The sequence below is a fragment of the Megascapheus bottae genome, chromosome 13, assembly GCF_031878675.1.
Source record: "Megascapheus bottae isolate mThoBot1 chromosome 13, mThoBot2.hap1, whole genome shotgun sequence".
Classification (NCBI taxonomy): Eukaryota; Metazoa; Chordata; class Mammalia; order Rodentia; family Geomyidae; genus Megascapheus; species Megascapheus bottae.
This window is the reverse complement of record NC_143521.1, coordinates 29071455-29142935: the sequence shown is the minus strand read 5'-3', so window position 1 is coordinate 29142935 and position 71481 is coordinate 29071455. Positions and strand designations below refer to the sequence as shown.

The following is a 71481-nucleotide window of genomic DNA, read 5'->3' as shown; positions in this document are numbered from 1 at the left end:
TGAGAATGCCAAGATGATCAAGTGGATATACTGTGGGAAATGGAAGAAGGATGCGATCACACTGGGCTGCAGTTTCTGGAGCTGTGTGGAAAAGTGCATGTGGAGGCAGAAGCGTGGAACATTGGGTCAAAAAAAATCTATTTTTCTACCATAGAGGATAGATCTGACTTTTTACAGTAGCTTTATTAGAATTTCCTCAGAATGAAAGGACGTGAAAACAGAGTTGATGGTTGGTGATGTAGAACGTTGGTGACAGAGGAAGTCTCTCAGCACTTCTAAATACAAGTTCTGCGTGGCTCTGTCTCAAAGGATAAACTGCATGGGTTTCCAACTTTTCCCAGAGTTTCAGTGGAATTACATTTAGCCTGTTTCCTAGAAAAGAAAGCACATGGCTGGCCCAAATCTGAAAATTCATCAACTGGTGATTGGTGGCTTTTCTCCCTTTGGGGATATGGAAAAAAAAAAACAAACTCCTTATAAATTAATGACAAAAATTGCTGTAGTTCTCCCGGGATTTTTGGCTTCCATAAACCAGTAGAAGAGCCCTTTCTCATTTGCATGAGCACATCCTGTTGCCTCCTCTGTAGTAGTCTTCCTTCTTCTTTCCTCCCTTCTTTTCCAGTTCCTTCCTTCCTACTCTCTCTTCCTTGTCGCTTCCACACATGCTTCCTGAGCCCTTTGAGGTTCAGAGCCAGCCTAGGCAGAAAAACCTTGGAAACTTCATGTCTAGTCACCACCAAAAAGCTGGACTAGAGGTGTGGCTCAAGTGATTAAGTGCCAGTAACTAAGCAAGTCAAGTGAGAGGATTAAGGCTCTGTCCAAGCCCCTCCTCCCACAAAACAAAAAGACAAAAAAAAAAAAAAAAAACTAGAGAGAAAGAGAATCACCAATATTGAGTTCTTTTTTATTATTGAGGAGGAACTTGAAGAGAATAGATTTTCAAAGCAGTAGGAAATAGAAAGTGCAGAAATTGCTGGGTATGGTGGCTCATGCCTTTAATCCTAGCTACTCAGGAGGCTGAGAGCTGAGGATTAAGGTCCAGAGCCAGCCCAGACACAAAAGGACTAGAGACTCTTATCTTCAATTAACCCCTAGAAAACAGGAAGTGGAGCTTGGCTCCAGGGTAGGGATGTAGCCTTGATCTGAAGAGCTTAGGGACAGCACCTAGGCTGAGTTCAAGCCCATGAACCCGCCCCCCGCAATCCCCTCCCCCCCCAGAAAAGTGCAGAGACTTGGCCTCAAAGGACTTTAAACAACTGCCAGAATCTGGTTCAAATTCGTTGGCTTGCTTGCAGAACTTGGTATTCTACAATTACAGGAGGGGTCTCATGACCTCCTCCTTCCATGTCCAAAGCCATAATGAAGGGCGAAGGCCTCACCTCCAATCTCTGACTACTATCCAGTCTCTTCAACGACTCCTGAGATGAAATTATGTCACTGGGGTAAGGTGAAGAATTCAGGGATGGGGGGGGGGACAATATTCTGCCCTCCACAGGGGCCTTGGGCAATGAAATGCTCATACTCTGCTGTCAGCTTGTTTGCTCTGCTGCCTTGAGAACAGCTTGGGGAAGGTGGGACAGGCTGGGCAAGAGAAGTAGGGGACAGTAAAGAGGCTAAGGCAAAAATCCAGGGACCAGTGACAGAGACCTGGACCAAGCGGGGAAGTGGCTCTGGAAGTCAGAGTCAAGCTGGACAATGTTGCCTTGGGTTTTATGGATGAATTTGGGTAGGCCACAGTGCTCAGTTATCCAATCAAATGGTAATCTGAGAGTTGTGATAAACACATACAGATATAATTAAGATCAGAAATTACAGGAAGGCCGGGAGTTTGGCCTAGTGATAGAGTACCTGCCAAGCATGCACAAATACCCAAGTTCAATTCCTCAGAATCACATATATAGAAAAAAACAGAAGTGGTGCTGTGGCTTAAGTGGTAGAGCTCTAGCCTTGAGAAATCCCAAGAACAGTGCTCAGGCCCTGAGTTCACAATCCAGGACTAGTACCAAAAAATAAAAATTAAAAATAAGTTAGCCAGGAACTGTATTCCTAGCTACTCAGGAGGCTGAGATCTAAGGATCATTGTTCAAAGTCAGCCAACGTAGGAAAGTTCTTGAGACTTCTATCTCCAATTAACCACCAGAAAACTGGAAGTAGTGCTGTGGCTCAAACTAGTAGTGCCCTAGCCTTAAGCAAAAAGCTCAGAGATAGTGACCAGGTCCTGGGTTCAAAGCCTCACAACCTACAAAAAAGAACAAAAGATTTTTTTTTTTACTCTGCGATCAGCTGAGTTTTAGTAAAGGCCACAGTGAATCTTGGATCTCTTCTGGTCGAGTGAGGCATGAAAGAATAGAGCCTGGGGCTCCCGAATGAAGCAGACAGAGCTCACGTTCCCTAAGCCCGATAGACTGTGATCTCACCCAACTAGCCAGCGCTACTCCATGAGTCAGTACCCAGCAATATATCCATTTTGTGTTTGTTTATTTTGGTGGGAGTAAGGCTTGAACTCAGGGCCGCACACTTGAACCACTGTCCCTAGTGGTTTTTTTGTGGTCTTAAACCAGCAACAATGATTCTCCAACCTATGCCTCCTGAGTAGCTGGAATCATGAATCGCCACATCCAGGTTTTGGTTGACATGGGGTCTTTCTAACTTTTTGCCTGGGCTGGGCCCCAAACCAGGGTCCTGCAGATTTCTGAGTCCTGAGCAGCTGGGACTATAGGCCTGAGCCACTGTATCCAGATAATAAATCACTTAATAGATATCACCTACCAGACCCATCTCTGTGGCTGAACCCTGAGTAATGTAATCCTGAATATCTGGACTGTGGAGTAGTCAGGGTAATCTAGCAGATTGTGCAGGCAGCAATGTAAGAAAAGGCTCTTCTGAATTATCCCAAAGTTTCTGCCCTGAGCAGCCAACAGCAGGATAGCACAGATGTCCCTTTAGGGGTTAGAAATGACTGTTAGGCAAATGGCATCTGAAAGAGCCTGCGGGACAATAGTGGAGAGGGCTGCTGCCCCCTGCCTGTACCCCTTTCTTCTGAAGGAGAGCACTCACAGGCAAAGGCAACCTGGCCAGCCTGGAACACACGAGCTCAGCCTGAAGAGGGAGTGTGGGTAAAGTCACTGCTGGTCTCTGTGCCACGCACCTGGAAGTACTATGTGTCCGTTGTGTTCAGGAAACCATGGGAAGCCAGAGCTGAGCTTGTCTGTGCCGGGAATGCTTTTTCTCCTGCTGGTCTGTGGTCTGTGCTTCTCAGAGACAAGAAGGAGCAAGTTCAGCTGAAGAGAGGCATTTGGACTCACGTTGCTCTGTGGGCAGAGCAGGAGATGCCTGGAAGTGAAAAGTGAGGGGTTTGGTTTGCTTGCTTAAATCTTCCTGAGAGACAGGGTTGGGGGGGGGGTAGCAATTAGTGTGCTGGTCACATGTGCTGTTCTGGTTAGTCAGCTGGAACCCTAAGGGCCGCCCCCACCCCCAGGCCTTCCAAATTGATTTTTGAACCCAGCTGAAGAAATGGAAGGAATTTTCTACCAGTCCAGCAGCCCTGGCAGTTCTCTGGGACAGACAGAGGGCTGCCTGGCACCAGTCCCCATGCCTGCCTTCCAGCTGCAGCAAGCAGAGGCCTCTGCCTGAGGCTCTGTTTCAGGAAACCCCAGCTGCAGGCCAGCTCCCCACACAGAACACATCTGGGCCCCAGTTTCCTGTCTCAACCCTGCCAGTGTCCCAAGGGGAGCAGAGCTGTGCTTCTGTGGTCTCCCACAAACAGATAAAGATTCCATCCCCAGCAGTGGTCTTCAACAGCCTTCTACCTCCTCCATCTATACAGGACCTGAAACTAACAGCCAGAACCAGGCCTTTTTATCTACAAAAGAATTCCATGGCTGTTTTTCTTGCACAAGTCAAGTCCTTGGCTTTTAGGCAACCTCAGGAGTCTGGGTACACCCTCACCCCCAGACACATTTGCTTTTGACTTCTAAAGGAAGGGGGGGGGAACCCAGTGTCTGGTTTGGAATAAAAACGTTCAAAACACAGGGTGTGTGTGTGTGTGTGTGTGTGTGTGTGTGTGTGTGTGTGTGTGTGTGTGTATTAAATAACTTGGGCCAGGGTACTTTGGAAACCAGAAGCTCCTGCAGCTGCTACATGGCAGAAATCTAGCTTTGATTGACCAGTGGGTAGCTGGTATAAGAAGTAGCCACATGGGCCGGGAGTTTGGCCTAGTGGTTAAAGTGCTTTCCTAGCATGCATGAAGACCCGGGTTCGATTCCTTGGTACCACATACATAGAAAAAAGTCGGAAGTGGTGCTGAGGCTCAAGTGGTAGAGCTCTAGCCTTGAGAAAGCCCAAGGACAGTGCTCAGGCCCTGAGCTCAAGCCCAGGACTGGCAAAAAAAAAAAAAAAAAAAAAGAAGTAGCCACGTACCCAGGACAGTGGCTCATGCCTGTAATCCTAGCTACTTGAGACAGAGCTAGGGAGGCTTGAGATTCAAGCTTGAGAACAAAGTCAGGAGACTCCATCTTATTACATAGCTGGATACAGTGGTACACATCTGTCATCTTAAGCTATAGGCTGAGAATAGGAGGATAGTAGTTCCAGGCCATCCTTAAAAAGCCCCTGAGACTCCATCTCAACAGAAAGGGAAGCTGGATGTGATTGTTCATGCCTGTGATCTCAGCAACAGCAGGAAGGCTAAAGTGGGCAGACTGCAGCTTATGTGCATGCCTAGGCAGGTGGTAAGACTCTATCTCAAAAAAAAAAAATCACCAATAAACAGGGCTAGAGATATGGTTCAAATGATAGAGCAGTAAACCAGCAATTACAAGGCCCCAAGTTTCAATGTAAGTATTGTTTCCCCTCCCTCCCTTCCCACTTCCCAAAACCTAGTAGCAGCAGCAGCAGCAATAGCTTCTACAGTCTCTGGAAGAATGATGGGGGTGGGGTAGAGGCAAGGCAAGCACGTGGGGTGATAGAAATGGGTCTCCTAGAAAAAAACGTAAGAACAAAGCAAAGCACAATAGTGATGACCAAGGTTCTGAGGGTGTCTTCTGTTCACTAGGGCTGTGTGCACATGACATGCTTGGAGTCACACCCAGAAGTCCATGGAGAAAGAAATCCAGAGGAGAGGAGCCTTTGCACACCCATGTGTACAAGTGCAGGGGAGAGGGAACTCAGAAGTTTGGGTTCTGAGGAAGAGAGAGAATTTATCTGTAATTTTGCTCTTCTGAGGCTAGATCACCTGCTCTTCTGAGGGAAGATCACAGTTCCAAAATATTACATGAGAAAAGTGTATAGCCAGAAAAGCCTGGTCTTGCAAGGGACAGTCTTAGGTCATGAAATGGCAGTCACCTGGCTTGCACAGGTCACCTTGGTGCTTCTTACTTTGATTTCCTTTACTAAAAATGGCAAGATTTCTCACATCTCACAAATTAAAAAAAAATGAAATGGGAATTGCTTGCTATTTACTGTTTGGGTGGTATTTTGAAAACATCCAGTGCAAAGGAAGAGCCAAGGTAGGCAAACCAAAAAGCTGGGGCTTCTCCCATCTTCTTTCCTTTTACTTTAAACACAGAAGGAAATAAAAATTTTAAATGCCTCCATACTATTGAGAGAGAAAGATCTGATCCTCAAAGCCAATAAACTGCTCCTTTAGCCTCTTTCATGAGCAGACTTGTTGTATAAGCGAGCTTCAGGTTACCAGATAGAGTCTTCTTAAATCCTGTGCAAGGTGAAGCTATTAAACTATAGGCTTTAGAAACTGTGGGAGATTTGTAACCAATGTCTGATAATTACATTTTAATAATTACAAATAAAAGGACATTTAATCCTAAGTACTTTAATGGCATTAATGGCCTTAGTGAATGCCTTTACTTAAACTCTAAAGAAGGAATTTATAGGACTAGAGACTATAAGAGGGATGGGAAGGAAAAAGCAGAAAATAGAAAATGAGCCCCCCATTCAGATCCTCACAAAGTAGAGATGCAACGTGGGTTAAACTTTCCCTCTAAAGTTTATAGACTAAAGTCCTGACTCTGTGAGAACTTGGAAATAGGATCAGTGTTCATGCAATTCTTAAAATAAAGTCACACTGGTTCAGCAGATTCAGAATCTAGTTCATGAGCTTTCTCATAGTTTGGTGACCTCAAGGAAGATGCCAGTGGGTCATGCCTATAATCCTATCTAACTCAGGAGGCTGAGATCTGAGGATTATGGTTCAAAATTAGCCTGAGCAAAGTCCATGAGACTTGTATCTCCGATTAACCACCCAAAAGCTGGAAGTAGAGCTGTGGCTCAAGTGGTTGAGCACTTCAACAACAACAACAACAAAAAGCTCAGGGACATCATCTAGGCCCTAGGTTCAAGCTCCAAGACCAGTACCCAAAATAAATAAAGTTCCCAGGCAAGTACTGTGTTTCCAAGCCAGCTGTTTCAACTTCTCTGACCTGACCTTAGCAATCATGTAGCACCATTTCTGCACCAAGTGAGTCACGACCTACTTAATCAGAAGTATGAACACAGCCACATACATACAGAGCACATGCATGCAAAGGCAGAACTTGGGCAATCTGTCTATAAGCAAACAGGGCAGCAAACCCCTGTTAGCCAGAAAGGGGCATGGAACATTTTCTCTCATGGCCCTCCAAAAGGACCAAACCTGCCAACACCTTCAACCAGATTTCCAGTCTTCAGAACTGTAAGACAACTGATTTCAAGTCCCAAGACTGGCAAAACAAAACAAAACAAAACAAATCAGAGAAGAGACTGAGGGCAGTTGATACAAGTTCTTCAAGACTTAGTCTACTCATCCTTCAGTGAGAGATTTGCTTAAATTAATACATTATTTTCCTAAAATGCAAATATTTCCTTAAAAGGTTCTGATCATCAGTTATTTATGCTTGCTGCCATATGGCCACAATAGATCTCATCTGGCATTGCTCTGCTGAGAACCAATGTCTGCAATGATGCTACATGTCTTCTAAGGTCAGGTCACAAAGTTAAAACAGGGCCGGGAGTTTGGCCTAGTGGTAGAGTACTTGCCTATCATGCATGAAGACCTGGGTTCGATTCCTTGGTATCACATACATAGAAAAAGCCGGAAGTGGTGTGGTGGCTCAAGTGGTAGAGTGCTAGCCTTGAGAAATCCCAAGGACAGTGCCCAGGCCCTGAGTTCAAGCCCCAGGACTGACAAAAAAAATTGTTAAAACAGTTGTTGTCTTGGGAATTCAAACTTGCCTGGGAATATTTAACTGCTTTGAGGTCACCATACTATAAGGAAGCTCAACTACCTGTTCTGGAATAGCCCCGTGGAAAGACCTGATTCTACGTGAAGACAGAGATGTCCAGCAAGAGAAAAGCTACACGGGTCCTTTAGCTGCTCCGGCGCCAGCCACTGTTTTCCCACGACCACTTGAGAGACCCCATTCAAAAACCTTCCCACTGAGCTCTGAATTTCTGAGCTACCAAAACCAGGAGAGGTAACAAAATGTTCATTTAAATCCCTAGGTTCTGGGATGATTCATTAGGAATTACCAATGGACATGCCTAAATGCATTGCTCTGATAATCAAATGTCCTGACTTTTATATAAATGGTTCCAGAATTTAATTTTCTTGGGGAAAGGGTGAGAAGAAACAAATGAGAAAAGGCGATTACTAACCTAGAAATACCCACTGTGTAGATTGATTTCCCAAGTCTAATAGACAATTTTGTGAATCACTAAAAGCAGACAATGTTACCCGCCCTCCCCCCTCCCCCCAGCCCCGCAACTCTCCCACCCCTGGGCTTTCTGCTCCAGCAGTTCATTTGGAATGTAAATGTCAAGGGGATACCTCTGGGGTAGAAACCCTAATCACATTAATGTTTATGCAAATCAGTACATTCACATAGACTAGAGAGTCCCTTTTCCTTTTCCTTACCATTTCCAAGGATATACTAGGCAAAAGGTGTCATCAACTGCTGTGGATATGAATATGTTCATTGTTACTGGTGCCAGAGTCTTCAATGTTAAAATTTCTCTTTTTTTCCCCCCAGTTCTGGGGCTTGAACTCTGAGAGCTAGGCTCTGTCCCTGTCTCTGGGCTCAAAGCTAACACTCTACCACTTAAGCAACAGCTCCATTTCTGCTTCTGTGGTACTGAGGCATCAAACCCAAGGCTTCATGCATGCCAGGCAAGCACTCTACTACTAAACCACATTCCTCAGCTCAAATTTCCCATTTTTGGAGGCTCCTGTCTTCTATCGGAATCTGGCCCTAATTCTAATAATTATTTCATTTGTGATGAGTGGGAGAACCAGAAAGGTAAAGGTGTTTGTATTTTGCATATTCCCCCGACCTTTGGCATACAACTCGCCTAGCTCTGCTAAATTGTGAAAGACCAGACCCAAGCTATTTCTTTCTGTACAAAAAAAAAAAAAAAAAAAAAAGGCCTAGATGGCTCTGCCTTGTTCCTGATACTGCCTGTCTGCCTGCTGCTTGTTTTCTATGCTGTCTTTGATTAGGCTTCCTTCTCTCAGGACATTTGAATAAATACTCCCCTGGCCTCTCTTTTGTTAATGGAGTTCTTGCCTGCTGCTTCTGGTCTCCTAGACAGCCCTCAGTTTTATAGTGAAGAATGAAGACGCCTGTGAAATCTGCCCTTGTGCTCCCAATGCCTCGCAAAGGACTCCTTAGAAAACATTGACTTCTCTTCTTTTTTTCAACCATGAAAGTAGTTACTGGAAAACAGTCCTTTGGAACAAAGATACTGGAAAGAAAAGGCTTCATAATTCCTTATTTGTGACTCCCAAGTGGTAGCTGCTAAAAGTGGTTTCTGCCAGCAGCAGCCTTCTGCCATCAGAAGGCTAATCATTGGTCTGAGAGAGTCCCTAATTCACCCTTCTGCATTCACCAGGGCTTGCTGGCCTTTCTGAAGTATTCCAGAATTCTCAAGGGCTGTCCTCACACCTACATTTGGAAAAGTTAAACACATTGAGGAGACATCTGTGTGTTTGAGTAGAGACAGAAGGACTCTTGGGACAATCTTTCAAGGCACTCAAACACTAAGGTTGTCATTGAAAGCACCAATTCCAGAAGACCACACAGACACAGTTATGTACAGAAGGAAGTTTATCCAAGGGACTGACAAGGCATCTCCTGCACAGGAGAGGGAACAAAATGGCATCTGTCCCTATTCGGGGGCATCCTTATAACATAGGATATAGGAGCAGGAGGTACTCTGTGTGCACAGGTAGGTCTGAGTGGAGAGAGGGAATGCAGACACTTCCCAGAGGACCTGGAGGGAGCTGGAGAGAGGCAGGATAGAGTTCTGGAGCGGGGGAGTAAGTGAAGTTAGAGGCCTGAGGACCTGAGATGGAGGGTATGCTAACAGTCATAATTGCCCTCATTTCATAAATAATTAGACTAAGTGAGCATTTTATTCACCAAGAAGGAAAAAGCTGAAAGCGAATGACCAATAACCCCAGTTTTACCAGGGCCAGGAGTTTTCTACGATGTAGGATTTATATGCTAGAATCAAGCTGCTTTAGGGAAAATGTGGGAGGTGAGTCACCCTAGAGCTGAACCAGGTCACATTGACTCTTAAGCTCTTCAGAACCTGGTACCACCCCAAATTGTTCCCAAGGTTTACCTTGGGGAAAGATGGTGAATCTCCTGGCAGAACCACAAAGAATGTACAGTCCACCCTGAGTCAAAGGACAAAACCAGGTGTGTCAGCTTTGCAAGATCAACCCAGGTCATCAGGCCCTCTTGCAGAACCCACTGGAAAGACAAGTCCAGGAGCTGACTCTCCAAAGATGCGAACACTTAATGCACACATATGCACATTCTAGAAGAACCCAGAAATCCTCATGCATAGATAGCACTGTCAGGACCTGGTTGCAGAAACTTCCGAGATGACATTGAGAGCAGCTTTTTGCCTAATTGCACACAGAACTGCCTTAAAACAGGTAACATCTAACCCTAGCATGTCTTTGAAGTCAAAAGAGCAGAAATCATAACCTTTAGACACTTTCCAAGAATAGTCCTTCCTTCCTTCCTCCTTTCCCTCCTTCTCTCCCTCCCTCCCTCTCTTCTTTCCTTGTCTTCCTTTCTTCTTTCCCCTCTTGCACACCTCCAGGGTTTTCTTTTTCAGGGCATCTTCCTGGACATGGAAGAAAGCCAGGCACTGAGCAAAAAATCTAGGGTTGAGGAGGTTTCAGGACATAGCTGGAGCAATCCTGTTGACTATCCCAATACACACATGCATACATGCCATTCGTGCTAGATGTTACTTTCTATTACTGGATCCTGGGAGCTCTGGGGAGTCAGGGGAAGCTAGGCTCCTTCCCAAGGCTCTGGAAGAAGAGGGTAAGCAGGTGGTAAGGCTACACCTATGTGGCGAAGATTCTTTCCCTCTGCTCTAAGTGAGGGAGCTGTTGTTCCACCATAATGCTTGCTCTAGGGCCTTCTTCTCATTCACCTGGTCCTTGGAGAACAGGAGATCAAAACAAAAGATCATCTAATATGACTTCCTCCTTGCACAGAGGAGGGCTGAGACATCGAGAACAGATATGAGGTTTCTCATAAATGCTGAACATCCACCTCAGTTTATTTAGTGTGTAGAGAATGAAGGAGAAAAAAAAAGTGGTGTGTGGATTCTAATCAGAACGCCCTCTCCCTTCAGCTGGTTTATAATTTTAGCTCAAATAAATTTCTCTCTTTCTCTCTCTTTTTCTCTCTGTTTGCTAGTACTGAGACTTGAACTAAGAGTCTGAGCCCAGTCCTTACCTTTTGCTCAAGATTTGAGCCACAGTCCCACATCTGGCTTATATAGGAGTTGATTGGAGATAACATTTTCAAGGATTTTCCTGCCCAGGGTAGCTTTGAACCTCAATCCTTGATCTTCAGATCTGCATTTTCCTGAGTAGCTAAGATTAAAGGCATGAGTCACTGGGGCCTGGCTCCAATAATTTCCCATCCTTTCTTCATTCATTCTATCAAATATGCAGCTTGTTGTTGTTATTGTTGTTGTGGTTTTGTCTTCCAACTTGCTATTTTAGTTAACATGATCCTCCTTTCTATTTTTTTCCTGTTGCCCCGTGGAGTTAAGTTAAATTTATCTACATCAAATGTCTTAAACAGATGAAACCCAAGCCTGGGCTACCCTTGTGAGCCCTGCTGGGCTCCCTGAGACACTGTGACAAGTGGTTACCTAGGCTGTGCCAAGCTGTGATTAGAGGCATAGACTGGAAGCAGAAGGCCCTGGTTGTCTGCCTAGCAAACATTTCTCCATACCGTTTTGCCTTCTTTCTCCCCACCTCCCTACCCGTGGCTCTCTGAAAGAAAGCACAGGACCCAGCCCAGAAACTTCAATGGCAGGCATGTTAGGGGATTGCAGTCAAGCTTGGCGGTCCCCACCTGCAGCATCGTCCCAGCATCACTCACGGAGGCAGGCACACACCCCACCCCGCTTGAGAATGTCACCACACTACTTCTGAGGCAGCTCCTACCAGCAGCAAAGAGGTCCTGACACTGAGGAGGGCAGGGAAGCACTGTGAGCAAAGGAAGAGAACTCCCCTCTTCTCTTCCTCCCTATATAGGTGATTGCTCCCTTACCAAGAATTCTCCTCCTCCAGTCAAACACATGGTTGAGATGATCAAGGAGAACAAGGTTTAGGGTGTATGTTTGTGTGTGTGTATGTGTGCCTGCCTGCCTGCACATGTGTGTTCCTCTGCTCGCACGCACGTGTACACCAGGGTTGCAAGGCCTCAGGTGCTTAGCTTTTTTGCACAAAGAGGTCCTCTACCATTTGAGCTTCATCTCTATTTCTGGCTTATTGCTGGTTACCTGGAGATAAGTGTCTCATAGATTTGTTTACCCTAACTGTGATCCTCACATCTTGGCCTCCTGAGTGGACTGGATTACAGACGTGAGCCATCAGTGTCCAGCTATGGATTACCTTATTGTTAGAGGGAACTCATTATGGACCACCCCAGGTAGAACAGCCTTTGCCTCTTACCCAGGCACCTCCTGTAATGAGTTCTTTAATAGCCTCAGATGACACAGGACTTCATAAGACAACCAGCAGACAAGTGAGGACAGTAATGATGGAATCCACTCTTGGAGTGAAGCTGAGTCAGCCAAGTATAAGCATGACCGTGGTGTTGTTGCTATGTCTATAACAATCCCCCAGAGCAAAGTGTCATTCTTGGAGAACTTCTGTTTCCACTTCACCAGGGAACTGAGAACTTCCTTCCAAAAGGAACCACAGGACACAGCTCCCTCCTCAGCCAGATGGCACCTTCTCTCTGGCATCTATGTCTCCCTTCAGCTTTCTAATCTCAGCCACTTTAGGTCAGGAAGTGCCCTCGTGGGCTAAAGCCTCCACATCATCACACAGCTCCCACCTCTCCATCTGCAAGTTCCAAACCCAGGAGAATCATTCTGCCCCTGGCTTTATCTTTTCCTTGTTTGCTTCTATGCCAGTCACACTGGAGCCCTTGAGAGGCCTATGTCCTTCACTGGGGCTTTGTTTTCATGTCCTGTAGGAATGGCTTCTCTCTTCTTCTGCCCCAATGCTCCATTCCACACATTCCCTACTCCTAGATGAACTTTCTGAACTTGAATGACCTGTAGCGTTGGGTAGGAAGAGACTAGCTACTGCCTAAACTGTCATCAGTGCCTTCACTGTGGCTTTCCCGTGCCCCAGTCTACTGCAACAACTGGGGTTTTGAGGTTTAGCTTTATTGCATGGGCTCCACAAAAATCATAAACCAACACAATGGCTTTACAACTTGGTGATCACCAACTGAAGACAAGCCTGGCTAAGGAATAAGGCAGTGGAGAAAGATTTGGTATCTGCAGCAGGTTAGAGGAGCATAGGACTTACATCCAAGTCAATCCCTTTCCCAAATAAAAGAGGCACTGGGATTTTACTCTGGGATGCTGTTCATATTCATCTGGGGAAAAGGCTTTATGGGAGGGCACATTCCTGGGCATGCTCAATTAAGGAGTACATGCATAAGTGAAAGAGGGACAGTAACAGACATGTTTTGAGGCACATTTAGCTGGTAGAAATAGCTTGTGGTGTTCAGGTGTCATGTAGGAATAAAGACAAGAAGAATTCAGCAAGGCAAAGTTTACTTCCAGAAGGGTGTACCACCAGCCAAAAATCTGGCAAGCAATCACACAGAGCAAGCAGGCTGCTCCTTTCTTATCCCTAACCCAGCAGACCCCGCCCTGTACTCACATTAACTGAACTGCAAAAGATGTGGCTTAATTAACAGGATGCAATTAAAACTGAAGGTGCTCCTGACAGGATATCTTAATCAATGTGCTCAGGAAAAGAATGTATGTAATCAAAATGTAATTAACAAGGGCTAAACAAAATAGGAACCCCTCAGAAAAACAATTCTCTCAAGATTAACAGAAAGGAAATAAACTCACATTAGCTCAAGGCCATGTTCAGAAGTTTAAGTAGGTGAATAGAAATGTTTCTGGGTATGCTCAGCATATGGAGTGGAATTTTAGCTGAAAATTAAGGAAAGAACTTTTTTTTCTTTTGCCAGTCCTGGGGCTTTCTCGAGGCTAGGGCTCTACTTCTTTAGCCACAGCACCACTTCTAGCTTTTTTTTGTGGTGGTGATACTGAGGAATCAAACCCAGGCCTATGTGCATGCTAGGCAAGTACTGTACCACTAGGCCGTGCTCCTGGCTTCAGAGTTTAGGGGAGTTTGCCCCTAAAGGTTTCTGCCTCAGCTGTTAAGAAGATGACTAAGGAAGCCAGGCATGGTGGCTCCCGCCTATAAATCCTAACTACTTAGGAGGCTAAGATCTGAGGATTGCAGTTCAAAGCCAGCCCGGGCACTAAAGTCCATGAGACTCTTATCTCCAATTAACCACCATAAAATCCAAAGTGGCACTGTGGTTCAAGGAGTTGGGTGGTAACCTTGAGCTAAAGAGCTCAGGGGCAGTGCCCAGGCACACAGTTCAAGCCCCACAACTGAGGGGGGGGGGGAAAGGCCTGGAAGAGCAAGCAGAAGGACAATAATGACCTATTGACGGATGCTCAGTTGAAGCCTTTTAACACCAGGAAGAAAAAAGAATCACCAGTTCCAGCTGATGCAAAAGATATGAGGCTAAGCTTGCACACTGACAGTTTCCTGGAACCTAAGACAGTGTGCGCATCTCCATCTAAACCACAGAGAAGAACCCATTGCAGTAGTGTTTTGATTTTGTTTACAGGCAATTACAGGAGAGATGGAGAAAGAGAGGTAGAAGGGAGAGAGGAGGGGACAGAAGGAGGAGATGGAAAGAAAGGTGGGGGAAAGCAAGGAAAGGGGAAGGGAGGGAAAAACTGGTGAAATGAAATCCAGATTGCCAGGGCATGAACTCGTGCTCAAGTGCTATAGTACTTGAAACTGTGGTTTCAACAATTTCCTAGACTGGCAGACCTGTTGGGTACTCTCTCCGAATCAGGGTTTGTCTGGTAAATGTGACTCCCTTCTAGTGATAAGCCTGATCCCTATCCTCTGGGCAAATAATGGGTTTAGTTCGGGTGTGCTTTCGTTCCAGCACTCAGAGAGATGTAAGCAGGATTCTGCACGTGGCTTCTGGAAAGATTTTCACAAAAAGATATACTTGAGCATAAGTGAAAGCACATTCCCTTTCCCAACTATGTTTGGTTACTTTTGCCTAAGGACATGTTGTATGGCCCTGTGCGGGGAGGCCAGGCTGTCAGTCTGTGAGAGCTACCATGTGAAAGAGAAACATTCAGAGTCTTGGTGACAGTCTTGGTGGTACCCTAAAGGACCAGAAACTCCATACCTGTGGAATTCTTAAGTGATGCATTCTCTTGTTCCATCCACATTTAATTTTGCCTCCGGAAGTATCTTGAAGAAGTATCTTGAAGCCAATACCTTATACCAGGCAAAAGAAATGTGCCTGAACCACGAGGAGACTCCACTGTTGCCACATCTTCCAGATTATGTGGTTTCCAAAGGAATTTAGAAACTAAACAAGTAGCACTAGTTTTGCTGTTGTTGTTGACGTTGTTGTCAGAGCACCTACTATATGCCAGATTCTGTGCTTGGGGTTACAAAAGGTGGATGAAAGAGACAGTCACGGGGATCATGGAAATCACATTCTGGAAGGCAAATGACAAAAAATACACAAGGATAAGGGAAATAGTCTTAGGCAACTTTCTAAATACTAGTTTAAGTTAGTACTATGGGTAAATCCAGATGCTGAAATCAAACAGCTCTGGATTCAAGTGCTGCCTTTACCACTCACAGTAGCCTTGAGACAGTTACTCATTTTTCTGTTATTTCCTGTGTAAGTGTGTGTGTGTGTGTGTGAATCCCTCGTGTTGAACTCATGACATCACAATCTTGCTTGGCTCTTTTGTTTATGGCTAACATTCTACCACTCAAGCTCTTCTTCCTCTGTGTCTCTCTTTAAAAATATTTTAAAGGAATATAATGTATGGTGTTGCTGTTAAGTCTTAGCAAGTGAGTAAAGTGTTCCGCACAGTGTCTCTAAATTCTCGATTATCATCTTCATCATGATCACAGCTCTCCCCAGGCACTGTGGGTGTCAAAACGTGACTATGACCTGGGTGCTGGTGGTTCACACCTGCCTGTAACCCTAGCTACTCAGGAAGCTCACATCTGAGACTCATGATTCAAAGCTAGCTCAGACTCTTATCTTGAAGTGATCAGCAGAAGGTGAGAACTGGAGGCACGGCTCAGCATGGAATGAAAAAGCAGAGCAAGAGCCCAAGGCCCTGAGTTCAAGCCCCTATACTAGTACCAAAGGGTGGGGGTGTGAAGACAATGACATAGACCCTGATGTCAATAAATCCAGATGTGGCAATGGAACAGCTGGAGGTGAGTAGATGGATACCAAAGGAATCCCTGTCACCAGTTACAATTGCTCATGTGTATGCTTTACTACTCACCAATCCTGCCTCCAAAGAGGAACAAATCCTCTAAGTGGTTATGACTCTTCTGTCCCTTACCATTCCTGTTCCCAAGAGAATTAGGCCTCTGCCTTTCTCCCATGAAGTAAAAACTGTGGGGTGTGGATGTCGGGGTGGTCCTTACCAGTTGGTGCCATACTGGGACAAAGGTACACAGATACTGCCATGAATGATCTCACCAATCCTGCTTCCCTCTCTTTTTTGCCCTGCTCCAGATTATATTCACAGCCAGCAGACTGTGGCTAACTAGCAAACTATCTAGCTAATAAAATCGAGACAAACATCCACCAGCTGGGTCCTCACACCCGCGCTCTCATCTGTAGAAACACCTCCACCAGTGCTCACACAAACTCTTGAACACACACTCATACATACCAGCTCCTCACATGCTGCCTTTTTATTGGCATTCCTACATGGGGAATCTTTCAACTCTTAGAGAAGAATTTCATTAGCAAAGGAAGAGGAGGGGAAAGTACAGATGAGCAGGTGGGAATGAAAACATTGTTTTGCAAAGGGACCTAAAATTGCTCCGGCCTTTTTCTGCTTCATTTCTTCCTTATTTGTACATCCTGTGTTTGAAGGAAAAAGGGCTTTTCATGAATCGGGAAGCGGTCTAGGCACTTCACTTGGCATAGCGCCTGTAAGAACTGGGAAATCAACCAAAATCAACCGCATGGAAACCTAGTTTTGAAAAATCCAGCAACATCTGACAGAAGCCTGCTCCCCAGGGAAGGAGGCCGGGAGAGGGACCAGGGCTGCTCTCTCCTCTCCTTCTTTCCTCAGTTGTGCCTTCTATCCAGTCTTGGTGAAAAGTCTGGCTTGGCTAAAGAGGGGAGATAGGGATGGGAAGATGATGATGAGAAAGTTCCATGAGACTCAGAAGTCACCGCCTGAATATCAAACCTGCGTAACCGGGAAGGCAGAGGGAGGGAGCTTCTGCAGACTTTCAGTCTTCCTGCTCCGCATCCTGCCCACGCGGCAGGTTTTTCAGGTCCTTGCTTGAGCCTCACTCCCAGGCGTAAACAGACTTGCTATCAGCAGCGTTAGCCCGGCCCAGCTATTTAAGCAAGCTGGCATCAGCATTCACAGATTCCCAAACCCAGGACTCCTCTCTGCTGCTTCCACGTAAGTAAGTCTGGCAGGTTTGCCCTAAATGCACACAGCAAACTTGTCCCAACTTCTGTAATACGGTATTTGAATTTTGTTGGAACATAGCAAGGAAAAGGGGGATAAAAGTGTAAAGCTTACTCCCAAGCAGAAACCACAGAACAATTCTGTGTGTAAGGTACCAGACCCCCTGGGGGGAAAAAACCCTGCAAGGGGTTTAGGTAAACTTGGGGCTCTATGTTAGTTTTCTGGCATGCAGGTGAGATTTTTGTTTGTTTTTTTTCTCCTCTCTCATTACTTCTGAAAGGTGATTTGTAACTGGCACTTGGGTAACTAGCATTGAGCATTACAAAGCCCCAATTCGAGCTTTTCAAATCAGACAAAATGTTGTTTAATGTGCGTGTGTGTGTGTGTGTGTGTGTGTGTGTTGTGTTTTGATGGAGAGGTACGAAGTATTTGGATTGAATAATGGTGGCTGGATTTTGAAGTTGCAGTTATTTCTGGTTACTTCTAGTTGATGGGGTTTGAGAGCCAAAGGAATCCTTTGCTCTGGGGTTTTGAAGAAGGGGAGGCGAATAAATTTTGAGCTCTGTGGGACTGGCAAGTAGAAGAAGAGGTGTTGGATCGAAAGGAACAACACGCTGCCATGTCGCTCAGATGACAGGGTCTTGAAGAAGAATGCCAAGTGTTCAGATGAAATGGACAGTGCAAGGCAGTATATGCAGGTTCATAGATTTAAGTAAAACCAGGGCAAGCAGAGGATTAAATGGGTCCTGGGTGGGTGAAAGGAAAGAAAGGGTAGATGGAAGCATAGGTTTGTGACTAGACATCACATTCATAAAATGCAGAGAAGGCATTAAAAGAAGAGAGCATGGTATTATTCCTTCTGTTTGGGTCAAGAATCTAGGGATAAGAAACTGATGAAAATCTAACACCTTTCCTAGGTATTTGCCCCACCTCCCTCCCTGGACACAGCCTGAGGCTCCTTTTCTAGAAGTCTACAGATGCTAAGTTAACATTCCTGTTTTTAAGATTATGTCTAGTAGTTTTTTAATTAGCCGAAAGACTCTGAGAAAATAATGGAAACACTTGGCATAATCAGAGCATTGTAGTGAATGCCTGTGATCTCAGCCAATCACAAAGCAAAGAAGGGGGTATCCTAAGTTCAAGACCAGTCCCAGAAAAAATAGCAAGACCCTATTTCCAAAACAAAATAACAAAGGTCTGGAAGCTGTGTAAAAATAAATACGTAGTGGGCCTTCAGATAGTGGGTCTCAAAAAGACTGAAATCTAAAATTCAAAGACTGATAAAAAGCCAGGCAAAAAATAATGTGCATTGCACGCTTCCAGCTATAGAAGAAACTACAAACCCTGCATAGTGACGGAGGAAAGCTGGACACTGAGGCTCACGCCTGCAAGCTTAGCTACCCAAGAGGCTGAGATCTGAGTTTGGTAGTTAGAAGACAGCTTAGGCAGAAAGTGAAACTCTTAAAAAGCCAGCAGTGGAGCCATGGCTCAGTGGCAGAGTGCTAGTCTTGAGCACAGAAGCTCAGGGACAGTTCAAGCTCTGTTACCAACACAGGCATATGTATATGTGCCACACACGCACACACACACACACACACACACACACACACACACATTTAAAAAGAAGAAAAAGGTAGATCAGTTTTGTCTGGAGAAGGACATAGGAAAGAAGAAAGTTGAAAAGACGTGAGATTTCTGGGGGCCGAAGAAACTTTGGGGGAGTAATGGACATAGTATATTCATTCTTGTGACTCTGATAATCATATATGAAATGGAGCAAATTGCACACTTAGTACATGTGCAATAATATCAATTATATACTTCAACAGATAATACTTTACAATCTTAAAAGCTTTTAAAAGCTCAAATTGTATAGAATATTGCTTAAAATATATATATATGTTTTGTTTTGATGGAGGGAAAAGAAGTATTTGGATTGAACAGTGGTGGCTGGATTCTGAATTTGAATGGGTATTTCTGGTTACTTCTTGTTCTCTTGTATTTATAACAATGAAAACATTGATGGTGTTTGAGATAAAAAGAAATCCCTTGCTCTGGGGTTTTGAATAATACAGTCTTTTTTTTTTAATCCTGAACTTAGACACAGGACCTGGGCACTGCACCCAGTGTGTGTGTGTGTGTGTGTGTGTGTGTGTGTGTGTGTGTGTGTGTGTGTGTGTGTGTGTGTAGTTAACTGGAGATAAGAGTCTCACACATTTTCCTGCTTGGGTTGGCTTTGAAACATGATTCTCAGATTTTAGCTTACTGAATAACTAGGATTATAGGCATGAACCACCTCTACCTGGCTAATATACTACTTTTATAATTGAATCAGCCTATGCAATATGACAATAAGGAGTGACTTTGGAAAAGTCCTGAAAAAATTCAGTTTAAGAAATAAAGTGGATCTGGGCATGGTGGCTCATGCCTGTAATCCTAGCTACTCAGGAGGCTGAGAGCTGAGGATAGAGGTTTAAAGTCAGCCCAGGCACTAAAGAACCTGAGACTCTTATGCCAATTAATCACTAGAAACCAAGAAGTGGGGCTGTGGCTCCAGGGGTAAGACCGTAGCCTTGAGCTGAAGAGCTCAGGGACAGCACCCATGCCCAGAGTTCAAGCCCCATGACCAACAAAAAGAAAAAAAAGAAAGAAGGAAAGGAAGGAAGGAAGGAGGGGAGGAAGGAAGGAAAGAAGGAAGGAGGGAAGAAAGAGGGGGCTAGATGTGAGGCCTAGTGATAGAGTGCTTGCGGTGCATGCATGAAACCCTGGGTTCAATTCCTTGATACCACAGAAGCTGGAAAGTGGTACTATGGCCCAGGTAGTAGAGCACTAACCTTGAGCCCAAAAAAAGATCAAGGACTGTGCCGAGGCCCTGAGTTCAAGCCCCATGACTGGCAAAAAAGAAGAAAATAAAAAGAAATAAAGTACAGAGACAAGACAGGGAATGCTAGACTAGGTAGGCCTTGGGGATATCTCTACCCCAGGGGTGACTGGATTTTTAAACCAAGGTGCTAGGCTCTACCCCACAAATCTAATCCAAATCCCTGGGCAGGGGCCAGGAGCATATGCCTTGTTTTTTCAAGCTCTCTAGACAACTCTACCTTGCTTGGATTGACAAGAACCATCAAAATCCAAACTCCTTACTCATGTCAGGCCCAGAGGGTGGGGATGGCTCTTGTCCAGCCACCAATCCAGGACAGGGTGTGGCTGGGAGGCAGAGCACAGCAGCCTGGCTCAGAAGCAGAGAAAAAGGCTGCCTTGGGTCCTCAAAAGCACATTCCATCTCTGGCTTAGAGAGAAAAGCCAAAGCAAGCTTCAGGAATGAATTCCTCAGCATCTCTATCCAAGCTGCCTATATTGAAGGGCTGTGGGAATCCGTGAAAAGGGGAGGCTATCATGGGATGTTTCAAAAATAAACTTTTCTTTTGTTCCCTACATAATGTGTGGTATAAGCTAGATTCTGATGGTTGAAAAGCATGCTGGCGCTCCACTCTGGGGCACAGCCAAGTTGTCTCTTCAGGAAATGACATGAATTCTTGGCTTGAGATGAATTGATTTGGCACTACCAACTAGATCATGTCATGTTTCCAGGACAGCCCCATGCAAAAGCATGAATGGGTGACATTTGTCCTTCCCACCTGTCTGTCCCTCACCTCCTCCTCAGCACCTGTGTGGGTGTCTGTGCTGGCGTGGGGATGGATGTGTGACCATAGTACCTCACCTGCTGGGTCAGGCCTGGCCTGGCTCTGGTTTAAATGTGCCCAATTCCATCCAAATGTGTCATTGTCAGGTTCATTCTCTCCAGCTTTGCTTATCCAACTTAGGAAAGCTAATTAAGTGAATATATAATAAATGCTTAATGAATTATGTCCCTTCCTGGTATATTAAATGGGTTTCAGCAAAGTAACATATCTGGGAGTTCTTTGAAATGTTATAGAAGTATAATCACCATCTGAATTTTTAAACAGGGCAATTGGTAAAGAATGAGTGGAGGCGACTACCTTCTTTCTATCATTCTGAAAAGCAGGGCCACCTTCAGGTGACAAAAGATCAAGCCACCAGGCACTGGTGGCTCATGCCTGAATCCTAGCTGCTCAGGAAGCTAAGATCTGAGGATCGTGATTCGAAGCTAGTCTGGGCAGGACAGTCTGTAAGAATGTTATGTCCAGTTAAGCACCAAAAACCAAGCTGGAACTGGAGCTGTGGCAGAAGGGAGGCCCGGCAGAGCGCCCTGCATGATCTAAATGATAAGGAGTTTCCTTCCTTGAAGACTTCCTGTAGTCCCAGCACCCCATTCTCATCCGATTCCACTTTCTTCCCATGAGAAACCCTGATCGTCTGAGCTATTAGTGTTTTGGTTCATTCTGCCCAAGAGGAGATGTGCGTGTGGTGACTGCATGTTATTCAGCCCTGGGACAGGACTGAGCTGTGGGTAGCAGCCAACACTGCTACTACCACGCAGTTCCAACAACACCAATTTGGGGGAGATACTAGAGTTTGAACTCAGGGTCTCGTGTTTGCAGAGCTGTAGTAATAATGTTTAAACAAAGTGGTAGGCTTATATGGCCAATAAAATAGGTTTATAGAAGTAACAGACAAAATCCCTTTCTTTTCCTTCAATATTTCCCCTTTACTTTTCTTCCTCCTCTCTTCTGCTTTCCTCCCTTAACCTCCCCTCTCCTTTCCTTCCTTCTCTCATCCTCCACTCCTTACCTCTTCCTCTTCTTCCACTTCCTCCTTCTTCTACCCCTCCCCATAGTTATGATTTCACGATGGACTTTAGGTAGCCTTGAACTCACAATTTCGCTTTTTCAGCTTTTGAGGTGCTAGGATTACAGGCGTCCAGCACTATGCCTAGCTTCATCTTCATTTCTCAGTTCTCTCTGTGTGGAATGGCATAGTTCAAACAGTCCTTCGACTTTGTCTTTGTTCAAGGCTGTGCTTAGCTTAACCTGGATTAATTTCTGAATGTTGGGAACAGCTTCCTCAGGCTTTCAAAAATGCCAGACAAATAGGGACTCAGAAAAGGTGGCCCGTGGCCTGGACAAATGCACAGAGTACCAACTTCTACAGTTTAAACCAGGGTGAATTTGGTCAAAGTACAATACAGGCATGTTTGGAAATGTCACATGGAAAGCCATTACTGTACAACTTCGCATACATTAATAACAACAGCAAAAGAAACCAATAGCCATGGATATGGCTCAAGTACAAAAGTGCTTGCCTAACAAGCACTCTGCCCAAACCAAAACCAAGACAGCATCTCTTACACCTGAGGTAACCTCACTCTGTAGCCCAGGATAACCTTGAACTCTTGATCCTCCACCTCAGCCTCTCTCCAGGGCCAGGCTTACAGGTGTGTATCACTATGCCTGGCTTCAGTGGGATTATTAATAGATCCCATCTATGCCCCAAGGTACCTAACCTGAGAAATAAGCTATCTAGTCATTTGGGAATACAACCCCTGAAGGTACAGAACAGACTGCCTTGTTCTCTGAATTTCAGGATTCATTTGAGCAAGCTGCAGGACTGTAACTCTCTGCGCCTCACTCTGGCTTCAGTCCAAGTCATTTGCTCCTCCTCTGGCCTAGGTTTCCTGGGAGAGCCTGGTATCCATGATGCCCGGAGTAGGGACTGGTTGCTTATGTTGACCCACCCTTAAGAAGTTCAGACGGGATTTGAGGAGTTACTCCTCACAAGGTCAAGTTTCTCTGATATTTGCTTCATGCTCTTCCTAGCTCATGGCTGTGCTTGGGCGGCAATCAAAGCTCTTACCCAAAATGGGAAATTGATTTTTATCCATCACCAAGTAGCTTCTTGTCATTTGTTCCTGGAGACTTTGATAAAAATATGAGCAATCATGGAACACCGCTAGATGCCTTACAGATCAGCTTCTCTGCTTTTCTATGTTAAGAACGAACAAAACAAAAAGCCCAAAGCAGACACTGGTCAAACATCCTAATCTTGTGTATATATAGATCAGGAAGTTCATGACCATCTTCTAGCCAATGGGTCTAGACCATCAAGTTGGAAATTTCCTGAATTTCTGTGAGTCAGGACAGATCTGCTTATACATGTGGTCATTGTTGCTGTGTTTCCAGTTCTTTCCTGTGTGGCTTCTCCCTAGGGAAATTTAGATAAACAACCTTCCACAGACCTGCCCAAACTTCCAGTCAACTGGAGCCCAAGAGTGAAGTCTGTTTTATTTTATTCTATTTATTTATTTATTTATTTTTGCCAGTCCTGGGCTTGAGCTCAGGGCCTGAGCACTGTCGTTGGACTTTCTCAAGGCTAAAGTTCTACCACTTGAGCCTCAGCACCATTTCCGGCTTTTTTTTTCTATGTATGTGGTACCGAGGAATCAAACCTGGGTCTTCGTGCATGCTAGACAAGCACTCTACCACTAGGCCAAACTCCCGGCCCCTGTTTTATTTTTTTCTTTAAATCTTTTTTGAGCTGGGAATGTGGTTTAGTGATAGAGTGCTTGCCTAGCATGCATGAAGCCCTAGGTTCCATTCCTCAGTACCACAGAAACAGAAAAGGCCAGAAGAGGTGCTGTGGCTCAAGCAGTAAAGTGTTAACCTTGAACAAAAGAAAGTCAGAGACAATGCCCAGGTCCTGAGTTCAAGCCCCAGAACTGGCTAAATAAATACTTTTCAATGTACCTGAGCTTCTTTTCACTCAAGGCTAGTGCTCTACCACTTGAGACACAATGCCACTTCCAGTTTTTTCTCAGTGATCCTCAGATCTTAGCCTCCTAATTAGCTAGGATTACAGCAGTGAGCCATAACAAACACCCAGTTTATTATTTTTTAATTTTTTAATTTCTAGTCTTTGATGTTGGACTACCTATCACTTAGTTAAGTACTCCTCATTGGTCATATCATAGGGGTGGCTGCAATGGGGATTCATGGGACAAAATGAAGATGGGAGGAAGCCATCCCCACTTTCATTAGCTTGTTGGACCTGGTTCAGGGTCCACAATTACAAAGGGAGGAGAGTCTTTGGAACTAGCTCAGAAGATTTCTACATGATTCAACAATACAGTCAGAGAAAGCAGCATGGAAGAAGAGGAGTCAGAGGACCTGGTACTGTAGAACATGGACAAGACATGGCTTAACAAGTCACTCAATGATGCTACTGATAACCATGCAGGCCAGTGGCCAGTTGCTCGCCTTCTCATTTAATACAGAAACTGAGCACAGGGATGGGGAGGCGCTGCACACGTGGATGTAAGAACTGCCTCAGAGAATCGAACAGCTAGCACCGAGAGGCAGCCCATCACTCTTACTGTATACATCACCACCTTTAACTTCATTGTTTGGGAAAGTGGGAAAAGGAAAGGTCAGGGTGGCATAGCCTGAATTTCCTCTAATCCATGTGTAATCTGGATCTCACACTATCATCACAGTTCTGCTCTAGCTTTTCAAACATCTGGGCCAAGCATCAGTAGCTCATGCCTGTAATTTTAACTACTCAGTAAGCTGAGATCTGGGAATTGGGGTTCAAAGCCAGCCCAGGCACTAAAGTTCATGAGGCTCTTACTCTAATTAAACCTCAAAAACTTAGAAGTGGTAGAGTGCTAGTCTTGAGCAGTAAAACTCAGGGATATTGTCCTGGTTTAAAAAAAAATCAAACATTTGGAAGGTTCTCTGTCTTTCAAAGTATTTTAATAAGCATCTAAATGAAAAACTGAGTGACGGAGTCATCTGGAACTTAAAGAGTGAGCTCTTCAAAGGCACCTCCTTTTCAAAGTCATTTTCTTAAACGTAAGTTAGCCAATTCTAGTAACATCTCATGTTTCCATATTGGTCACTAATTATCTGGGGAAAGAAATGAATGAACAACTCTAAGAATTCTTAGCGTTAAGTGTCTACAATTGTTTTACCACTTCATGATTGATCTTGAGTCACTGGGAAAGCTGATTCAGTACCTCATATTTCTCCAGTGTTCATACCGCAGTTCATAGCACTGCTTGTGAACATAATCTGAATACAACAACAATTCTGTCACGTAGTGGGGCCAGGAGCATGAAGGAGGATGGCTGAAGGAAGACGACGTTTAAAGTGATTGGGTAGGGATCCCGTACCAAACGTGGGTTGAAGCTGAGCTAGCTGCTCATGCCTGTGATCCTAGCTACTCAGGATGCTCAGATCTAAGTTCACAGCCAGCCTAGGCAAACAAGTCAGGGAAATTCTCACCTTTAATGAACAAATGAGAAGCTGGAAGAAGAGGCATGGCTCAAGTGGTAAAATGCCAGTTGTGAGCAAAAGAACACCTGAATTCAAGTCTCAGAATGTATGCTAAAAGTGTACTACCACCTCAGCTGATACTTTTGGCTCTACACCCCTGATACTTTTGGCTCTAGTTTCTTTCTCAGTTGGAATCTGTTTTTGCCCAGTCTGTGTTAGACTGTGATCCTCATACCTCTACCTCCTATGTAGCTGGGATTGCAGGAATTTCATACCATATTTTATCCTAGGAAAATTTATTTTTTTTAATTTGCTTTCAAGCTTATTTATGTGAACTTCTCACTACCTTTAGTGATTTTTCTTTAGGAAATATTGAGATTATTCCTTATTTGTCTAATTTCTTAATGTGTTAGGCCATCAGACATTTTCAAAGATGAGATTTGAACATTCAGTTTACCAATTTCACTCCTATTTAACTGGTTTGCAAAGCCTTGAGCATGTATCTGGGCCCTAAAGAAATCTGGATCCTCAATTTATATTTGATCACAGGATCTAGTTATGAGATATCACAGACATTCACACTTACTAAGCATGAGCGTAACTGTACTAACAATCTCACAACAGGCATGAACATCACTTATCCTACGAGACAAATTGCTGCCCTGTGTTCCCAAACTGCAGTAAAACTGAAAGGTCAGGTAATCTGAAGTGGGAGTATATCCTCTTACCTTTAACCACAGAGATGCGGCGTAAGGCTTTCGTAAGAATGAAAAACAGCCACCTCATGAATGCAGCTAAGTATATGTTACTTAGTCTTCTCATAGCTTAACCAGCCCTGCATTTTGCTAACCCCAACAGCAGCAGAAATGAGTAAGGTCAACAGGAGTGTCCTGGCAGGTCCTCACTTTCCAGAAGAATTTTACTGTGCTTAATGGTGAAACAGTGAAGAGTATTCTACTTTTAAGAGTATGCATTCTGCACTCTCCATGATTACCTTCACTGTGCACCAAGCTGAATACTAAAAAGCACTGGTTCCTCAGTTTTCCTTTGGGCACACAGGAGTCAGCAGAGCAAGGAGACTTCAGACAGCCTCTGTCCTCCCCTTTCTTGGGTCCATGACAAGAGCAGGCTGTGGAGCAGGAAGAAGGAAATCATCAAAATCCAGGTCTCTGTGATCATTTTAGAAGAGGATTTATCTCGGGGTTACCTGGTCTAGAACCTTTGCTATTCTAGAGTAAGAAATAATGCTGGGCAGAAGCTGGTGGTTTACACCTGTAATCCTAACTACTCAAGAGAATGAGATGGATTGTGGCTCAAAGCCAACTGAGGCAGGATAGTCCATGAGACTCTTATCTTTCAATTAACCACCAAGGAGCCAGAAGTGGAGCTGTGGCTCAGATGGTAGTGCTAGCTTTGAGCACAAAAGCTGAAGAATAGTACCAGGCCCTGTGTTCGAGCAACAGTACCAGCACAAGAAAGAGGGCAGAGGGAGGGACAAAGGGGTGGAACAAAGGAGGAAGGAGGGAAGAAAGAAAGGAAGGGAGGGAGGGAGAGAGGGAAGGAGAAAGGTGACACTGAAAATGAGTGTGTTTGTTTGTTCTAACTGAGAAAAGAACTAAGTTTCAAATATGTTAAATGACACAGCCAAGCTCTTCTCCAAGACTAAGTGGAGAAGAGGAAATGAAAATGCAGTTCTAACTCACTACCTGGTGCTCTTTTATTAATCCAAGTTAATATTTTGTCTCATCAGTGGAGATTTCAAATATATCCTATCCATCACAGACATGCAGACATTCTCACTGTGCTTCATGGTCAACCGCTCCGAGCTTCTTTGTTGCTCTCTTTCCAGCTGCTAGAAGCACTAGCCAGCCACTACACTGACTTTGTGGCACTTGAGCCACTTGGAGGCTTGTTCAGGATGTATCATATAGCATCCCTCCCATTCCCTTCCTTCAAGACACTTAGGAAGGAGGGTAAAGAGAAGGGGAAAATGCAAAATAACTCTGGCTTTTCCATTTCTGCCTATGGAGAATTGCTATGGTTCAATAGTGAGATGAAGAAGAGTCATATGCACTTCTCGGAATGAAGATAAAGCTCACCCAATATGGATTCAATACATATTTACTAGTACCTTCAATGTTCCAGGGACTATTCTAGATACTTGGCATATCTGAGTTGTACTGTAAATCCTTAAAATCCTAAACAGTTCCCTGAAACCCCCCCTTCACTATATGCACTGAAACTTTATTTCCTTAAGCCAGATTTGTTTGTTTGTTTTGGGATTTCTTTTTTTTGGGGGGGGGGAAACAGGATCTTACTGACCTTAAACTCAAAATACTACTGCTTCAGTTTCCCAAATATTGGAATTACAGGTGTATGCCCCACACCTGCTCTTAAGCCAGGTTTTAATTAAAGTGGCTTTTCCTTAAGCATTTGCCTTCTTATTAAATTTCATTAAGATATTTCAATAGGATTATTTTTTCACAGTTACAAGTAAATAACATTTTAGTCATGCCTTTTCAGAGGTTAACCTGGGATTCTTTCTATGGCTTATAATATTTTATTGATTGATTATTGATTGAGCGCCAATCCTGGGGCTTGAACTCAGGGCCTAGGTACTGTCCCTGAGCTTCTTTTGCTCAAAGATAACACTCTACCATTTAAGTCACAGCACCACTTACAGCTTTTTCTGTTTATGTGGTGCTGGAGAATGGAACCCAGGGCTTCATGCATGCTAGTAAAGCACTCTAGCACTTAGCTGCATTCCCGGGCCCTTATATTCTTTTTATAGAAACCATTTCTGATTATTATTATTAATTTTTTGTGGATCATGGGGCTTTAACTTGGAATGCATGTTGTCCCTGAGCTCCTCAGCTCAAGGCTACCGCCCTACCCTTGAGCCAAGCCCCACTTCCTGTTTTCTAGAAGTTAATTGAAGATAGGAGTCTTTGGTCCTTTTACGCTTACAGGCGGGAGCCACTGTTCCTGGTTCTAATTTCTTGATGATCATCATGGAAAGGGACCTTTGAAAAAGCAGCAGGCAGGTCTGGGAATGTAGCTTAGTGGTGCCTAGCATACATAAGGCTTTGGGTTCCATTCCTCAGTACTACCTAAACAGGAAAAGTCAGAAGTGGCACTGTGGCTCAAGTGGCAGAGTACTAGCCTTGAGCAAAAGAAGCTCAGGGACAGTGCCCAGGCCCAGAGCCTAAGCCCAGGAAAGCTAGCCTGGCTTTTGGTACTAGTGTTATTGGATGAGATTATTGGATGATCTATTGGGTAGTTTTGAGCAGTATGTAGTCACAAAAGTCGAGAGACATCCCACAGAAACTTAGGACCCTTCTAACTTACAGTTATAAACGATATAAATTCAAGGATGCTAGTAGGCAGGTGTTTAGTCTTCCAGCTTCAGCAAGTACAGTGTGCCATGTTCTAGAACAACATGCTGGCTTACTTGTCATTGTCAATTAGCCAGTAGTTCTGCCTGTTCTCCAAGCTGCTACAGTGGTCAAAGGTTAAGAGCTCAGAACATACTGGTCAAACTTGAACTATCTCCCCAAGCAATCTTCACTTCAACTGTTCATCTGAAAAAGCAAACAAAGCTTAACAGAGGAGATTCCATTATCTCTGGTTTCTAATATTAAGGAAGCACTGAGTGTTCTTGTGGAAAGGGAAGGAAGAGGCCACAGCACAGAAGTGATAGCCCTGCCCACACTCTAAAGACTTGCTGCCCACCTCCCTCCCCACCCCAGTTCTTCACCAATGTGGCAAATGATGATTAAGTTAGACCTCACAGATCCAAATGGTCTATGACTCAGCAATAGCTCAGAATTGAAGCCATTCATCAGGCAAAAGGAGAATGTGTTTGGTCAGAGGCATAAATGGATCTCCATGTTTATAGAATCTTTTGTGCTGTAGTTAGAACAAAAGGTAGAACTTTCAGTCCTCTTCTGACCAGTTAGTTAATCCTTCCTGACTGCAAAATAACATTAATCCTATTCTGGTTTCTAAGAAAGACTTGTGAGAGAAACAAATGACTAATATCAACCTGCTTTTGAACTGGAGCTTGACACATCATGATCATAATTCTGAAGGTCAAACATTTCAGCACCTCTGTCCTCTAATTGTTTACCTTATGTTAAAGCCATGGCCTACTAAATGTCTCCCTTTTACACTTTCCATCCACCTCTGTAACCTTTCTTCTTTGTCACTCAGTTATTTACAATCCATCTCTGAGGTTTTAATTCTGAGATTTATTTTTTTAATTTAATTAATTAATTTATTTATTTTTTGCCAGTCCTGGGCTTGGGCTCAGGGCCTGAGCACTGTCCTTGGACTTTCTCAAGGCTTAGCACTCTACCACTTGAGCCTCAGCACCACTTCCAGCTTTTTTCAATGTATGTGGTATCGAGGAATCGAACCCGGGTCTTCGTGAATGCTAGGCAAGCACTCTACCACTAGGCCAAACTCCCGGCCCCTAATTCTGAGATTTAATATTTACTTTAGGAGAAGGATTAAGAAGTTAACCATCAACTCCCACAAACACACACAAAAAAGCACTTAACATGTGCAGCATGATTCAGACAAAAGGTCCTAGTAATTACTTTCCCATAGATCCTATAGCACTATTGCTGATGACCAGAAAAATAACTGAGCTTGCCTGTGGAGTTCCAGCTCTCCTCCCAAATACCTCAAACCCCTCTTTGGGCTATAGCAGAAAATACTTTTATCCAGTAAATAGTAAATAAGAGAATCTTTTAATCTCAAGACATTTTTCCAAGCTGGAAATTACAAATAGCTTTGAGAAGATTTATTCTTGGATAAGAAGAAGACACAACAACATTGGTAAAAGCTTAAGAACATGGACAGTACAGGTGCTGATAAAGATATGGAGAAAAGAAAATGCTTTAGAAAGTGAGTTGATAGTACAAAAGCCGAACAGCACCATCGCCTGCAAACCCCATTTACTAGAGCTAGTATAGGACCTAGAGAACTCCTTTCAGAAGGCTTGGGCAAGGGCTGGGACTGGTAAAGCTTTTGCCAAGCAAGCCCCAAATCCTGATTTCAATCTTTAGCTGTGTTCAAGCAATGTAAACAACAGCAAAACACTGGCAAAAACCCAAGTATCCGTTGTTATGAAAAGATGTCAATCAACAGTGAATACCCATAAAAGGGAATCAGCAATGACTATGAATTTTCTTTCTTTCTTTCTTTCTTTCTTTCTTTCTTTCTTTCTTTCTTTCTTTCTTTCTTTCTTTCTTTCTTGTCAGTCCTGGGGCTAGAACTCTAGGCCTGAGTACTGTCCTTGGGTATTCGAAAGATAGCACTCTTCCACTTTAGCCATGACACCACTCCTGGCTTTTTCTGTGTATGTGGTACTGAGGAATGGAACCCAGGAGCTTTGTGCATACTAGGCAGGCATTCTACCAGTAGGCCATGCTCCTGGCCCTGACTATGAATTTTCTATATGTTGCAATATGAATGGATCTTAGAAAAAAATGCTAAGTGAAAGGAGTAAATACCACACCATTTTTATACATGTCAATAAAAGCAAATCTGTCCAAATATCTTCTTGGTGGGTTTTTTGTTTGTTTTGTTTTTGCCAGTCCTGAGGCTTGAACTCTGGGCCTGAGCTTCTTTAGCTCAAGGCTAGCACTCTCTACCACTTGAGCCACAGCACTTATTCAAGATAAGCTGGCTTCAAATCATCATCTGTAAATCTCAGTCTCCAGAGTAGCTAGGATTATAGGCATGAGACAACAGTGCTTTGTGGGTTGTTTTTTGTATTTTTTAAGAGATATATATGAATGTAGTAGAAGTATTTTTAAAAGCAAAAGATTGGAGACTCATGCCTGAAATCCTAGTTACCCAGGAGATTAAAATCTGGGAATCATGGTTTGAAGCCAGCCTAGGCAGGGAAGGCTGTAAAACTTTATCTCCAATAAACTGTCAAAACCCAGGCACTGAATGGATACAGAAAATGTGGTATACATATATACAATGGAATTCTACATAGCCAACAGACAAGATAAAATAATGGCATTTGCAGGGAAGTGGATGAATCTAGAGCGAATCATGTTGAGTGAGACAAGTCAAGACCAAAGGAACAAAAGGCGCATGGTATCCTTAATATGTGGCTATTAGATCCAAATAGTACAAGAGTGAGGACTCAAAAGTTGCATACCCAAGTGCTATGGACATGGTACTGGAAATATAAACACACCTACATAGACATAAAAACTTATGACTCTATAGACATAATGTTTTATTACCTAGATCAATATATATCTATGACATACAAACCCTCAGCCTAATTTTGATTATGTTCTAAAATCTAAGTACCAGTGATTGTATATAGATTCCCTTCTTGAATACTTGTTGGTTAAACACGTCATTTGAAATATGATGTAAAAATCAATGTTAATAAATTCTTTAATAAAACAAAAAGCCAGGCACCAGTGGCTCATGCCTATAATCCTAGCTACTCAGGTGGCTGAGATCTGAGGATTGTGGTTCAAAGCCAGCTTGGACAAGAAAGTCCACGAGGCTCTTATCTCCAGTGAACCACCAGAAAACCCGAAGCAGTGCTGTGGCTCAAGGGGTAAAGCACAAGCCTTGAGCTGAAGAGCTCAGGGACAACACCCAGGCCCAGGGGTAGGGTGGTAGCTTTGAGCTGAAGAGCTCCAGGACAGTGCCCAGGCCGCCGAATTCAAGCCCCAAGACCCTCCTCCCCCCCACAAACAAAAGGTAACCAAAGCTTACCAGCTTACTAGTTTCTATGAGTTTGTTTATCTAGGTAGATGAGTTCAAAAGAAATGAAAAGTAAATAAAAAGAACTAAAGCTGTTATTGGATTGAGGTACAGCTTTGGAGGGTTTTTTGTTTTTGTTTTTGTTTTTGGAAGCCATTTCTACAGACCCTCTTACACATGCTTATGCAATGACTTCCCCCAGAAAAACACAATGACAGGACACTTTGGTCTTTGAATGTTTTGTAATACATCATAACCACAATAAAACTTGTGTGAAGATTAACGAGTAATCACTTTAGAGTATTTTTAGATCTTTTTATCTGGAGTTGTTTAGACTACAGTCAGCAAAACTTTTCAACTGTTTCTTTACTTTCCTTACTGGAAACAGTGGAGAAGCTTTACAAGGCCAAGGTTACCAGGGCTGTTTGATTTCTACTGGAGGGAAGAGGAAGGGAAAGGAGGGGAGGGAGGGAGGGAGGGAGGGAGGAAGAGAGAGAGAGAGCGCCCAAACTTGTCAACCAAGGGAACTGAAATTTGAAACTGCTTCATGGGTGATTAACAAACACATCAAATAGTAGAGATCTTTCACCTTCCTTTTTAGAAGCCGAGTGGGTTTGTTTGGTTTTCCTTAGAGATATAGGTGTTGTCAAAGGGCCCTCCTAGGAGATCTCCTTAGCAGGCAACCAAAGCCAATGATCCTCTGCCAAATAACCCAACCAAGTCCTTTAAAGTCAACCAGGACCTGGCCATAAAACCTAACACCAAGTCCTGTGACAGGAAGTCACAGGAAGCTGGTCAAATAAAGTGTACTGGATTCCATGTAAGCACATTGGCAGCCCTCAAGCTATAGAGGACTGTAAACCAAATCCAAGGAGCGGTGCTGTACAGAATTCTTCCATCTAAATCCCATTCGAAAATAGAACGTTTCTGAAGTACAGAAAAATCCTAGGAAGCAATAGCATCAAGTGGGAAATGGAGTCTAGCAGAAGCTTTCTAGGAGGAGAAATGAAATCAAAGGCAGCAGCCTTTCCTCCTTGATTTTTCTTTTCATGCAAAGTGGGCAGAGGTAGATGGTTTCAGTGGGTGGTTTCACCAAGACAAATGTCCTTCAAGAACACTCAATAGTCATTTAAACTGGCCACAGCTCCAGTCTACATGGTTACCGATAACCTCACGGGTTGTTTGCTTGTTTGTTGGTTGTTGTTTTTTCCTATCCAACTGAGAACAGACTAGCTAATCATAGGCCTGAAACCAAGGGCAAAGCTTTCGATTCTAGGGGTATCAGCTCGCCCAAATGGGCAGTGGTGGGAGAATCATTGAACCCTGAGGAGGAGATTTCTAAAGCTCTTCCTGACACATGGATGGATGCTAAGAGGAGAGATGGTATTTCTGCCCTGGCTTGGCCACCTCTGGGCTGAGCACTGTGGCAGGAATTGCTGCTGTGGGTTTTTCAGTGGGACAGCACAGAATTCCCTAACAGCACATGATATGGCGTCAAGAATGTGAGCCTGATTTACATGCAGTTGTAGAACAGGTTACCGTCCTGTCTGAAGTAGAAAGGGTCACAGTAGCCCAGGGTGCATTCGCCTGGCAGCTACGCCTGGCAGCTAAGAGGAGTGTGGCTGATCTGCAGACACAAACCACATCAAATCCTGCTTAGGACCAGGCTGCCCTGATTTCACAACTGTTTGTTTAAACAACAAACCAGTGTGCATCCCACACTCACTTGTCTTTCACAGTCAGCAACCATCATCAAGTCCTGACAGGTCGGTACCAAATCCACAGCCAAGCATATCTTCTGCCTAACTTTCCATGCCTCTCCCATGTGGGGAGAGGAGCAGGGTGTGCCATTGATAGCTGTCTTTGCCCCATTGGGGGGCTGAGGAGGTTATGAGATTGGGGGGGGGGGGTAGGCACTTTCCCTAGAACCTGTTGACCATGTCTGGCTCCAAGCTGAAGACTAACAAGAGACCTTGACGCTTGTGGTGGATTTATTTTCCTGATTTGAGACTAAACTTGTTCCACCCCCACCCCACCCCACCCCACCCCACCCCTGTTACCCGGAAGTTTAAGGTTGTTGGTGAAAGTTTCCATGCCACTTGATTGGGTGGGGGTCCCTTCCTAGCATCAGCCTCACAGCCGGTGGGACAGCGAAGTGAAGTCCGCTGTGGGCTTTGGGAAGTGTTCTGCCGACAGCAGGTGACTCACAGCTTTTCCTTAGAAAGCTGGAGTGGCGGGTGACCTTTTCTCCTGTGGCCTGGCCCTCTTTCTCAATCATGTTTCGCCTCTCCATCTCTGTAAAAATGGAAAGATGATACTAGAGCCATTTCCACTCCCCCGACTAGAAGAGACAACTTCTGTCCATTGGGTAGGCGGGGGAGGGGGAGGGGGTCCCCCACCCCACCAGGGACTCTCCACGCAGAGTCAGTGCGTGTCCTCCAACCCAGTCACGCGTCTGTCGCCGGTCCCCGGAGGCCCCCTCCCCTCTCTTCTCCTCTCCTCGCCCCCTCCCCGGGGGCAGAGCCTCCTCCACGCCTGTGGGGAGGGCACAGAGGCACCGGACGCCCTCGGGAGCCAGGGGTGCGGGGGACCGGGCTGGGAGAGTCCGGGGAGGCCCGAGGACGCTGCGGGCTGCTGGGGAGGTAGGGAGGGAGTGCGGGCGCTCTGCGGCTCGCCCCGCAGCCCGGCCCCGGGGGTGGCGGCGGGGGACACGGCGGCGGGGGGTGGGGAAGGGGGACGCGCGGCTCCCCGCTCCCGAGCCCGGGCTCACCGCCCCGCTGCTCCCTCCCCGCAGCCAGCCGCGCCGGGACCATGTCTGCGGAGAGCCCGAGCGGCCCCACGGAGGACCAGGTGGAGATCCTGGAGTACAACTTCAACAAGGTCAACAAGCACCCGGACCCCACCACGCTGTGCCTCATCGCCGCCGAGGCCGGCCTTTCCGAGGAGGAGACCCAGGTGAGCCCCGCGGGGCTCGCCGTGCGCACCGCCCCGGCCGGCCGCCCGCCTCCCCCGTGCCCCCCTCCCAGCCCGGGATCCTCACCCCGCAGGAAAAGTCCACGGCCACCGGCAATGTCGCGGTTGGGGTTGGCGTGGGGAGGGGGGAGAGGGGAAGCGGTCAGCTGTACAATCAAACGGGGAAAGTGAGGCCCAGGAGAAGGGGGCTGCCGGGATGTGCGGGGTGGTGCGGTGCGCTCTCCACCGAGGGCTGCACGGAGCCAGGTTCAGATCTAGACTGATGGACAGACAGACAGATAATTTCCTGGCTGTAAGGGTTAATCTTTTTTTCTGCAATGTTCCAAAAAATGTAGACATCTGTCTGACATTGAACCCTTCGAGGGTATGGACTCGTTTGTCTTCTTAAAAGCACCTGTGTCCATCAGGGAAACTGAGGTAGAGAAGGCTGCACTGAACCTCCTTCTCACCTGCAGTGTTGGAACCATCTGTCGTTGTGGTTGTTTGTGTGTGTGTGTGTGTGTGTGTGTGTGTGTGTGTGTGTGTGTGAACTCCTTCTCAACTCTGACTTGTGTTTTCTCTTTAGTCATGGGAACTACTTGGTACTGACCTAGTGTCTCCCTCGGGAATTCCAACCCTTCACATGGCTTCTCAACATCCTCTCATCCTCCTGCTGGGTCAGAGTCAGGGCTTAAAACCGGGTAATGGTGTTCTGCCAGGTATGGAGACCAAGGCCTGGAACTTCAAGTTTCAAGTCCAGCAGGGTTTTCCCTAATGGAGCCCAGGGCATGGCCACCTATCATTCCTCCCATTCACAGATCAGATAGACAGGCACATGTATCTGTTTCTGGCAGAGGGAACAGCTGTCTGGCTAACCAGAACCAGAACCTAATGGAAGGTGATTTACTGCAACCTAAGTCAAAGGCTCATGTTTCTTGGGACGTTTCGCCCCCCCCTCCCAGGCTGCTGAAGTTTTATTTAAAATCCCATGCTATATTTAGAAAAGTGGAATGATCACAGAGACCCCCCCTTTCTCTTTCTGTCTCTCTCTCTCTCTCCCCATCTGTGTGTGTGTGTGTGTGTGTGTGTGTGTGTGTGTGTGTGTGTACATTAAGATTTAAACTCAAAGGCCTGGATTGCTAGTAGGTGTTCTACTTCTTGAGCCATATCCCCAATCATTTTTGCATTCATTCATTCATTTGGAGAGGCTCTTTCATTTATGACCATACTGGCATGGACCATGACTCTCCTGTTTATGCCTCCTGAGTAGCTGAGATAACTGGTGCATACCACCACATCTGGATGGATTAAGATGGGGTCTTGTCAGCATTTCACCTCCTTGCCCACCTTCCTTCTCATTTCCAAAGTGGTTGGGATTACAGGCATCTACCACTTTGCCTGGCTAAAAAGTGTTCCTCTTTAAAAACAAGACCATGGGACACTATGGGTATTGTATGAATGAGGGACCTATCCTTTTCTCAGTCTCTGATTGTCCCAGGGTAAATTAAATTACCATCAACACTTTTACTTGTAGAGCAGAGTAAGTGTACTGATTCTTGTCATTAGGCCCCACCCCCAGCTCTACAAGAATCTTGTGGAATGCCAATTCTTGCCATAGATTGTCTAGGCACTCTCTTATGTATTAAGTCATTTATTTGCCGTGATTCTGTGAGGGGAGGTACTGTTAGCCTAAGTGTAGAGATATGGGAACGCAGGCACAGACAAGTTAAAGAAATGATCCAAGACACAATCAGGGAGCAACCAAGCCAGACTTGGATCCCAGCAGTCCGGTTCCACAACCCCAAACCTTTACCACCAGGCTAAGCTGTCTCTACAGAAGGAAGGACAGAAAACTCAATTTGAAAAATAAATAAAAACTACAACAACAAATTTAAAAAATGCATTAAGGAACAACCACTTCAGACTAGGGGTCAGCCTTCCTCGAGCTTCATCTGATCTGAGAGAGAATTTAAAGTAATTCCCTCTTCTGACTTCTTTGGATAAATATGTGGTAGACCCAGCTGCACATGAGTGGATGTGTGAGTCAGGCTGGGGGGGGGGTTTCCTCTTCCTGCCGAGGGCCAACACCTTCTTCCTCCCTACAGCTGAAGCTCAGCTTGCCCTATGTCTTCCTGCCTAGACCTGCAGGGAAGCATCTGGAACCCAGAGTTCCTAGGCAGGCAAAGGTTAGCAAGTCTTCCTCACTACCTCAGGCTGCCTGTCTCCTGTCACTTGTTCTCCATCTCCTCTTCTTCCCATCCCCCTAGCCCCCACCTGCCAGTTCCACATACCCTCTTGGGTGAGAATCACTGGCCTGGAACTCTCTTCTTGCCTCAGCCTTCTAACTGCTAGGATTACAGTTGTGTGCTGCTATCCCCAGAACCATATGCTTAAGTTTCTTAAGGCATATCGTACTCTAGTAAAAGAAATGAAGTATGAGATGCTTTTGTGAGATATGGCTGATACTTTGGTAAAGAGCAAAGAAGGAGGACTGGATGGGAAACACTTATACTGGAGCTCTGTGGGCTTCTTTCTTGTATCCCCAACCCCAGCAGATAGGCAGTATACATCCCAGACAACAGCATGAACATCCAGCCAGCACATTCTGAGCCTCTAAAGGCTCTGCAAGCCTCTCTGTAACTGCCCTCTGCAGTCTCAGCTATGGAGGATACCTAAAGAAACAGTGCGTGGAGGGAGGTATAATGGACCCCATTTGCTGGGGCTGTAGAGTAGAGTTTTCTCATGACAGTCATATAGATGAAAGCTGACAGATCCCGATTTTTTGTCTTTTATTGTTTGGAAGTAGTGTAAGAAGAGGTGCATTCCTTAGATCTCAGCCTTCTGAGTAGCTAGGCTTATTTTTTTAAATCTCCTCTTGATGTTCTGAGCTGGTTCCCATACCCAGTGGTTTTAATTGTTGGATTCTTTATCAGTGGGATAAAGACCTCTAATGGTTTCTCCCGGAAAAGAATGACATGTTAATCACTAGAGAAAAGGACTGGAACAATGTTACTTTGCCCTAGCCCCTCCCCTATCCCAGGGCCTCTTTATCATCTGTCCCTCCAAGTAAATAAATCTCCACCATTGGGCGAGGGTAATGAGGGCATTCATTTACAAGCAAGCCAGGATGAATGTCTTTCCCAGGAGAAACGAAGCCTCTCACAAAAGACAGAAGGATAGAGCCAGGTGGAAAATTGGTATTGATGTGAGATGCTCTGAGATCCCGTTGAGGGGAGATAGAAGTCAGTGAGGGATTTAATGTTGCTGGAAGTTTTTGTTTTTGTTATTTGTATTTGTCAGACAGTAAATGGTCTGCTAAATTATCGTGTTGATACTTCATTTGAACAATGTAAGCATATCATCAATATAGCTCATAAGTACATAATGTTCTGCATTGAAAACTCAAAAATAGTTCTTTTCTTGTACCTCCTCCCATCCCTCAATGTCAAGGCTCAATTTGTTAAGGATTTTGCTGCCAGCTTGCAGATCCATAAATGCTGTCCCAGCCGGAGCTATTTTCCAGAATGGTCCATCAATATTCTGCCTGTGAAGATGTGGGTGGTTGTTCTGAATGAGACCAGCTTGACCATTTTGTCCTAAATAAGTCCTGATAGAAAGTGAAAAAAATTTCCTTCTTTAGATTTTAATTAGTCTTCAAAATATAGCCACTTATTCAGCTCTAATCAGTGGAAAGCCCATTTAATCAAGTGCTGACAACCTTGAAACCCCCACAGAGCTTCCTCCTTAGAGACACTGGCACCACACTGTTCTCCAAACAGAATCCCTGTTCCCTAGGTGCATATATGGAGGACTGACACAAATATGCACTCCTCCTCCTCCTCTTTTTCCTCCCCCTCCTTCTCCTTTTCCTCCCCCTTCCTTTCCTCCTCCTCCTCCCCCTTCACCCACCCACTCCCACCCCCCTCCTGCTCCTGCTCCTCCTCCTTCTTCTTCTTCCTTCTTCTCCCTTCTCTTTATTTCCTCCCCCCCCTCCTCCTCCACTTCCTCCTCCTCCTCTTCCTCCTCTTCCTCTTTCTTCTTTGCCAGTACTGAGGCTTGAACTCAGGGCCTGGGTCCTGTCCTTTAACTTTTTCTTTTTTGTTCAAGGCTGGACTTCTACCACTTGAACCATACATAGCTCCACTTCTGGCTTCTTGGTGGATAATTGGGATTGAGTTTCCTTCCTGGGCAGGCTGCTATACAGCCTGCTGTATAGCTAGGATTACAGGGGTGAGCCACCAGTGCCCCATTTTCTTATTTGTTTTTGAGACAAAGTGTACTATGAAGCCCAGGCTCACCTTGAACTTAACAGTTCTCCAGCTTCAGGGTACTGGGATTTTAGCCAAGTGCCACCACACCTGTCCTGATTGCTTAACTCTTGAGCCTTTATTGTAGGAGTTAACATACAATATGAGAAGGTGAGCCCATGTCTCTGCTCTCATGACTCTTACATTCTGCAATGGTGCATTGACTCAAAAGACATACACAAGAAAGTAATGACAGATATTACAATTTCTGGGAGGGAAATGAAATATTAAACTATAGACCAAGAAAAACCACTTTCTGACAGAGTGATCAGGAAAGCCTTCCTTGAGAAGGATTTGTTAAAGTTGAGACCTGAGGAGAGAGTTCATTAACCATTGTAAGCATAGAACATAGCATGTGTGAGGATCCTGAGGCGGAAAAGCTCAGTGTGGCAGTGAGAACCACCCCCATGGCCACATCCCTTACTTTCTTCCTTTTTAGCTGAGACACAAAGGCTATTCTTTAGGAATGCAACAGTCATTTTTCTGTTTCAGTGTGTGATGGCACATTTTGCATGCTTCTCTCTTTCAGAAATGGTTTAAGCAGCGTCTGGCCCAGTGGAGGCGGTCGGAAGGCCTGCCCTCGGAGAGCAGATCTGTCACTGACTAGGGAGATGGTAGACACGGCAGCTTCACTCCAGCAAGACCATCTGCTGACCACCTGCTGTTTCTCACCTCAGCTTACCCAGCCTGTCCTGATTTTTCAGGGCAGTGTTGTATGCTCCATTATTTACTATCCTGCTATTTAACACAGTGTTGTATTTTTTTCAGTGTATGTAACTAGAAAAGGACATGCCAACAGGAAACTCACACACAGCTTCTGTGTAACACAATGGCTTAGCTGGGAAAGGGGTGTGCTGTACATTTGCTTTCCCCTGTGGCTCCATGACAGAGGTGCGAAAACCAACTATGTAAGTTTGCTTTTGAGCCTGTGTTTCAGAGCAAGCAGGGCCTCTGCTGACAAGATCGAAAGATGGAGAGTCAAAGACATTTCCTTGTGAATCTGCTTGTCTGAGTCGTATTTGGCCCTGCTTTATTTAACATAGATGTTGGAGTGGGAATGCTGAAATGCACTTGAGTCATTCATGTTGTATAAAGCAGTGTCATGGCTGGAGAGGTACAGTCATTTGGAAATAACCTTGGTAGGCTAGAAGACAGAAACTCCAATGGGCAGAAACCAAGTCACTTAGAAAACAGTGACAGGATTATTTAAATGCATTTGTTCAATTTATTTTGCTAAATAAAACAAACTGCTTTTTGTCTCTAAATTGCTATTCTAAGCAAACCTTCACTCTTTGGTAGAAATGTACTGAAACTCCTCTAGCTCTGTGGCTGAAGAATAAGCCATCAAAGGGGATTAGAAGAGCTTGTCCTAGCTGTGCGGTGGCTCACGCCTGTAATCCTAGCCACTCAGCAGGCTGAGATCTAAGGATCAAGGTTCAAGGCCAGCCTGGGCACAAAAAGACCTGAGACTGTTATCTCCAATTAACTCTAGAAAAACGGGAACTGGGGCTTGACTCAAGGGTAGGGTGGTAGCCTTGAGCTGAAGAGCTCAGCGACAGTGGCCCAGTCCCAGGGATAGGGTGGTAGCCTTGAACTAAAGAACCCAAGGACAGTGCCCAGGCTGAGTTCAAGACCCAAGATCCACAAAAAGGAAGAAGGAGGAGGAGGAGGAGGAGGAGGAGGAGGAGGAGGAGGAGGAGGAGGAGCAGGAGCTTGTCCTAGACACTGAGTAGAAATAGCTATGCTGCTCCAGCATCCATGGCCAGCCGGCAGCCTTGCTGCAGGCTTGTGAGCAATGCAGTATCTCAGACCCTGTTTTTACCAAGGTCCTGGGAGGGTTAATAAGCTTAGAAAAGAGAGAGGTATTGTTCCACAGGTCAGTTGTGTCCATTCACTCTATAGCACATTGAAAATCTCTCTCTCTCTCTCTCTCTCTCTCTCTCTCTCTCTCTCAGAAGGTCTTAAGCTTTCATCTCAGGGTCTCATTCTTGATAGGCAAATACTCTATCCTCTTAGCCACAACCCCCACCCTTTTTGCTTTAGTTACCTATTTTGCAAATAGGTTCTTGCACTAAAATTTTGCCCAGTTCAGCCTTGGGCCTTGATCCTCCTGGTCTCTAGCTGGGACCATGGACACAAACCATCACACCGGCTTACTGGTTGAGATGAGGGCCTCATCATCTTTTTTGCCCATGCTGGCTTCTCACAACAGTCCTTCAGATCTTCAAGCACTGGTTATTATATAGGTGTGTGCCATCATATCATAATCTTCCTGCTTTCCCCCTCCCAGTTGTTGGGATTGTAGGAATGTACTACCATGTCTGGCCTTTCTACTTTGCTGTCTTTAGCCCACTGCTCTTGTGTTCATGGACAGAAGATGGCTGCTGAGATACTGAAACTGCGTTTGAAATGGGGAAAGGAAGTCGGGCGCTGTGGCTCACACCTGTAATCCTAGCTACTCAGGAGGCTGAAATCTGAGGATTGTGGTTCAAAGCCAGCCTAGGCACTCCATGAGATCCCTATCTCCAATTAAGCACCAGAAAACCAGAAGTGGTGCTGTGTTTCAAGAGGTAGGGCAGTAGCCTTGAACTGAAGAGCTCAAGGACAATGCCCAGGCCCAGGGTTCAAGTTGCACAACTGATGAAGAAGAAGAGAAGAAGGAGAAGAAGAAGAAGAAGAAGAAGAAGAAGAAGAAGGAGGAGGAGGAGGAGGAGGAGGAGGAGGAGGAGGAGGAGGAGGAGGAGGAGGAAGAGGAGGAGGAGGAAGAGGTTAAAATGGGAAGGCTTCATTGAATGTGCTGGCAAGGGGAGGGGGTTGGGAATCCACTTAAGTCAATGCCCTTAGAAAAGTTTCCTGCCTTGTCCCCCATAAAGGGTTTCTGGGCAATTACCACCTAGCATCTTATACCTACATCTCATAGGCCAGACTGGTCCGCACATGGCCATTCCTAGCTACAAGGGAGTCAGAGAAGATGAGCCTCTGTAATCAGGTATGGTGCTGCCTTGAACAAAATTAGTGTTCTGTAGAAAGGAAAGAAAGAAAGAAAGAAAGGAAGGCTGTCAGTGTAGTCACTAGCAGTGTGTGCCCATCAGGCAGGAATCATACTGAAGAACACCTCTGACCTCTTACCTATGCTACTGGTTCTGCCTTTACAATTCTTCAAAATAGAAAGTGTCACTGGGCTTCTGTGGCTCACGCCTGTAATCCTAGCTACTCAGGAAGCTGAGATCTGAGGATTGCCATTCAAAGCCAACGCCACCAGGCAAGTTTGTTAGATCCTCATCCCCAATGAACTACCAAAAAGGCCATTATTAGAGTGCAAGCAGAGGAGGGGGGGGTCCCTTCGGCTATAAGTATAGTTGGGGCTCAAGTGGTAGAGTACTCACCTTGAGTAAGAAAGCTCAGAGGAACAGCACCCAGGCCCTGAGTTCAAGCCCCAGGCCTGGCAGAAAGAACAAAACAAAAATGGAAATCCCATACACAGATCACAATAAATGCAACTGTTTACATGATCTTATAAACATCCCTTTCAAGCTTCCTCTCTCTTACCTTAAAACCTATTTTTTCTATAAACAAAAACACAAGGAAGCAGTGTCTAGACAGCTGCCTCCCTTTTCATGTTCTTCCACGAGCTAGTTTGTGGTCTGAGTTTCTCCTGGAACTCAGGCTAGACCCTCACTTCTTCCTAGAAAAAAAAAGAAGGGGGCTGATGGGAGAGGCAGGAAGGTGGATATATGAATAATAACTGCACATAAGAGATTGGATTTTATATTTCAGAGCTTGGGCATAGATGTTGGCTTACATGAAGGATGTATAGATAAGGTGGAGAGCACAGGAATGGGTTTCCCATATGATAATGATAGATAGTGGTACTAAATCCTATCTAGGACCTCAGTCTAAAGCTTTTGGAGCACATCTGAACCATGATCCAAGAAAGATGCAGGCCCAGAAGAGTTAACCAGCAGGCCAAGTGTGCTTGTAGGATGAGACAGTACTTTCTGTGCCCAGTGCTAGAGCCCTTGGCTGGCACATGCTGTGAGGGGAGGAGGATTCTGTGACCTTTTAGATGCCAGCTTGTTACCAGTCCTAATCTCCAGTTTGCTCTTACAATGAAAAAGGAGAATTGTGATTCTCTGCTAAGAAAGAAGAACCTTGTCCTAAGTAGCCTTTGCCATTGCTACAAAGTAGTAAGGAAGACAGGCCAAGGCTTATTTGATGCCATAGTATCATTATCTTGTGCAGAGTCATCTCTCTCATCACTGGACTATTGTTCCAGTCCAGTGTTGCAGACACAGAGAGCTGGACAAAGAATAATCCCTGGAGACACCTTTCTGTTGCCTGCTTCTTCATACAGGAGTAACACAGGAAAAAATTAAAAATTCCATTTCTGGGCTGGGAGTTTGGCCTGGTTAGTGGTAGAGTGCTTGCCCAGCATGCATAAAGACCAGGGTTCGATTCCTCAGTACCACATACATAGAAAAAAGCTGGAAGTGGTGCTGAGACTCAAATGCTAGAGCTCTAGCCTTGAGAAAGTCCAAGGACAGTGCTTAGACCCTGAGTTCAAGCCAGGACTGGCAACAAACAAACAAACAACAACAAAACCCTCCATTTCTACCCTCCTTTGAGGCAGTTGTGGTCATGTAACACTAGCTAATGAGTCTTGGGTGGAAGTTTTATATAAAAGGAACAGATGTTATCCTTTTTTCTCTTTTTCTTTTTTTGCCAATCCTGGGACTTGAACTCAGGGCCTGCACACTTTCTTTGGGCCTTTTCCGTAGGGCTAGCACTCTGCCACTTGAGCAACAGCACCACTTCCAGCTTTTTTCTATGTACACGATACCGAAGAATTGAACCCAGGTCTGGGTGCATGCTAGGCAAGCACTCTCCCACTAGGCCAAACTTCCGGCCCCATTGTTTTTCTTTTGTATTAAACATGTTTTACTTGTTATATGAGATTAACAAATGTAGAGATAAAGATGCACCAGTGGGGAATACAGTAAAATTCCACTATAAAACCCATAAAAATTACTCTGGATCCCACTACTCATTGCCCTGAAAGGTCAACAGCAACAAAAAAGACAAACTCTTCCTGCTGGGAGTTGATGGCTCATACCCATAATCCTAACTACTGATCTGAGACTCTATTCAAAGCCAGCCCAGACAGGGAAGTCTGTGAGATTCTAATCTCCAACTAATCACAAGAAAACCCAAAGTGGAGTTGTGGCTCAAAGTGATAGAATGCTAGCCTTGAGTAAAAGAGCTCAGGGACAGCACTCAAGCCCTGAGTTGAAGCCCACAACTGACCAAAAAACAAACCAAAACACACACACACAAAGCTCTTCCTGAGGAAACATGGACTCTTTAAGTCACACTTTGATGTGTCTGGGGAGATGTGAAATAATAGAAGTCAGTGGCTAAGTCCAATAACATAACCCATTTAGTTCTTGTCCCATGGAAACTCAGGTGGAAGGATATTTGGGGTCTTAGGTGAGGAGACGTGGAGGAGGATTAGGTCAAGAAGGGGATTTCAAGGCACACACACTCCAGCAATAGGTCAGTTGACCCAGTAGAAAGCCAGTGAAGGGCTGGTAGGCTTGCCTAGGAGCTTCACACTGTTTCTCTTTGCCCTCTTTGGTGTAAGCATCCTTCCCATTTAAGGAGGTTTTCTCATTTCATGTGGTCTAAGTTGGTTAGTTAGGGCCAGTGGGGATCCATGTTCCTTCCCCCCCTCCCTATGGCATATGTTAGACACATGACCAGGCAGGCTAGTTGCAATGCCAACTCCTGACCCAAACTGCTCCAATGGAAGACCTTTGCCAGAATTTTCCAGTGTATCTGGAAAGATAGCTCTTTATTTTCCCCTCGCTTGGAGATTGGTGAGGATGGAGGCTAGGGGTTGTTGGGAGACACTGCCAGCTACTCTGTAATGGGAGAGAATCAAGCCAGGCAGAGAAGAGGAGTAGGGAATCCTGTGGCCCTGCTTCTCCCCATTCCACTGGCTCTGGAAACTGATAAATTCTCTTCATTGTGTGTATTTACCCTCCTTAATAAAGGGATGACATGGTGAAGAAAGGATGAGAGGAGCACATGGAAGAATATCAGCCATCAGAATAATCAAGGATCCAGGAGAAGAAACCAGCAAACTTTGAAAATAAGGCAGAACACCAGAAAATTTCAGTGTCGTGGGAAATCCTGGGGCTTCAATGCAGGGCCTGGCTACTGTCCTTGAGCTTTTTTGCTCAAGGCTAGTGCTCTACCACTTTAACTACAGCTGGACATCTTGCTTTCAAGTGGTTAATTGAAGATAAGAGCCTCATGAACTTTTCTGCCTGGGCTGGCTTTGAATCCTCAGATCTCCGTAGTCTCCTGAGAGGTTAGGATTGTAGGTGTGAGCCAGTGGCACCCGAGCCCACAGCAGAATTTTCTTAGTCAATGAGGGTTGGAGAAAACACAATTACTTCTGTAAATTAAAGGAAGAGATCATCAACAAATAGATAACACATGGACATGTTCGCTTGTGACTCGTACACATTTTATTGCCTTCTATGAGACCATTTGAAAACCTCTTTCCAGGCAGGTGCCAGTGGTTCACTCCTGTAATCCTAGCGAGTCAGGACTCTGAGATCTGAGGGTCACAGTTCAAAGCCAGCCTAGACAAGAAGGGCTGTGAGACATTTATCTCCAATTAACCACCAAAATGCCAGAAGTGGAGTTGTGATTCACATGATAGAATGCCACCCTTGAGCAAACAAGCTAAGGACAACTTCTAGGCCTTGATTTCAACACACACACACACACACACACACACACACACACACACACACACACACACGGCCTCATTCAGATATATCCCTGCCTAAGCTCAATGCCAAAGTAACTAGCAACAGTGATTAGTAATAAAAATAATTTGAGGTTTTGCATTTTCTTCCATTATGGAAGTGCTGAAAGTGATATTTCAGGCACAGAGTAGGCAGGAATCAGCAGCCATTGCTGATACTGACCTGTAAGAGAATGAGACTATTTGCTTTTATGACACCAAAGATGTTGTGTGTCTATTAACAAGTGTGGGAGTAAAGAAGCCAGGCTTTCTGCAGAGCCTCTTCCTTCCCCCTCCATTCCAGAAGTACAAAGACAAGCATTTGAGTGCTGCTGCTGCGGAGCATGTGCCACTGAGGAAATCCACTTTTGTTTTGTTTTGTTTGTTTTTGTTCATGGTGAGGCTTCAACTCAGGGCCTGGGCACTGTCCCTGAGCTCCTTGGCTCAAGGCTAGCACTCTACTGCTTTGAGCCACAATACCACTTCCAGTTTTCTGGTGGTTAATTGGAGGTGAGAGTCTCGTGGTCTTTTCTGCCAGGGCTGGTTTCAGATCTCAGCCTTCTGAGTAGCTAGGATTATGGGAGAGAACCACTGGCACCTGGCTGGAATGAGGTTTTTAGGCTTGAACCACCGGCACCCAACTTTCTGTTTTCTGCTAAGACACGGCTACCTACACTTAGAAAACCTAAGAGGCCGGGCTGGGAGTTTGGCCTAGTGGTTAAAGTGCTTGCCTAGCATGCATGAACACCCGGGTTCGATTCCTTGGTACCACATACATAGAAAAAAGCCGGAAGTGGTGCTGAGGCTCAAGTGGTAGAGCTCTAGCCTTGAGAAAGTCCAAGGACAGCGCTCAGGCCCTGAGCTCAAGCCCAGGACTGGCAAAAAAAAAAAAAGAAAACCTAAGAGGCGCTGACTGTATGATTCATCCAACCACCGAAATACAGTCATGGCCTGACTCATAGTCTGTGTGATTCATCCTTAGAATTCCAGATTAGCAATGCCGAAGGATTTTCTTCTTTTCTTCTTCCAGATGGAAGCTCCCTCTTCCCACTCCTACCGACATCAACAGCTCTGACACTGACACTGAACACAGAAGGCAAATTTCTAGGGGTCACAAACAATCCAGAGCACTGAGCATGTTCATGATACAGGTGTATATTTGTGGGGATGTATGTACATGTGGCCAGAGGGAGGGACAAAGGCAGACATTTCTGGTTATTCCTTAGCTCTTCTTCCAAGAGATGGTTGTCCAGCTTTCTCCCTTCTCTTGTAGTTAGGTTCCCACCACCCCAGCACCACCCTCCCCCCATCCAACCTCCCACAATTGCATCCCCTGGTGCTCACACCTTCCCACTGCCCCCTTTCACAGTGCACCAGGCTTGGTTTGTGTCTTAGTCTATTTTTCACTGCTGAACAGAATTCTCCAAACTGAACAATTTCTGAAGAAGTTTGCTTAGACTCATGGCTCCAGAGCCAGTCAGCCATATCTGCTGAGGCCTCCTGCTGCTTCCTGGTGGGAGGGAAGAGGGAAGTGGGAGGGAGGATGGGCAGATGCAAACCAAGAGGAGGGGCCTTGCTTGGCAACAATCTAATCTCCCAAGAACTAATTCAGTCCTGCTGGAATTTAATACCATCTCCATAGGAAAGGCATGAATCCCTGGTAAAGACCCCACAAGGCCACATCCCCAAACCACAATCAAAGTAGGTATTAATTACAGAGAAGGTACATCCTATTGAAACTGAAGCTGAGTGGGTGATAACTAGCAGTGGGAATTATGGAGAGGGTAGCTTCTCCTATCACATGCTAAGGGATGCTGGCTTTTCCTCTTTCCTTCTGTCTGGTGTTACTTGTTCTAGGGAAGACAGGGAAGACCTTGAGCAGTTCTGCATCAACACCCACAGAGAAGAAACAGGCCCCTTGAAAGAGCCAGTGAGGACCTGAGATTTTCCAACAGCACTGTGAGTGAGTTTAGAGACCCACTGCCCTAGCAGGATAATGGTAGGCCCTTAACCACACCGCCTGCCCAGGTTGTTTAGGAACTGTTTGCTGATTTAGTCTGCCACACTTTGGAATCATGTGTTCAGCAGCAGTAGATAGCCAAAACACTCCATGGAGCCAAGGAGGCAATATGTGCCACTTTAGGGGCCTGAGGTGGATGAAACCTCTAAAAGGAGTAAGGGCCTGGACCCTGAGCTAGATAGAATACAACCATCTAAGATCACATGAATGGCAGCAATGCCTTGGGTCAGAGGATAACCACATAGAAAGTGCCTAGATTCTATATAGTTAATTCGCTGAACTAACAAACATCCTTCATTCCCTGTAGATTAAAAACAATGGTAGCTAAGTGTGACAGCTCTTGGAAGGCTGAGGACGGAGGACTGCAAGTTGGAGGCCAGTCTGGGATACATAGCAAGATCTTGCTTTTAAAATTAAAAAAGGTAAAACTGCTGCAGCACTGGTCAAATTTTAGCACATGACTTAGGAGAATTTCTGTGGCAGGGAAGAGTGAGAGCGGTGCAGCTAGTTAGTTCTGTGGCCCTCATGCAAGTCGGCTCCCCCCCCCCCTCGCCTCAGCCAAAAAAGATGCATGACCACATCTAGCCCCCAGGGGGCAGAGGAGGACAGTTCCATCTTATTTCCAAAGGGAGAGAATTAGAAATACTATCATCTATCAAGTCAACACAGCAGACTTGGACTCTTGTGCAGAAAGGGGTTTGGATAGAAATAGTCTGGTGTGTAGGTTAAGCTGCAGTGTTTGAGGACCTCATATCCTATCCCAGACCCCAGCCCATGTCCTAGTAGAAAGGAGCATAGCTGTCAAAGAATGGATCTAGACCTTGCCTATCTTCTATCTGAAGTTAGTAAGTGAGAAAATCAAACTCATACAAATAAATATATTTATTTTCCCTTCCAGGTCATCCACTCTTCCTCTTTTCTACTCTGAGACCAAGGAGAGTGGCGCTTACCAATTCCCTTAACCAGAATCCTTTGCTTTTACTTCTGGCTGGATTTAATCAAGGCCAGGCACTAGAAGGGAGTCACAGGGTGAACACACAGGGTGATCAGGGTACTTTGTCCCTGACTCCAGAGGTGGGGTAGGACAGTGACTATCTTCTGCATAAGGCACAGCTGCAGTTAAGAGATGCTCTTCACGGTGACAAGACCCCAGCTCCTCATGTCATGTCCCTCCTCCACCTCATCAAGCCTGGAAATGGGAACTGTAGATAGCCCCAGTGCTTCACTGCTCCTTCTCAGTTTCCCTTAAGATTTTCATGTATTTGCTCAGCCTTTAACTTCCTCTGCTATACATTTCCTGTGGATAGCCGGATCAATATAATCCATACTTCTTTCTCAAATTGTAACTACTAGTGAAAACAACAGATGGCATGCAAAATGGGCATGGGTCAAAGTCTTTGAGATTAACTATGTAATAATCGGAGCAGATCTGCCTTAGCACCCAAATCTCACCATGTGTGATGAAGATAATCCTTTCAATGTCCATGAAAACCCAAGTTATATATGACATGTTAGTAATTCTTGGCTAAATTATTCCAGCAAAGCTATTGGACTTTTTTTTTTAATGAAAGCTTATTCCCAACTAGTGCATCCCCCCATTCATTTCAAATAGCCTTAGTGTTTGACTCCTTGGCTGGATTCTTGTGAGTGCAGGCAGGAAGCTCTGAATTAAAACATGCAGTTTTCCAAGATTCTGTTTGAACAGTTTGGGAAGATCTCCAGAAGCCTCAAAGATCACAAAGACAGCATGGCTTTCTTTAAGTCTGCTACTGAAATCCCTGTGATCAAACTATGAGCTAGGAAAAGAATGAAAAATGTCAGATTTTCATATCTTCATTTGATTAAGACATTTACCCATTCTTACTTATTTTATTCTAAAATAAATTATGCAAACCAAATCATGGGTAGTTGTTAAGATGCTTTTGGCTTCGAGTGACTGTCGGCTGAATGTGGCTTAGTGAGTCTCTTCTTCCTCCTCTAACAAACGCAGTTCATTGGGCCTCTCCTTCTTCCTTTCCAGAATTCCCTTGTATCTCCTGATGGATGGCTGTGTGTAAGCATCACACCTCCCCTGACCTCATCCCAATAGAGAAGGAAAAGCCCAGTGTTTTCTTTAGGCATCTCTATATTTTCTTTTTTTTTTTTTTTTTGTGCCAGTCCTGGGCTTGAGCTCAGGGCCTGAGCACTGTCCTTGGACTTTCCCAAGGCTAGAGCTCTACCACTTGAGCCTCAGCACCACTTCCAGCTTTTTTCTATGTATGTGGTACCGAGGAATTGAACCTGGGTCTTCGTGCATGCTAGGCAAGCACTCTCCCACTAGGCCAAACTCCCGGCCCCAGGCATCTCTATATTTGCTCAGGAGGAAAAACCATTTCCCAAAGGCTCCCTAGCCATCTTCTCCTTCCTTCTCATTGCCTGTAGTTGGCCCGGTGCCCACATCATGTCTATCATTGGGAAAGATTGTCAGTACTTAGAACAGACTGGAATGTAGCAAGAACGTCTTAGGAAACTTCACTGAATGAATGAAAGTGAAGTGGGTTGCCATGCTTGGATCAATGGCAGCCCATACTGAAACCCATTTTTCTAGAACATACTAGATGCTGCTAAATGGATGAAGAACATTGACAGTTTCTTAGCAGGGGAGAAGAAATTGCCACATGTCACCATATGCTGCTGCTTCTTAGTGTAGGGAACAGAATACCAATTAAAGGGGATTCTTGTCTTCTAATAGCTAGTTGTTTAAAAAGTGAAGGTTTTGATTTTAAGTCAATTGTTTGTGCAGAAGAGTATCTTAATAGTAGACAAGATACCATAGGAAGTTCTCCCTGCCCAAATGCAGACTGGGTGAGCATCTCTCCTGTGTCATCAAGCAATCTGGATCTCTGCATGCTGCAGCACTGTCCACACTGGCGTGCACTTTGCTATCCTTTCTTCACCTCTGCCTAGAGGCTTTCTCATGTTCACCCATCCCTGCCGCTTCCTTTTCTGTGTTCACAGTTCTGACAGCCAGGAGTGGCTGCAGAAGCCATGCCTTGCTCTCTCAGCATTCTTTCCAGCCTGTGGCTGAGTGGAGAGAACTGTGAGTACAGAAGGATGTGGGTATGGGCTCTGGCACCCTGGATGACTGTAGGACTCCATCTTCTCACCAGCCCAAACCTAGCTTAGCACCAAGATCACATTTTCTTTCATGCTGAGCCATGAGAACTGGTGTTTTGGTCATCATCATCATCATCATCATCATCATCATCATCATCATTGCTATCTGACATTTACTTATAGGTTCCCTGTGACAATCTTGTGGAAGCAGAGTTCCATATCTCTTGCTTAGAGTTCTAGTTCTTGCTCTCCCAGTTTTTTCTTTTCTTTTCTCTCTCTCTTTCTTTCTTTCTTTCTTTCTTTCTTTCTTTCTTTCTTTCTTTCTTTCTCTCTTTCTCCCTTTCTTTCTTTTCCTATAAAACTGAGTTCTATCTTTTCCACCAACTGACTCTGCCTTCTGGGGATGAATGAAAAAAATCCCACTGCTACTTTGGGTGGAGGATTCAATTAGGATGACAGTGCTTTTGGATATTGTCCAGATGAGTTTTCCAGACTGGACATGCAGCCAAGGGACTTTGTGAGATGCTAGCAAAAAGAAGGTGGAGAACAGCCAAGGCTGAGACCCAATGGCCCAGATTAAAGTCAGTTGCATAAACCAGGGTAGAACTTGAAGACACCATCCCAGAGAACCATGCAGACACACAGTCATGTACACACAGAGAATGGAGTTTTTAATGTCAACAAAGGCCTGACAGGCTAGCTCTCTTGGGATAGAGAGGAGCAGCTGTTCCTTGAGAGCTGAAGGCAGGACAGGAAGGTAGAGGGTAGGAATTTTTGCTAAAACCTGAAAGTACTCCACAGCTGAACAGACCTGAGCCAAAAACATTCCGCTGATGCAGCTGGAGGTTAGAGATACCTGTAATTTCAGGAAGAGGATGGAAGCTAATAACTAGAGCCAGGCCTGGCCTGGTCACTCAATTTTGGGGAGAATGCAGAGGACCTAAGATGGAGCTAGTCAAACCAAACTGGGGGAAAACACACTAACAGGATAGTCAAATGATACAGATAAAAGAGCACATGTAAAAAGGCACACATTCCCATTCTTTTGTTTGTTTTTTGCCAGTCCTGAGGATTGAACTCAGGGCCTGGGCACCGTCCTTGGGCTTTCTCAAGGCTAGCACTCTACCTCCAGCCACAGCACCACATTCAGCTTTTTCTGTGTATATGGTACTGAGGAATTGAATCCAGAGCTTCATGAATGCTAGGCAAGCACACTGCCACCAGGCCATGCACTCAGTCCAACAATAACATTTTTTAAGGTCCAAGATTTTATTTCCCTTAAAAAATTTTTTTTTCAGTACTGGGGATTGAATTCAAGGCCTAAGTGCTGTACGTTAGCTTTTGACTCAAGGTTGATGCTCTACCACTTGGGCAACTTCCAGCTTTTGCTGTTCCATTTAAGATAAGAGTCTCTGGGATTTGTCTTCCTTGCTGACTTTAGACTTTGACCTCAGAGCTCAGCTTCTTAAGTAGCTAAGCTTACAGGCATGAGCACCTAGTGCGTGACTTTTCTTGTTCATTTTATTTCTCTGTTTCCTTGTTCTTGTCTTACAAAAAAAAATAATCACTGTGTCAGACCTGCCACATGTATTACCTGACTCAGAAGAACACCTAAAAGCCAATGACATATTAAACTGAATATATTACAGTATGGATTTCTGACATAGATCATTGTATTTGCAGCAACAATTGGAAGTTGTGGGAAGGTGCTGATGAGTGAAATACCCAATAATAGTTTGAGACTGTAAACACCATTCCAAAAGCAAAACGAAAGTTCTAAAGCAATAGCCCCAACTTAAGTGGTCCTAGCTACTCAGGAGGCTAAGATCTGAAGATTGTGGTTCAAAGCCAGCTCAGGCAGGAAGGTCTGTGAGACTCAATTTATTATCTCTGATAAACTACTCAGAAAAAGCCAGAAGTGGTGCTGTGGCTTAAGTGGTAGAGCACTAGCCATGAGCAGAGAGCAGCTCAGGGACAGAGCCCAAGCCCTGAGTTCAAGCCCCAGGACCAGCAAAAAAAAAAAAAAAAAGGAGAAGAAGAAAAAAGTCTACGAAATTTTGAACTATAAATATATTATAATACTGACTATTGACAGATATTACTGCATTTGTAGCAATAAGTAGAGACTGGGAGCTGCTAATACATAAAACACCCCAATAATAATTTGAGACTGTAATTTTTTTTGTTGGGTTTTTTTTTTAACTGTATTTTTTTGTCTTTTCTTTTTTGGCACTGGAGATCGAACCCAGGACGCTGCACTTCCTAGGCAAGCGCTTTGCCACTGAGCTACATCCCAGCCCTGAGACTGTAATATTTAACCACCATTCCAAAGCCAAGAAAGTTACAGAATGATAGCAGAAATCTAAGTGGTCCTGAACCTGGTTTAGCTTAGTGTAAACGAAGATAATAATCAGGGACTTGCCTGACTATTATTATGTGGAGGAAAAGCCACAGTAGGGTCAGTTCTGACACATTTCCCACACAGCAGCTGGCCAGAGAGAAGCAAGAACCTCTGCTGTTCCTCCTCCGGCCAACAGCATCATTCTTTTCATCTTGTCTCATGAGGAGTCCACTGTGCTGTCTGGTCCTCACAGGAAATACCATTTCATAAAAGCACATGAGCATAGAGCATATGGTCTGCCAAGAAGAAGGAGGCTTCCCCTTTATTTCCTGCTTCTTTGCACTGTGCTCTCTCTCAGCTCCCCACTCCCCCTGACCTTGGGGATGCAGGCAGCAAAAAAAAAAAAAAAAAAAAAAAAAAAAAGCAACAACAAAGAATATGAATATGAAGTATCTAGACCTCTTAATAGACCTAGGCTTTTTTTTCAGAGGGTGAGATGTGTGCATGTTACAAAGTTAAGGGAGCCAGGGGTGTGATCTAATGCTAGAAAGCATGAAGCCCTGAGTTTGAATCCCTGGTGCAACATATATAGAAAAAGCCCGAAGTGGGGCTGTGGTTCAGGGGTAGAGCAGTAGCCTTGAGAAAGGCCAAGCAGAGTGCCTAGGCCTTGAGTTTAAGCCCCAGGGCTGGCAACAACAACAACAAAAGTTTGGTAAGGAATGTGGCTTAGTGGTAGAGTGCTTGCCTAGAATGCATAAAGCCATGAGTTTGATTCCTCAGTACCACATAAACAGCAAAAGCCAGAACTGATCAAGTGGTTCAAGTGGTAGAGTACTAATCTTGAGCAAAAGAAGTTCAAGGACAAACACAGACTGCTGGGAGATGTCAGGCCACTGCTGGGCCCTGAGATGAAGGGATGAAGGAGCCTCTTAACCGGAGAAGAAGGGGAAGGGGAAGCAAAGCTGTTATTCTATCTCTCTGCTTCCCATTGCCTACAGACAACAGTGGGCTAAGTCTCTACCAGATAGCTTGTCTGGGTCCCTTGGTTCTCTCTTTAGATGGAAAATGCAAGATGGATGGCTTGGACTACATACTGAGATCCTGTTTCAATAAAATAAAAAGGGGGAAGCGTAATAACAGAAAACAAGAAAGGAAAAGGAAAATATTAATGACCCTTGAAAAGCTTAAGACTGCGGTTGTGTGAAACACCTGCTTGGTGACTGGTGGGAGAGGAAGAGGAGACTGGATGAATGGAGCTAAGAGCAGATGGTCTCCTGTCTCTATTAGAGTGTAGCCTCCTCGTGAGTCTAGGCCTGCCTCCATCCCACTGGGTGAGCAGAGAGTGAGTAGCTATTTATCAGAGTAAGTATGAAGCCTTGGGTCCCTGCCTAGTTCAGAGGACAAGGAATACAATTCTCCTGGAACAATTCACTGTTAAGAATGTGACCTGTAAAAAAAAAAAAGAATGTGACCTGTTCACACAACTCCCTTTCCACAGAAGCAGGGCTAGTCCTGGGCAAAGGATAAAGTTTGGGGCCAGGCACTGGTCACTCACGCCTGTAATCCTAGCTCCTCAGGAGCCTGAGATCTGAGAATCTCAATTCAAAGCCAGCCAGGGAAAGAAAGTTCCTGAGACCCTTATCTCTTAACCACTAGAAAACAGGAAGTGGAGCTGTGGCTCAAAGTAGTAGAGCATTAGCCTTGAGCAAAACAGCTCAGGGAAAATGCCTAGACCCTAAGTTCAAGTCCCATGACCAATTAAAAAAAAATTTTTTTAAATAGCCCAGCACGCCATATAGCAAAAACACTTCTTAGCAGAAAGAACAGCGCTGGAGGAATTTCAATTCCAAACTTTAGACTCTTTTACAGGGCTAAAATTATCAAGACAGCTTGGTACTGGCACAAGAACAGGCCTGAAGACCAATGGAATAGAACTGAGGACCCAGATATTAAACCACAGACCTATGGCCACCTAATCTTTGATACGGAAGCCAAAAAAATAGAATGGAAGAAAGACAGCCTCTTCAACAAGTTGTGCTGGCAGAACTGGGTAAGCACCTGCAGAAAACTAAAGTTGGATCCTTCTTTGTCACCCTGTACTAGAATTAACTCCAAATGGATCAAAGACCTGGAGGTAAGAGCTGACACACTGAAAACTTTACAAGAAGGAATAGGAGATACACTAGGCCTCCTTGACACAGGTTGAAACTTTCTTAATAAGGACCAAGAATCACAACAAATCAGAGAAAGGCTGGATAAGTGGGACTGCATTAAACTGCGGAGCTTTTGTATGGCAAAGGATATAGCTAGTAAATTAATTAGGAAGCCTACAGAGTGGGAGAAGATCTTCACCAACCAAACAACGGACAAAGGCCTCATATCTAAAATATATCAACAGCTCAAAAAATTGAATCACTCAAAAACTAATCTCCAAAGTAACAACCATCACATTAAAAAATGGGCCAAAGACTTAAAGAGAGTCTTCTCTGAACAAGAAACAAAAATGGCCTATAGACACATGAAGAAATGCTCAACATCTCTGGTCATAAAAGAAATGAAAATCAAAACAACTCTAAGATTCCACCTCACTCCAGTTAGAATGACTAGGATCAGGAAAACGAATAATAACAGATGCTGGAGGGGATGTGGCCAGGAAGGATCACTACTACACTGTTGGTGGGAGTGCAGACTCATTCAACCACTATGGAAAGCAGTATGGCAGTTCCTCAAAAGGCTAAACATAGAACTCCCCTATGACCCAGCAATTCCACTACTTGGCATTTACCCAACCATCCAGAATCTAGGGCATACTAAATCCACTAGCACAACAATGTTCATTGCAGCATTATTCACCATAGCAAAGATATGGAACCAACCTAGATGTCCCTCAGTTGATGAGTGGATCAACAAGTTGTGGTATTTGTACACAATGGAATTCTATGCTGCTGTCAGAAAAAACGACATCGCCCCATTTGTTAGGAAATGGAAAGACTTAGAAAAAATCATATTAAGTGAAGTAAGCCAGACTCAAAGGAACATAGGCTCAATGGTTTCCCTCATTTGTTATAATCAGTAGAAACCTTGGGCTCTACTAGCAGAGATTTGCAATAGAGCAAAACTTTGATACATAAGGCCATATGGTATGAAGCTAATTGAAAGGACCTCCAGGATATTGAAACAAAAGCCATATAACGAATGATTGTTGTCCTTAATGTACTATGTTATCTCTCATCTCCTTTGCTGTCCCTTGGGTATCTCATATTGTTACAGTATCTCACTTTGTTATCTGAAATATTGCATTTATTTGTATTTGGTTATTTGAAAATTGATAGGGAAGGGGAGAAAACCAAGACGGGGGGATGAGGTGGGGGGGAGGATAATGGGTACCAAGACATGTGAAAGGGTATCAATGTATGGGAATTAATGCACCTTCTATCTGGCAAATATCATGTAACCCTTTTATTAATTACAATAAAAAAATAAAAATTAAAAAAAATAGCCCGGCACGGTGGCTCATGCTCGTAATCCTAGCTACTCAGGAGGTTGAGATCTAAGGATCTCAGTTCAAAGCCAGCTGGTGCCACCAAAGCCCATGAGACTCTTATCTCCAATTAACTACTGGGAAAAGGGGAAGTAGTGCTGTGGCTCCTGGGATAGGGTGGTAGTCCTTGAGACTCGGGGACAGTGCCCAGGTCCAGAGTTCCAGCCCCACAATTGACAAAAATAAAATAAAGTAAAAAAGGTTTCTGGGGGCCAGAAGTTTGGCCTCGTGGTAGAGTGCTTGCCTAGCATGCACAAAAACCTGGGTTTGATTCCTCAGTATCACATACATAGAAAAAGCTGGAAATGGGGCTTTAACTCAAGTGGTAGAGCTCTAGCCTTGCGAATGCCCAAGGACAGCACTCAGGCCCTGAGTTCACACCCCAGGACTGGCAAAAAAAAAAAAAAAAAAAAAAAGGTTTCTGAGACTCTTCCCATGCCACTTCTCATCCTAGTGCCCTATGCTACTGTACAGCCTTTTCGTTTGATATTTCACCTTCTCCCACCAAAACTTAATCTGTCTCTTATTCTGTCAGGATTTACAGTCTGCTCAGTAATATCAAGGTCACCTAAGGACATCAGCAAATAGCACATTCATTTTTTGTGTGTGGGGGCGGGTCATGGGGCTTGAACTTGGCCTTGGTGCTCTCCCTAAACTCTTCAGCTCAAGGCTACCACCCTACCCTTGAGCCAAGCCATACTTCTCGTTTACTAGAGGTTAAGTGGAAATAAGAGTCAGGTCCTTTTGTGCCCGGGCTAGCTTTGAACCTTGATCCTCAGATCTCAGCTTCCTGAGTAGCTAAGATTACAGGCATGAGCCACTGCGCCCAGCTTAGCACACTCACATTTTAAGATGGACCTTTGGTGCCTCTACTCAAAGATGGAATTCTGGATAAGCTTCATGAGTTTGTTGTTGTTACTTGTTTGTTGTTGTTGTTGTTGTTTTTGCCAGTCCTGGAGCTTGAATTCAGGGCCTGGGCATATCCTTGGGCTTTCTCTAGGCTAGTGCTCTACCACTTGAGCCACAGAACCATTACTGGCTTTCTCTGTATATGTGGTACCGAGGAATCCAGCTCAGGGCTTTGTGCATGTTAGGCAACCACTAGGCCATGCTACCAGCCACAAACTTCATGAAGTTTGAGGGAAGGCACTCAAAGTATTCAAGTTTCTACTCCTTCCTCATAGCAATGCGATTCTTCATGTCCGCTATTCTCTGTAATGATTTGCACTAACATTTTTATTTGATGAAATTTTAAAATTCCATCCATTCTGGTATTTTATATTCTGGCTATTAAATAAAACCTCAGGACTGTCAGTTAGGCTAGGAGTTTATTTAGCCAGCCTGCAGCTGTGCCTCTGCTTTGGGGTTCAAGACTGCAGCCCTGTTCTGCATGGAGTGGCAATCATGGTTAGCAGCAGGGGTGTGGGTATCCTGACTCACAAGATGATCTCTAGCTGTCCTCAAAGCCTCCCCAGGTTTTGGGGAGAACCTCCAGAGATGATCAGGGACACACACCTTCAAACACCACTCTACCAAGAAATAACCATTCCTCTCTGACAGGGGAGAAAGGATGGGCATGCAGATACAGTCTTCCCTTGGAATGGGGGGTTAGTCCTAAGACCCAGGCGCATACGCAAACTAATGCAAGTGGCCCAGGGCTGCAGGAGTCTGAACTGCGGAGAGCTATTTTGAAGCTTCCTGGATAGGCCAAACTTCTGGTCCTGGAGCTACTTAAAGTCTTGATTCCCTGCTTAAGCAAAGGTGTGTGCTCTGGCAAAGAGAAGTTTTTACTCATCAACAAGATATTCACTAAGATATCATTAAGATCACCTGTAGTTGCAATGATTCTCAAGTACTTCAGCTTTTTCATGCATGTGTGTTGACTCATATTCTGAAAATTGCTAAGGTGCAGTGTTTACTTCCTAACCAAACTCAGGGAGATCTGGAGCTTTCCCTGAGAAGAGTGAACTTGGTTCCTCTGAATAGAAGGGTGCTAAAAAAAAGTCACTGCCAGTCACCACTGAGAAGGCTTACTTTGGCAATGGATTTAAGGTCTTTTATCATTCGCAATTACTTCTGAATCTTCACACTCTTGCAAATTAGCAGTGCACTTTCACAAAATATAAAATTGTCAGCATGTTTTAGCCTGACCTTTGTTGAATGATTCAAAATTTCCCCTAGAAGGTACTATCTAGTCAGTCTCCTTTTAGTTTACTTTTTAAAAAATGGGTCGACTTTTCTTTTTCTTTTTAGGAGTTAATCTATATAGGCAGAACAGTTGGGCAAAGATAGGTTTCTTTTTCTTTCTTTCTTTTTTTTTTTTTTTTTGTGGGTTGTGGGGCTTGAACTCTGTGCCTAGATGCTATCCCTGAGCTCTTCAGCTCTTCAGCTCAGGACTACTTACCCCTGGAGCCACAGCCCCACTTCCCATTTTCTAGTGATTAATTGGCATAAGGGTCTCAGGTTCTTTAGTGCCCAGGCTGGCTTTGAACCTCTATCCTCAGATCTCAGCCTCCTGAGTAGCTAGGATTACAGGCGAGAGCCACCACACCTGGCTAAAGATAGGTTTCTTATATACTCCATTATGTCCTCTTCCTGTTTTGTCTATTGACATCTTGCATAGGAGTGTAGTACTTAAATAGCTAATGAGCTCAAACTGATAGATTCTTATAAAGTCTGCAGCTGACATTAGAGTTCACTCTTGCTATTGCACATTATATAGCTTGGACAGTTATACACTCAGTGGATCGACCATTATGGCATCAGGCAGAGTAATTCCATTGCCCATCATCTGAACTTCTACTCATCCCAATTTCCTTGCCACTTGAAACCTGGAAATCTGCGTTTATAAGTGACATGAATAACTCCAGAGGAATCCAATCAACGTGAGCAGAGTTTAAATTAAGCTTCCATTGACTGATGAGACATCCAAGGGGTTTGTACTCTGGCCTCATGCTTCCTGGGCTGGTGTGCTATCACTTGAGCCACACTCTCAGCCCATGCTCCTCTCTCTAGCAATAGGCTCGTGGATTTCCATCATTATGGAAACAGTGCCTATCATTTTGTATGGTGATTGTCGTTGCTCAGTATTGTTTCACCATCACTTTCCTTGTCCACTCAGAGTCCACACATTGTTGATCTTGCTCCAATGTGTTACAAGGATAATTGACTTTGAACTTCTCCATCTTTCAGGATGAATTACCTGGAGTTTATGAGATGTTTGTTCTAGCACTCTAGAACTATCACTTTGAGGGGCTAGGGAGTAGGAAACTCAGGCATTGAATACTGTTCTGTGTACACAGCTGGAATCTGACTGAGATGGGTCTCTATATTTTGTTTAGGCCTTGAAAACAATTTCATTCTTTTTTGTTTTTTTGTTTTCTTTGCCGGGCCTGGGGCTTGAACTCAGGGCCTGGGCACTGTCTCTGAGCCTCTCTGTGCTCCAGGCTAGCACTCTACCACTTGAGCCACAGCACAACGTCTGGCTTTTTCTATTTATATGGTATAAGGACCAGAACCCAAGGCTTTATGCATGCTAGGCAAGCACTCTACAACTAAGCCACATTCTCAGCACATAGATTTTTGTGAACTGAATAATACCTACCTTTTGTTCACTTTCTTGTTCTGTGTCAGTTTTTTTTTTAAAGAATTGTCATTTCTTTTTTAAAAAAAAATATTTTTTGTTTATGTGGCACCAAGGAACCCAACTCAGGGACTCATGATAGGTAACAGTCTACCACTAAGCCAAATTCCCAGCCTGTGTCATTGTTTTAGGGAACAAGGATCTGAGTGTCTCTCATTCCTCAAGGCTCATTCTCCCACAGGAATACACAAGAGCTTGAGGATTGTGTTCCTGGAGAACAAACATATATAGCTGTCTTTAATGTTGAGTACAATGTTTAGAACACTTGCTTGGTACTAGAACTTGAACCTCATACTTTCTTGCTCATGGATGTCACTCTACCACTTGAGCCACTCCAGTCCAGCATTTTGCTCGTTACTTAGAGTCTTACAGAATTTTTTTCTGCCCTGGTTGGCTCTGAACTACAATCCTCAGAACTCAGCCTCATGAACAATTCTGTAATTTAGGGCATGATCCACTGACATGCAACTTGAAATATTTCTAACCATTCCCCAAGTGCTGTCTCCTAAATTAATAACACAGTGTTTATTCACCATGTTCACAGCATTCTATTGCACCTAACTTTTACGGAGGACTTTTTGGACTTAGAGTTTCAATTTTCAGCCTTTGTTTTAACAACATCATCACTTCAATGATATTTACTTGGATTTATAAGATCTCTGGAATTGAGTTGGAGTCAGTGTTAGGATAATACTTCTTGCTTTCACCTTTCTCCATCCCTGGCCTGATACCTGCCCTGTCCTCTAATCCTGCCCAGGATGCCCAGCTTTCTGGAACATCTAGTAGGCCCCACCTTCACAACAGGGGCCAGGCCAGCACAGGCACGTGCTGCTGGTGGGTGGGGATGTCCTCTCACCTGGGAACACCTTCCAGATGGAAAAGGAAAATCACCCCACACAGTGAAGGAATGTGTGTCATCAGGCTCCCTTTCCTCGCCTGTGGAATATTTCTGGTCTCAGGTGTCCACAGGCCACCTCTTGGGTCAGACCCTTAGGACACAAAGCCCTGTGGAAGGAAGAGACCATGAGGGAGGATAGGTCCTGTGGTGCCCAAATCACACCTCCACCTCCATTCACACAGGTTCTTGGTGGCCAACCTACTGAGCATGTCAGTGCAGATCTTCTCTATGTTGATTCACACAAGTTGATGGGAGGCTTGCACCAGCCAAAGAAGTGTCCACTTCACAATTTATCAGACCAAAGTTAAAAGCATGCTCAGGAGTGTATGGTCTCATCCAGCTGCTCACAGAGTCATTTGACTTCCCCCTCCAGTCCAGAGCTAATGGTGTAGGACTTGAGTTCATCTTCTCAATCATCCTCCAAGAATTGAAAGCTTGGAAGGTTGAGTAGCAAGGAGAGATGCACACAGAGAAGGACAGAGATAGAAAGGAGGAAAGACACACAGAAAGTGTGTATGTGCGTGGGCAAACAGAGACAGTATAAACCTTGACCAGAGCCACACTGGGCTGCCATGTCTTTTAGGAAGTTTGACCAGATGAAAAAGTTCAGGAAAAGGGCACAACCCCAAAGCCTATACTGAAAGCTATGAGAGCAAAGCTTCTCTGAGGAGAAGAGGCTCCAGGGCCTGGTGACCATTGGTGTGGAGACACTGGTTCCTCCCTGTGCCCCCCCCCCACATTCGCTGTCCAGAACCCTGCCTCCTCTGGGCAGTTGACAGTTACTGGATGGACCCCACCTCCATCTTTCCCAAAGCTGTTCAGGCACTTGTAAATCTCCCCCAGTGGGGAAGTGGTGGAGTTTTAAGGAAATAAGGAGATGATGGAGCATCTACCTCCAGAGGTATTCCTATAACAGCAGAGCATTAGAGTAGACACTGAGAGTGGATTGCTATAAAAAAGTGAGTAATGACCCTTTCCCAATCTCTTTTCTCAGTAGATGAAAACTTCTTATATAGGTGTTGCCTTTGTTCATCAAAATGGGGTCATGGTCTATTCTCCAGCATAAAAGATAAAAAGAGTCAGGTTAAATACCAAATCAGCAATGATCTAGAACACAACATTGTGAAGAAGCAAGGATATAACAAAACTAACACTGAAAGCAATCTGATCACAGAGTCCATCTTTTACCCAGCAATCTGTGAGTGCAGAAACTGAGTGGTGACTATAATTTTTGAGTTACTGGCTCACACATATCTGCCTGGCAGATACACAAAGACTGGCTTCTGGTCTTCCTAGCTCATGAGAAAGGCAGGACTGGAGTGGTCCTGGGGCTTGGTGGTCACAGTCACTTGTGTTTGTGCAAGTGAAGTTCACAAACCAAAAGAACAAGCTCAGGAAAACGGGTACTAACTATGGCATTGGTTCTGTTCAAACCCCTTAAAACCAGGCAGGTCTTTCTGGCTGATGTACAAAGCATCCAGGCATGAATGAGAGTGGATGCCCATCAGCTCTGTGAGGGTATTTCTTGTTTAAGAAGTAGCTCTCTCCAGGGCTGAGGGTTTGGAAGGGAAACTGTGCTCTTTGTCATAATGAATAAATATAGCCTCAGGTAAATGTGCACGTCATTGTTTTGTAATAAGTCCACACATTTTCCCTCTTCAGCAGAAAGAAGAATGGTTATTTGCAAAAGGAACTTGAAGTTTTTACACTGTTAATTACCCCGAATTGAACACTGACAATACTTGGTGTGTGAATAAAAAATATAATTGATTGACTGGATTCCTACTGTTAGGAAATTCATACATTTCCATTTAGTCTGTTCTTCAGAGCAAACAGAAGCAAACAGGTACAGTGACATTGATAAGATATAGATAGGGATAGATAGGGAATCATCCTTAGGATTTGTGATCGGCTTTTCCACGCTTGCTGTATGCCCTGAGGGGAGGTGTGAGCACTGAACATACCAGCACTGTGTAGCTCTCAGCTTCACTAAATTAGGCTGTAGACTAGTCAACAATGAAGGAGAATGTGTTCAGTGCTGCCTAGAGGTTTAAAATATTCTTCTTATTATTTTTTTCTTTTTTTTTTTTTCATCAGTCATGGGGCTTGAACTGTGGGCCTGGGCAGGGTCCCTGAGCTCTTCAGCTCAAGGCTACCTCCCTACCCCTGGTGCCACAGCACCACTTCCTGCTTTCCAGTGGTTAATTGGAGATAAGAGTCTCATGGACTTTAGTGTCCTGGCTGGCTTTGAACTGCGATCCTCAGATCTCAGCCTCCTAAGTAGCTAGGATTACAGGCGTGAGCCACCATGCCTGGCTGCTGCTGCTTCTCCTTCTCCTTCTCCTCCTCTTCCTCCTCCTCCTCCTCCTCCTCCACCCTCCCCTCCCACTACCCTTCCCCCTTCCCCTTCCCCTTCTCCTTCTCCTTTTCCTTCTCCTTCTCCTCCTTCTCCTTCTTCTTCTTCTTTTGCCAGTCCTGGGGGCTTGACTTGAACTCAGGGCCTGGGCACTGTCCTCAAGCTCTTTCAAGGCCAGTGCTCTACCACTTGAGCCACAACACTGTCCTTAAGCTTTCTCAAGGCTACTGCTCTACCACCTAAGCCACAGCACCACTTCTGGCTTTTTCTGTGCATGTGGTACCAAGGAATCAAACCCAGGATTTTGTGCATGCTCAGCAAGCACTCTCCCCCTAGAACATACACCCAGCCCATAAAATATTCATTTGATGGATGCCGGTGGCTCAAACCTATAATTCTAGATGGCTAAGAGCTGAGGCTTGTGGTTCAAAGTCAGTCCAGGCAGAAAAGAATTCCATTGTGTGTAAGTACCACATCTTCTTTATCCATTCATCTACTGAGGGGCATCTGGGCTGGTTCCATATCTTAGCTATGGTAAATAATGTTGTGCTAGTAACTTTAGTTCGGTCTTTTTTCTGGACATTGCGGTAAATGTCCAGGAGTGGGATTGCTGGGTCATAGGGGTGCTCTGTGTTTAGTATTTTGAGAAACCATCATACTGCTTTCCAGAGTGGTTGGACAAGTTTACACTCCCACCAACAGTGTAGTAGCTTTCCCTTCTGGCCACATCAAGGGGAAGCTATTTTTAAGATATATTAATAAGAGCCAGACATGTAGCTCAGGCCTATAGTCCTAGCTACTCCGTAGGCTGAGAACTGAGGTTCTTAGATGGTTTAAAGACAGCCCAGGCATTAAAGTCCATGAGACTCTTATCTCCAATTAGCTACCAGAAAACCAGAAGTGGCGCTGTGGCTCAAGGGGTAGGGTGGTAGCCTTGAGCTGAAGAGCTCAAGGACAATGCTCAGGCCTAGAGTTAAAGTCCCACGACTGACAAAAATAAATAAATAAAAAGAAAATATGGTAATAAGTCTACAGAATATGCTTAATAAGCATATTTCACTACATAGAAAGGCTGTGTTTTTAGGAAAGCTGACACAAGGAAAGTAACCTGCAATAACTGACTTTAAGAGAAAGAACACAAACAAATGCCAGGGCATTTTGTGGAAATCACTGCAAAAATATTTTCCCCATCATTAGTTTTCATGTGTTTGAGTCCATTCGTGAGTGAGTTTCTAGTTGTAGCTATTTTTTAAAATATTTTTTATTGTAATTAATAAAAGGGTTACATGATATTTGCCAGATAGAAGGTGCATTAATTCATATACATTGATACCCTTTCACATGTCTTTGTCCCCATTACCCTCCCCCCCTAGTTGTAGCTATTTTATATGATTAAACCCAACTATAATATGTGAGTCAGTTCCAGAAGCCCTGGCAATTTGCCAAACTATTGAGAACTGGGTCAACTAATAATCAAATCTAAGATATCCAAATGGCTTTTGAACCAGCCTCCTATCTTATTCAAAGGTGCTATATTGGAAGCCTGTAGGTGTAGAGCATAATAAATATGTACTGCAGGTCAGCAGCTTTGATGTACACCATCATTTTCATTTAAGAAGAGAGTTTGAACTGGGGATGTAGCTCAGAGGAAAAGTAATTCCTTATTATATGCAAGGTCCTGGGTTCCACTAGAGAGAAAAGAAGAAGGGGGACAGGAGTTTGGCCTAGTGGTAGAGTGCTTGCTTAGCATGCATGAAGACTTGGGCACAATTCCTTGGTACCACAGACATAGAAAAATCCAGAAGTGTTGCTATGGCTTAAGTGGTAGAGCTCTAGCCTTCAGAAATTCTAAGGACAGTGTTCAAGCCCTAAGTTCAAGCCCCATAGCAAAAGAAAGAAAAAGGGAAAGAGGAAAGTCAAAAAGAAAGATGGAAAGGAAGGAGGAAGAGGAGGAAGAGGAGGAGGAGGAGGAGAAGGAGGAGGAGGAGGAGGAATAGAAAAGGACGGGAGAAAGAATAAGAGAAGTAGGAGGAGGTGGATAGGGAGAAGAAGAGGAGAAAGCTGAGGAGGAGAAGGAGGAGAGGAGGATGGGGAAAAATAGAAAAAGGAAAGAAGGAAGAAACAGGAGGAGGAGGGAATGGAAGCCATGTAAACAAGACCAGGGAAGAAAATCTGCACAAATGTTCAAAATAATATGTGTAATATTTATCTCCTATTTTAAGTGGCTTTTTACTGAACTCATAATTTTACAGAATTCAATATAATTGCCACACACAAAATCAACTACAACTACTCCATAGATTTCTCTTTCTCCATAACATTTGTTTTCTTTCCATGGCTTGATCAATGTTTATTGGCTTCTGAAATAAATTACAAAGCCAATTCACAGCCTTGAATTCCATCACTGACAACATGCTCTATCAAAGTGCTATTCTGAGACCCTCCTAGACATTCCTTACTTGCACATAACCCCTGGTGAGCACTGTTTTTTTTTTTCATGGTTGTGGAAATCATAACTAGTACCCGTGATTGTGGGCACTAGTGGCTCACACCTATAATCCTAGCTATACAGAAGGTTGAGATTTGAGAATTGTGGTTCAAGCCAGCCAGGCAAGGAAAGTCCAGGAGAAATATCTCTAATTAACCACCAGAAGACAGAGAGAGAAGGCTATTTAGAGTGCAGGAGTGAGCACTGATGAGAAGGGAAGGGCAACTGGACAGGCCCTGAGAAACAAGCTTACCACAACGTGGGGACTGAACTGGAAGACTCCACCTGACAACAGAGTAGTAGCTGATGATGCCAAAAGGATGTAGGGCCTGGGTTGGGCAGAAATGTGAACAGGCCATAGATTGTTGACATACTGATGTTGCATTTTAAGTTCAATAAACTAGTACACGTGAACGTTATCTACATGTTATCTATTCTTACAAAATCATATAATTAATGATGGGAAGCTTCATATTTTTCATATTATCTATTAAGGCCATAAATCTGCTTTTTTATTCTCCTATGTAATGCCAAAGCATCAACCACAATAATGATTTAAGTGTTGAGAGCTTATGAGCTACTCTTGTGTAAAAGACTTTTTGTACTATTTTAAACTTTCAGAAAGAAATTATTAAAAATGAATGTCACTGAATTAGAAGTAGCCTTTTCCCAGGGACCATCTAGTTCTGAGTTTCACCAGCTCAGGGGAAACTCAGCACATTAGGAGAGCTAACGATGAGAACATGATTTGTGAGGATATGAGTCATTAGTCTTCTTTCTCCTTCATTTAACATTGTTTTTTCCTTGTTTTTAAGGCTTTAAATGTGTGTGAACATTTTTTCTCATTTGTGTACTGACGAGAGAAGATGAATTTATCCTGTGCCACAGTGAAATTAAGCTGTATCCTAAAAGCCCCTAAAGGACTTTAAATTAAATTTAAAATTCTCTAAAGCCAAGTATAAATTTCTTGGTCTTATGAGCTGAGAGACCTTAGGATGGTTCCATTAAAGGCAGATTCCTATTAACTGAGGTCACAAATATAGAAGATAGAGTATCCATTTAAGATTGTGGAACAGGAATTACAAATCCTTTGGGAAGTTGAAATCCAATGCATTCTTTTCTTTCAGGCATGCATCATGAGAAGCTGGAATGTTCGTGTGAAGAATCCATGGAACAAGAAATAAACCCACAACATTTAAATTTAAATTTCCACTAATACTAACTAATGCTGTTGTTATGGAACACTGGAGACCAAACCAAGAGTTTTGCGCATGCCTGGAAAATTCTCTTCCCCCACTACATCTCTCTGACTTTCTGCTTCTGGCCTACAGGAGGTCAGGAGCCTCAGCCAGAGGCCTCTGCTGCTATGAGGTTCTGACTCCTAGAGTCAGAACAAAGAAGTGTAATCTGAAACCATGGGCTAAAAATAAAGTCCTTCTGTGGTTTTTTTTTTTTTCCCCATGTATTTGTTACAGTGACAGAAAAAGTTATCAACATACCACATTGGTTCTGAGAGTGGACATTTTGCTGTTACTATTCCTGATGATACGATTCAGAAGTCTCTGCAGATATGTGGTGGGAGGAATTTGGAGATGTTCTGGACGCTGTCTAAAACAGCCTTGAAATGCTGTAAGTACACCTTAACGGACAATTCTGTTGGACACCCAGGAACACAGTGCTGCTGGGACATGCAGGCAGTAAAGAGTTCAAATAAGGTCTGAGAATGAGGCCTCTATTGGGAATTGCATTAGAGGCCAGATGTGTCAGACCAGAAAAGAGCTTGCTGCTATTTTGTCCATGTCCTGAAACTCAGTATGAGGGAAAATATAGAGGTGATAGACTAGTTACTATGACAGGAAATTTCAAGACAAATCAGCATGTGGGCTATGGCATGTTTACTGACAGGTATGTTTAGTCAAATGTATAGTGAATATTGTAAGATGGGGGGAAAAAAAAGGCACTGGGACCAAGGGACAGTGGCTGTTGAGAGATTAAAAAGAAACCAAGGGCTGGGGATGTGGCTTAATGAAACCTAGCATGTATAAAGTCGTGGGTTCTATTTCTCCATACCACATTAACATAAAGAGCCGGAAGTGGTGCTGTGGTTCTAGTGGTAGAGTGCTAGCCTTACGCAAAAGAAGCTCAGGGAGAGTGCCTAGGCCCTGAGTTCAAGCCCCAGGACTGGAAAAAGAAAGGAGAGGGGGAAGGAAGGAAGGAAGGAAGGAAGGAAGGAAGGAAGGAAGGAAGGAAGGAAGGAAGGAAGGAAGGAAGGAAGGAAGGAAGGAAGGGAGTCAAGATCACACAGGCTGCAACTGGCGAGGCCTTAGGAACCGAGCTGTCCCAAACCTATGGGACTTACCTGATGCTACCACAGGCTTGGAATGATGGTTTCATAGCTATTGTATTTAATGATTGCTCTGCCATGTTTTCAGTCTTATTTTGGTTCTATTTTTCCTTCCTATATCACAACTCACCACTTTGGGGAAGGCGATTTTCATTATGTGCATTTTTATATTGGAAACATACAACTTTTGTGATTTATCAGAGCCACAAGTCTCAGAAGAAATTTTGGACTTGAACTTCTAAGCAATATTAGAACTATGAAACTGTATGGACTCTTGGTTAAGAACTGAACACATTGTGCTTTGAGCTAAACATGAGCTTTGGGGGCCCGAGTGTAGATGTGTCATCCAGTTATAGATGAGGTGTGTTTGGGTGCACAGTTGATAAGGGGTGAGTTGTGATCAGTCAGGCTAGGTTGATTAGATTGAGAAGGGGATAGAGATTAGGAAAGCACATCTCTGGGTATAATTTCCAATGAAGAGTAATGAAGTGGGATAAGCCTGTCCTAGATGAGGGTGGCCCCAGCGGGATCCAGAGGAAATGAAAGTGGGGAAAGGGGTGGCGCTGGTGCCTCATACCTGTATTTTGGGCTACTTAGGAGGCTGAGATCTTAGGATGGTGGTTCAAAGCCAGCCCTATCAGGAAAGTCCTTGAGCCTCTAATCTCCAATTAACCACTGAAAACCGGAAGTGGCACCGTGGCTCAAAGTGGTAGAGCCGTAGGAATGGAAAAGCTCAGGGACAGTGCTTAGGCCCTGAGTTCAAGCCCCTTGACTAACTCCCCCACTCACCCCTGACACACATCCACACAAAAAGTGGGAAAGGAACAGTGCTGCCTTTTCCTTCTCTCCTGCACCATCTTTCTCTTAGCCTCTCTCTTTCCCTTCCCTTCCTTTCTCTTTACCTTCTTTCTCCCTCTCCCCACCTCCCCTTTTTTTCCCTGCCATCCCCTCCATGACATAATTGAACTGGTGAGCCAGATCGAACTTGACCCACTCCCCATCCCCCGCCATCCCCTCTTGAGCTGTTTTCAAAGTAATGAAAAACTCATTAGGATAGTTTGGTGATGTTTCAACTGTGACAGTTTCAAACTGTCACATACCCTAGAGTTTTCTTCTGTGGCTTTGTCTTCCTTATTACAGTCCTCTCCCACATCAAATTCATTGTGAAGCCTGATGCCTAAGTATTCCTTAGTAGTTTTTGGTTTGTTACTGTTGCCCCACTCCCTCTGGAGTGTCAAACTTGGTCTCTCCTAGGCCTTCTCTACTTTTCGACTTCACCTCATCCCTCCTGCCCTGTTCTTTCACATAGGGCATTTACTCTCACTCTTAGCCCTAGTGGTAGAGTACTCGCCTAGCATGCACAAAGTTCTGGATTCAATTCCTTGGTACCACATAAACAGAAAAGGCCAGAAGTGTTGCTGTGGCTCAAGTGGCAGAGTGCTAGCCTTGAGCAAAAGTGCTCAAGGACAGTGCCCAGACCTTGTGTTCAAGCCCCAGGACTGGCAAAAAATAAAAAAATAACTAAATATATATATACATATATATAATCACAAGTAGGATTTTAATTATTAATAAAAATGGAAACAACAGGAAAAGTTAAAGGCTAGTAATTAAAATTGCCTTGAAGGTGAATTCATTGTTAGTCCAATTTTTTTCTAAAGTTTTCGGGGAAAATACAGTTGGAAATCTTGCAGTTCTTACAATTTTTTTAAATCATCACAAAAAAAACATAGGAAATGCTAGGCTGAAAGTAGAACATGTTGAAGAACAATGGTATCTTGTGTTCAATTGTATATAAACTCATTTCAAATACAAAAAGTTTAAAAGAAAATTGTTTTGAAGGCTGGGAGTTGGGCTTAGTGGTAGAGTGCTTGCCTAGCATGCAGGAAGACCCAGGTTCGATTCCTCAGTACCACATACATAGAAAAAAGCCAGAAGTGATGCTGAGGCTCAAGTGGGAGAGCTCTAGCCTTGAGAAAATCCAAGGACAGTGTTCAGGCCCTGAGCTCAAGCGCAGGACAGGCAAAACAAATTGTTTTGAAGACTTGTTTGCCATTTTTCAAAATTGTGAAAATGTATAGTATACATGAAAAGTAAATGTAAATTTAAATAAGACTGACTATTCTTTTCTATGCAGAAGCATTGCTTCAGTATTTGCTCATATCCCCAGGTTAGGATTCATAGCCCTATAAACAACTGATCCTCAACCCTCAGCGTGTCAGGAACGAGAGGAAGGCTGGGCTGGTCACGAGTAGGACTGTAGCCTGGCAGTATGAATTGATGTTTCACTGATTTTCTGGTATCAGTCGAATTGGGAGGAAATATTTCAAACACGATGTTGATCAGAGTCTAGTAAGATTCTAGACACTTCAGTAGTGTTGTCTGTGAAAACAATCAATGCTGCATAGCTAAATTATTGTTCTGAAAAACTTCAAAAAGATGGTTCTTGGTAGTAATTCTCCATTATCTTCTATAGGACTTTATGTGTGTCTCTTCCAGTTCTTGGTTTATGCATAGTCATTGGAAACACGTTTGATGATTTACTCTTGATGTCTTCTCTGTGGTTCTTTGTGCTCCAGGCATCTTCTGTTGCTTATTGATGCTCGTATCAGTTTTTCAGTATCTTTTCTCTCTTGATAACATCAATTTCCCTATTG

At 44.4% G+C, this 71481-nt stretch overlaps 1 protein-coding gene and 1 long non-coding RNA gene across 8 annotated transcripts in view; both read left to right on the top strand.

Annotated features, from left to right (window-relative positions):
- Nucleotides 1-16672: 16672 nt before the first annotated feature.
- On the top strand, nucleotides 16673-40545 carry Hopx (HOP homeobox). 7 transcript variants are annotated; one of them, XM_090343562.1, is made up of 3 exons: nucleotides 16673-17077; nucleotides 34816-34976; nucleotides 39810-40545. In XM_090343562.1, the coding sequence occupies exons 2-3, from the start codon at nucleotides 34833-34835 to the stop codon at nucleotides 39885-39887; spliced, it is 222 nt and encodes a 73-aa protein (XP_090199688.1). In that variant the 5' UTR covers nucleotides 16673-17077; nucleotides 34816-34832; the 3' UTR covers nucleotides 39888-40545. The 7 variants fall into 7 exon arrangements, with proteins under 7 accessions (XP_090199688.1, XP_090199685.1, XP_090199690.1 ...); XM_090343559.1 differs by having other exon boundaries at nucleotides 16675-17073; XM_090343564.1 differs by lacking the exon at nucleotides 16673-17077 and adding an exon at nucleotides 33768-33787.
- A 21855-nt stretch (nucleotides 40546-62400) lies between these two features.
- The window catches only part of LOC150055727 (uncharacterized), a 13879-nt gene continuing 4798 nt past the window's right edge, over nucleotides 62401-71481 (top strand). Inside the window, exons 1-2 of the long non-coding RNA XR_016537457.1 lie at nucleotides 62401-62595; nucleotides 67608-68109. This is a non-coding gene — a long non-coding RNA (uncharacterized LOC150055727). The remainder of the gene's footprint in view (nucleotides 62596-67607; nucleotides 68110-71481) is intronic.

Coding starts and splice junctions, on each gene's coding strand:
- Hopx (XM_090343562.1), top strand. CDS start 34,833: ATGTCTGCGGAGAGCCCGAGCGGCCCCACGGAGGACCAGGTGGAGATC. Junction 34,977..39,809: donor TTTCCGAGGAGGAGACCCAG/GTGAGCCCCGCG, acceptor TCTCTCTTTCAG/AAATGGTTTAAGCAGCGTCT.